Source organism: Helianthus annuus, chromosome 16, assembly GCF_002127325.2.
Source record: "Helianthus annuus cultivar XRQ/B chromosome 16, HanXRQr2.0-SUNRISE, whole genome shotgun sequence".
Classification (NCBI taxonomy): domain Eukaryota; kingdom Viridiplantae; phylum Streptophyta; class Magnoliopsida; order Asterales; family Asteraceae; genus Helianthus; species Helianthus annuus.
In genome coordinates, this window is record NC_035448.2 from 111,671,402 (window position 1) to 111,734,989 (window position 63,588).

Here is a 63,588-nt window from a genome sequence, read left to right on the forward strand (position 1 = left end):
ACTATCACACCTCCAAAATACCACCTAGGGAATGTCCCTGTTAGGCGTGTGACGTACCAACAACGAGCCACTAATTACATGGAACCCATTCACGTTTATAAATAAAATCCCCAATTATTATGAAAAATGTCATTAACAAGTTTAAATGAAAACCAACATGTTCAGCGGAAGCAATTTGTAAACCAAAGTTAAATTGTTTCAAACCCAATGTATAGTGTCAAGTATTCAATCACATGAATCTCTCTAGTCGACCCATGACCATTCCTGCTACTCCAGACAGCAAGTTCCCAAATCCAAGATACCTAACGACCTGCGAGCATGCAACAAGTGTATCAGACAACGCTGGTGAGTTCATAGTTTTACAAAAACGTTGGTTACCAAGTGTTTAGTTAATCCATTGAATTAAATCCGGAAGTAATGTTGATAATATCTCCATACTGAACAAGACGGCTCCTGATGTATGTTTTTCCCGTTCCCCGGTGCTCCTATCAAAACACTGGGCATGACCGGGTCATTAGTTCACAACCGTCCTCCCCGGTACGGTGTGAGGGTGCCAAACCTAAGCAGCGCTACCAACTAATACCCCGCTACCTCCTAGGTAACAAAATATTGGACTTAAAAGTGATAAGGTGAGAATATTATCCAACATCCCAGTTTTACCCAAAAGATTTATCCCTCCCCGGGATACCCAAAGACTGTCCCAACCACCGGTACGCATGCTCAAGAGATGAATTCACCTTGGTTTGCTCGGTATGTGTTAACGTGCGCTTCTACGTGTTAAATAAGTGTTAGGTCCATTACACGCAACCTAAGGTACAACATCTTTCATGTAAGTAATTATGCGAGTAGGGTTTTGCAATACCCTAGTGTCCAAACAACCCAATGTCTAATTTAGAAATTTTAGGCATGCAGTAACACACAACGTACAGTGATTATTCTTATTTTATGTTAGAGATAATAGGCCCACATCCAATCCCCCATTACGTAAAATAGTCAATCAACTAATATCGATTTATTATATATATATATATAAGTATATGGTTAATTTAATAGTCTAATATATATATCATCAATCATTGGCAGTAATTAATATCCACATGCACATTTCATGAATCCATTGAAATTATATTATATTATTAACAAACATAAGTTGTCAGCACATGATTACTAGCACAAATGAGGATACATAAGTCTACATATTCAGACTTTAAAGAAAAGAACAAAATGGTTTCTGACTTGCTATCCATACATGTTCAGACCATGAACCATATTAAATAAAATCCCTGTTATTCAAAGACACATATTCAGACTTTAATGCATCTCTTTTATATCACCTATATTTACATGTTCTGACCATAAAGAAGTCACATTCGGATAGCATGAATTTAAGCAAGTTCACATGTGCGGACTAAACACATCTACATAAGTTCGGATCCCCTAAGAATTAAAACAAGTTCGGATAGTATTAAATCATCACATTCAGACCTTATGTTTTCTTTTTCTCACAAAGTCGGAACTATATAAATTATTATGTTCTGACCATGGAAACAGCAGTATGTTTGGCCCATCTCTCTTTGATTTGAACACATAATAACATATATTATTCAACAGTGACATGTGCTTATAATCACACTAATTTAATATAATTATCACCATTGGAACCCTTATAAATTACAACATTAGTTATACTACATAAATCATCATTCTAATCGAAACACACAACAACTCACGTGAGTGGGCTTTGGGGTTTTCAAAAAGAGATTTTCATTAATACAACACAAAACCACATCTTCATTATCATCATTAAAAGGCAGCCAGCACACTTATTTTTGTGAAGATTGGAGGCAAATAAAATCATCACCACATAGACTAAAGGGCCGTACACGTAGACTCTTGTTTGGGCGATATTATTAATTGTGTTGCATACTCTAAAGTCAAAAGAGAAATAAGCAGCCACGTGAACATTTTAATGCATACACACAAACAGAAATATATTTAATGACAACACAAACAGAAATACATTCACCCAAGATTATCAAGGTTGGAACAATTATCCACAAACTCTAATCATCGCCTTTCATCAAGACTAACAAGTTTAACAACCTATTTCTTTGTTTCATAGAAGGCATATTAACACAATTCAGTAATTAAACATATAATTCATCACATTAATATGTATACATACCGAATATTACACAAGAAAGATGTGTTGCTGTTGACTAAAGAAGATGATGCAAGGATGGGATCCACTGCCGTCGCTCAATTAGAGAGGTTTAGGGTTTGGTCTGTTATGTCATGAATAATGAGAGTATAGGGAAAGTCATGTACACATGAACTCTAAGGCCAAAGTTCCTAACAAGTGGGCCGACCCCTTACATAATCAGTTAGATCACAACTGGGCCCAACTTCGATCAAAGCCCACTCGGAATAGAATGGGTTCGGTTCATTCACTTCGGGCCGAGGTGAAATATATCACAAGGGTCACTAATGTGGCCCAACTGCTGGCAGCCCAAAAGTGCTAACAATGTTCGCTCCTTAGGTTAGTTATTCGACACGTAGAAATGTTTTAACGGTTTCTTGTAGTTAAGCAGTTACACACAAGAAAACATATCCAATCACGTCATACATTTAGCAATTACATTCTAGTCGCAAGTGGTTACTAATTTTTATCATAGCAAAGAATATGAACGAGAATAACAAGAAACAGGATTGCATGACTAAGAGACACTGACCTTGAAAGTTCGGGTTGTCACATGTTTTTCCTTGTTGCTTTCATACCAGGAGTTTACAAACATACATACATACTTTCAATAATTACAAAGGTTATTCGTACACACAAACAAACACATGAACTCGCTCAAATTTTGTTGATGTTTTCAAACTACATGTATTTCAGGGAATTAGATGTGGATCTGGCAGGCGTTCGGAAGTTCCAAGTGTGGTTTAAAAATCAAAGATGTCATCCATGATCTTAGGGTTTGGTCAGTGTGTCTTATCCTGGACGAGACACGTCTTCCAAATCCTGGTGTTATCTAATGTCTTTTGTCGAGTCTTTGTGAACTCTTAAACAAGTTGCATGTTTAGTACTTGAATTTGACTTCTATGTTTTAAAACAATGTTGTTGTTATGTTTATAAAATTTATTTAATGGATGACCATCGTTAGTTTTATCATATAGTGGTTGTTATGATTGAATGCAATGATATTAAGAAAGTCACACATAATCACGCTTCCGCAAAAAGTCAGGGTGTGACATTAACAACCCCTGTCCACTACAGGTGCTGAGTCCAAACTATAGTACTATCGTTGCTAAGGTGTAGGCAACAATCACTGTGTTAACATAACATACAAGCATTCGTCGAATAACACGTAGCATGCAATAACGGCCAGCGTATAAATAGTGTTTGCGTTGTGTGTCGATTGTGATTTAGAATAAGTAACATATGTAACACCCAAAAGTGCGTAAAGCAAAAAGGGTTCGAGTATACTCACAGATAGCGTTTAACAAGTAAACATTATCTTGGATTGAAGGGAGCGCTGAGAGATTAGCCTGAACAGTTAACGATAGCATAAACGGTGAGTGGCGCGTTAGACGGTGAAAAGTGACTAAGTGTCGAGTGACAACCCGATCGGATGGCAATCCGATCAGTTGACCATTCGATCGGATGTCAATCCATTCGGATGGTCATCCGATCGGATGGCTATTCGATTGGATTGACATTCGTTTGATAAGGATGTGTTTGTGTATGATGGCTTTGAAGTTTTCGTTGTAGCATTTTGAAAACAGAGAAGTATCTCTACCCTTCACGTCGATCGATCGAACGGTCGTTCGATCGGATAGCAATCTGATTGGCAGGACACTAAGTGAGAACAAGTTCACAGTAGGATTGTCACTCGATCGGATAGCAATCCGATCGATTGGCAATCCGTTAGCTACTGATGATCTTTCAAAATTGCGAAAATGATTAAGTGTCGAAGTTCCAAGAGTCAAATGATCGGATGGTTGTTCGATCGGATGGCTATCCGATCGAGCGGCAATCCGTTCGACCTTCAGAACTTTGAAAGTTTGTAAAAAGTTTAAGTATGGAACCAAGTGCAAGCCGATCGGATAGTCGTTCAATCGGATGGCTATCCGATCGGGCGGCAATACGTCCCAACGAACCTGATCGTCTTAAACCTGATTATTTTTGAAAGTTTTGCAGTTTGCTCGAGACGGTATGACAACGTGCTAAACAACGGAACCTCGTCAAGTCCCAAGTCATTCGATCGAACAGGAATCACCCTAATCTGATCAGTCGACTATTCCTTGATGGTTGTTCATGTTTAACCCGAAATCGGTTGTCTCTTCGATAGAAACCAGATCTTGAACCAACACATCACTAAGAAAGAGTAGAAGGTCTGTACAAGCTCCGATTCTATCGGTTTTGAGTGCATTGAGTGTAAAAGAGTTGAAAGAAAGTTAGAAAACCATCTTTCAATCCTTTTAACCGTGAATATCTGTAGATCTATGCGAAAACATTGTTTAATCTTGTGGAAATCCTTCAGATCTGAGTTGTTCTTGGTGGAATGATGTCAAGACTTGAAGTTCATAAGAGCTCCATGATGACATCACCCTAGAACACCTCAAATCCATTGATTTCACAGTTAAAAGTTGAGATTCAAAAGAGAAAATGATGAAGAAGTGTGTGTAGATCAGAGAAGTACAAGATTTAGGTTGGAAACTTATAAGAATCGCGAGAAATCGAGAGAAAGAAGGTCTTGAGTGCGGCTGGTCGAGTGAGAGAGTTGTCACATCAAGTGATGTGACAGGAGGGGTATTTTTAGGTTGCTAAAAAGGGAAAGGGCAAAGGTGTCGAACAGCACTTCGATCGGATGGTCATCCGATCGGTTGGCCACTCGATCGGTTGGCCACTCGATCGAGGTGGTTTGGTGAGTTGAGTTTCGGCATTCCGTTTCGCGTGTTGTGCATTTGAACGAGTTTCGATTATGCGGTGCGATAGATTGATAAACACACAAATACTATATCTAACATACAATCACTATAAATAACTTGCGTTTAGCGTTTGCGATTAACTTGCGTTGCGATAGAGTTGCGATTGCGTTTCGATTAATCACCACAAACATAAAGTAAACATGCACAAGTAACACCTAAGTAACACACACACGTAAAACAATATTCAGAATCTATCCATCAAGGCGCGAATGCGATTGCGATGCGATAAGTGATAAAGCGATAAAACATGCGATAAACATCGATTAAATCTCGATTATTAACAAGTACTCCACATAATACAACTAAAGCGATTAAAATAAAAGATTCGATTACAAGTCAAAGAAGTCAAATCAATAATTAAGCAAGGAGTGACAGATCGCAATTAGCAATCTTTTCTTCCTTTGAATTCATTCTTGACTTTGACTTTGACTTTCGTAACACGGGGTGTTACAAAAAGGGTCATGTATACTCACAATTTTGCAAAAGCTTTCCGATTATCCATGAGTGACGAGTTGTTTGAAAATGGGGAATCGAAGGTAAGGTCATACGGCGTTTATGGAGTAGTTATATTCGGGATTTAGTATTCAAGTACAAAAGTTTGTATGCATAAAAGTATATCTAGTCTAAGTACTCGTTTTGACACTAAATTGTATGTGATTTCATAGGTCCTAGTTTGCCCATTAGAATCAACAACGAGGGACTTAGAATTATAGATAAGTTAGCCTAAGTTCATGACAAATAATCATAAACCGATTATCATCATAAATTCGACCATGTTCATATATATACATATATTTATATAGTTATAGTAATAATCCTAAGCTAAGTCTATCATGAGTTTCATAGATTGTCATATAAGTCAAGCATGGAGGATTAACCTCATTGTATGATTCGGATGGTCATGAATGAAAAGAAATAAAGTTAGGGACTATAGGTGTTATTTTACAAAACCACAGGGACCATTCGTGCATTTTACTTTATATAGATATAGGTTATATAGATATAGATATGTTTGATGATTAAAGTAGTAAAATTGATCACATGTTGGTAAATTTTGCATTGTACCTAAAAAGTACAATAATGAACAAGATGAATATTAGAAAATCAAAAAGGTGTGGAAACAAACTTCCAAAGTATGAGTATGAATCTCCATGGACACAAGACAAGTGAGTTCATATTACTTCATAGGGATTAAAGTGTATAAATAGTCCAACCAAAAGGATAATGTATGTTATTCTGGTATCAAATGTGGCGTCGTCATACATGTGGACTATTCATACATTTTTTGTAATGGTGGTGAAACCTTCCGATTGATGTCAAGGAACAACCATTATATAATAAGGTTTGAATGTTTACTCGAGCACATGGGTCTTACCTACAAGGAGAAGTAATTTAGACTTACAGTATTGAGATCAATGCATATCATTTGGATCTGAAATGAGTATAGATTTATGTTTTATGAGTTATGAGTTATATGAACCTTACTTTGGTTGCTTGGAAGGCTTTTATCCTCAACAAACACATTAGATAACTCGAAAGTCAATTAGCAATTATGAGTGTGAGTTAAAGAGTTAAAGAGTGAAAAAATGCACTTGATAAGACAAAATAGTTTGCAAAGGCATACGCCCAAGGGCGTTGGTGATAAGCGGACCATATGCTAGTGATTAGTTGTGTATTGCCATGGGCTAACCATACACCTAAAAGCCAATTTCTGTTTGGCATAGGCATAGGTTAGTCAGAGTATGCATACACCAAATTCTGAAACTTTTGATAAGATGATTTTTTTTAATTGAACTTTCATGCGATTATGAATGGTGTTGTAACACCCCATAATTTTTTGGCATATAAGTTTAATAATGGAAGTTTATTTGAGGTTGTAATCATGGATGGTTAGTTTGACCAAAGATGAAGGTTAAATCCGGTAAAAAAAACATCTAAATCTCAAGGGAGTAAAATTGCCAAAATTGCAAAGTTGAAAACAGTGAGCTAAAAATGTCATTTATGAAAATCAGTTTTGTAAAAATCGGATTCCAAGGACGAGTATTCGGCGACTACTCGGTACTTGGCACCTTACCTTGGAGAGTTACTACAAGTCGGCCTTTATAAGTCGGAGGTGCTCAATGTCACACCCCCAAAATACCATATGCGGAAACCCCCGCGAGGCGTGTGACGTACCAGGATCTAGTACCAATCACATTGAACTCACAGTAATATTTTAAATAAAAACTTTCATTTATTAAAATAAAGTGTTACAAAATGTTTATTATACTCAACATATTCAGCGTAAGCATAAAACGTTATGTTATTCATAATCCAAATGTATGAAAGCCATTAGACTTGTCCCGTGATTTCATGTATCTCGGCCCATGACCACTCCAGCATCCCAGACGGCAAGTTCCAATGATATACCTATAGGCCTGCAAGCATGCAGAAAAAGTGTATCAGCATAACGCTGGCGAGTTCACAGTTTTGTTTACCGAAAATCGTGTTACATGTTTAGTTTCCAAATGTTTAGTTCAGTTCAAAAGCAAATCCAAAAACAATGTTGATAACAACTCGATACCGCAAGATGGCTCCAGTTTGTTTGCCCTTCCCCAATGCTCTATCAGACATTGGTCGAGTGGTTAAGGTAATTAGTTCACGCCCGTCCTCCCTACGGTGTGAGAATGCCAAACCTAATAACGCTATCAACTAAATACCATGTTGCCTCCCTGGCAACTAATTCGGTAGTAGATGGGACTTAAGTGATAGAAGGTGAGTGTATTATCCTACATCCCAGTTTAACATTCTAGTTAAACCCATTTACCCAATATTCCTCCCCGGAATATTTACCAGATGTCCCTCCTCGGGACACATGCTTGAAAAAGAACAGTGAACTCACCTTAGATTGCTCGGTATATTACGTTACATTACCCGTTCCAAGTTGGGCAACCAAACCCTACCGTGGTTACCAAAGACAATCAGTTTATATGCATATGAATCACATATTCCACAATCACATTACACAAGTAACGTACATGAGACACACCTATCATACGAGTCATAACAGTTTATCATGCGTCATAACAACCAATTACCATTACAAAATCACATAGCAGGTATTTGGCTCTCGTACAAGTTCACACTACAAATCCTTATTTCAATAATCACTAAACCGTCCATTATTACCCATCATAAAAGTATGCGGCCCATTATTATGTGACCTATATACAATGTGTACATCCAAGTGTGCGATATACTGAAGGGTGTGCGACTACAGTATAAGTGTGCGTCTAGATTATCATATCATGTAACACCTCGAAAAATTTCGTCCAATAATGTCTTGACACGTGTCATAAGGTTCCGGTATGTGAAAACAAACTTTAGAGGGACTAAAAGTGACAAACAGTGAAAACTATGGAACGTAAGGGTCCAAAGTGTCAACAATGGATAAATAGACTCTATGATAACCCTACATAATGTTTATAACCTTAAACGGGTGGTTCATGGATCATACGACGCGGAAATTGCACAAAAGTGAGGAATTGCAAACTATAGGGGCCAAAAGTGTCAACATGTTTAATTTATACCTCTGAGTGAACTTTTGGCAGACCCGAAGCTTTGAGAAGCTAAAATATACTCACTAGAATATGTGGTTAAAATTTCGTGAAGTTTCGTCAACGTATGAGAAAGTTATGGCCAAAACCGTACTTGAGGGACTAAAAGCGTCAACGTTGAATTTCATGGCTTTTCGGTTGAGCGCAAAGTTATCCGAGGACATTACCATGTTGGTAAATGTCCTAAGGTTCTTAAAAACCAAGTTTGGGGGTTTACGAGTCGAGAAAAGCAGCCGATACATCGCGTGCAAGTTCAGGGACCAAAGCTGCCAAAATGGAAATTGTTTGGGCTGATCAGAGGTCAGGCGACCCGCCTGGACTGACCCAAGCGGGCCGCGTGGGACTGCCAGTAACATAAATTCGCGAAAATTGTAATTTTAGTCCGAATTTCAAGTTGTAAACAGCTCATGGCACCTCCTCAAGCTCCAATAAAATGTCATGCATGCCTAGTGCCACAGTAACCTCCTCCCAACACTTGAATTCAGCTTTAAATTGATCAAAAGTTCATTTCCTTGACATTTACAATTGTGAACAAGAACACCCAAGACTTGCAAAAGCTCTCAAAGCATCTCTGGAGCAAATCTGAACATCAAGGCCGATTCCTAGTGTTATCTAAGCATCAATAGGACCTTTGTAAGCTTCTAATTCAGTCTCAAATTCGTTCTTGCTTTGGTTATTAGTAAAAGTCAAACTGATTGTTCATATACTTTGACTTTCTGATTAAACGAGTTTCACTCAGTCATTCCTCAAATTGAAACCACATATATGTTGGTATTTATGTGGGAAACAAACCCTCAAAAGGGTATTCTCTGATTCCCATTACATGCATGCTAATTGTCGAGTCAAACTTGTTTCTAAAAAGTCAACAGAAATGGTTTTTGTGAAAAATAGCTTAAATGGTAATGTAGATGACATGCAATCTGTTTGATCATCATAGATAGCTTTATAATGAATATAAGAATGTGTTTTACCATGATCAACTCGACAATCTTTAGTATAGATACGAATCGGAACCGAAAGTCTTGTAAAACGACTATTTCATAGACTATCGATTCGCATTCGTACATGCATGTTTGAGATCTGTATTGGAGAGTATTTTTGACTATTTTATTTTGGTAAAACTTTCTGGAATTTTGTTGCTTGAGTCTATGCTTGGCCGATACATTTGCATGTTTCCGATTATGCTTAAAAGTTGACTATTTTGCCCTTTTTGATATAAAACGTGATTTTTGGAAAAGTGAAAGAGTAGAAATCTTTATTTCTAATATATAAACTTGCACCGAAAATTTCGGATCAGTTGGTGGTCCAGATTTTGAGTTATGGCCATTAGCGTAAAACTATGTTCTTAAGTTACATAAACGGCCCTTTTCGCGTATAACCCATTTCAGGCCACGTTTTGATACGAAACTTTTTACCCACTGATGTTATATAATATTTTGGGATTTTAGATGATTTTTATTTAATTTTTGGCTGATCGGATCTTAGAACGCTAAGTTATTTCGGCTTATGTCGGTTTTGACCGTTTAAGCCATAAAATGAGTTTTATGCATTCTTTTGACCCGAAACCTTTTCCTACTGATTTTATATGTTAAATAAATTATTTTAAGTATTCTGGAAATATAAAGATCCCAGATTTATTTTGAAAACCCGGAAACGCCTCTAAATCGCATATTTAGCGTTTTAAGCGCATAGTAAGCGTTACACTTGTTTTAAACCTATAAGACTTATACCTACTGATGTAAATAGCATATTTTCATATAATAACAGTAAGTATAAGTATATGAACTCAGGTTTCCAGTTTTGGCAGTTTTAGCCCTTGTGAAATTACTAAAATACCCCTACGGTGCATAGTTTGATTTTAAATGTTAAGTTTAGCATAGGGGTCATAACCTACTGTTATAATATGTTAAATGAAGTATATTTACTGTATAAACCAGACCCGAAACTCAGATTTCTAATTTGACTCTTTTATAATCTTTTAAATGACCAAAATGCCCTTCTAAGGCATAAATTGAGTTTAAAACTATTCGGGGCATAATAGAACATGACTTACTGATGTTATATCATATTTAAAGCATATTATCTCAGGAAACTTGCATTTGACTCTTTTGGCTACCCGTAACGCCCTTATTGCGTTCGGATCGGTTTACGTAACTAGTTTGCGTAAATTGACCGAAACGGGTCAAACGTTATCATTTTTGTTTCAAAATCCAGAATGTATTTAGTATACCCATATTATACAAGTATTTAAACTTGTCGGGTCTAAATCACATTCTATCCGGTCTTTCGCTTAATCGTGCGCTTGTACCGTATCATCCTTAAAATTAACCGGTCAAAGCTTAGGCTTAAATAAAAGACCCGTTAGAAATCTAATAGGTTATTATAAACCTTTGTTCCAGATTAGGAGGCCCGGTAAAAGCTACCACACTTACCGTTTGTGTTACATACTTGCTCAGGTAAATACATTTTGACTTATTTTCCCTATACGGGCTTGGGGTACGGTATTTAAAATACCGCTTGATCGGGCGCACAAGTCCTGCGCCTTATGGGTGTACAGTCTTGAATAGCTTGTGCGACTCGTTTAAACAGTCTTGTCTTACTTTAGGCTTTGGGGGGTTATTGACCGTGTCCCGGATATCCTTGGTATTATCTTACGAGATGGCCACGACCAGAGCACGGGGTGTAGGCGTACACTCGGCGTGTATAACTCTTTAATGTGGTGTGTCATTTAATCTTTAGCCCGGACAGTAGATCCCGGGCCACCAAAGATACGAGTGCATGTAATTCGTTCACAAGTTTATATTGCATAATTATCCCAAGTTAATAAAAATATTTATGCCTTGTGCATTTAAATCAATTTTCAATCATTTTCAAAATGAGTCAGTCGATTTCTATTTACCAGTGTAAACTGACGTATTTTTCCCAAAAGGTTAAGTGCAGGTACTATACGAAATAGGCTGGCTGTTTCCTAAGAGCGTCCACTATAGTCTCGCAAGCTCGGACGACAATTATCTGTTGAACAAATTTTATCTTATTTTATTTGATCCGCCTGTGGATCCGTTTCAACTACTGTGATATTTATTATTGCACCTTATTTAAAAGTTGAAATGTATCTATTCTGCTTCCGCTGTGCATTATTATATTGTGTTGATTGTCTATGACGATGCCAACTACGTCACTGTACCCCACACCGGGCCCACCGGTGACACGTGGAAATCGGGGTGTGACAGGTTGGTATCAGAGCCAACGCTGAGTGAATTAAACACTAGTCCTTTATGTTTAATCTCAGTTACACAATTGCACAATCGTCGATTTTCGAGTCTAGACAAAGAACTTAGGAAATGTTCGACATTTCGTTTATTTTTTATCTTTATTTTTATTATTAGCTTTGTCTTATATATTTTGTTGTGCAACTTGTTTAATTTTTGACAGGTTCATCATGCCGCCACGTATGCGAGGACGAGGAGGATTCGCCACATCGCATGACCATGAGGCAGGACCCTCACACAGGCGAGCCCTATCAGCTTCGCACAACACCGCAGCCAACGATCTTTGGAGATCATTCGCCGAGCCAGCCAGGCACTCGGTATCTGCGAGCACTTCGCCATCACTACCCCAATCATTTGGGCCCCACTCGGAAAATGGGCCCCATGGTTCCCATGGATCTTGTATACCTCTTCATCAGTCACCTCACCACTACCCAGCACCAGCTTATCAGGGCCTATACAACCCTGACGCTTTCTTGGATGAGCCAGTGGGTCATAACCCACTAGGACCGGAAGACCACTTCTCTGGTGGTAACGAGATGGAGGTTGACGAGGACACTGACCCTTCACTGCCACCGTCCGGCACGCCTAACCATCCCATTGAGATATCGGATGGGTCACCATTTAGGGGATCACCCTACAATGGTGTGGATAGCTATGAGGAGAGATTTCGGCAGCACGAGTGGTATTACACCCCCAGCCACCACAACTCTCCGATGCTCCAGTCTCGCCATGGTTCGCCGGTGCACTCGCAGCACCACTCTCAGCAGCAGCAGCTTCAGCAGCCGCCCTTGCAGCAGGACCTATCTGAGGCCCTCTGGCGCGACGTGATCACTCCGTCGCCACCGCCACCACCAGTTTTGCCTCCTCCGCCTCAGAGGCCAAGGAGGAATGCGCGTATGTCTACGCGAGGAGGGATTCGCATTGTACCCCTCCGCACATTGGTAGCAGCCGCTACTCACCTCTTCACGAGGAGTCCGAGACGGGGGAGTCTCCGCATCCCGTATCGGAGGTCACTTCAGTACCGATCCCGCCTCTGCCGCCGCAGAACTATGGAGAGCCGATTCCGGCTTATGCTAGCGCGGCCCAGTTTAACCCGTTCGAGCAGGTTTTCCCTCAGGGTTACGATTACACAGGAGACCCTTATTGGCAAGCTGCAAACTACGGCTCGCTTCCACCTAGTGGTCCATTTGGAGACACTTGGGCTGCTGGGCAGTCTACTTTTGGTTACCCACCGGGATATCAGCAGCCACAGCCATCGCAACCACAGCAGTACCAGCCACCACCGCCGGCACCTATGATGTCGCCGCCGCAGGTTCAGGAAATCCTGCATGGGATTAACAGCATGCGACGTGAGTTGCAACACGAGATGCGAGCTGATCGCCGACGCAACAGTGGCATGTTCAAGAAGGTGTTTGACTTACTCAAGGGTAAGAGTAAGAAGGATCATTGAATCCTTTGATTGTTATCTGATTTACTCATGTCCCTGCGTGGACATCTTTTCCTGTACTCTACCCCTGCGTGGGTATATTTCCCTTATTCTACCCCTGTGTGGGTATGTTGTTCTGTTAACCCCTGCGTGGGTTTGTTTTGCTTAGTTGTTGTTGTTATTTGTTTAACCCCTGCGCGGGCATGTTATTCATGTTATTTGAATTAAAGTCCCGTTTAGGGCAAAGATGTACTAGTACTTTATTCAAAATTTGAAATGATTAATTTGAATTTCTCATTTTACCTATGTGCATGAATATAATATTAAAATAAATGGAAAATATCAATTTTTATTTGATTTGCCAATTTAATAAGAATCTTAGTAAGGTAGAACCTAGCTTGAATGCCTTATTTACAGGCCTAGCCAATATGGTAAAACCTGGTTGAAAAGATTCAAATCTCTGTTAACATCTGAAAACATGTTAACATTCCTGGCCAAGCGTGATCTGTAGAATCACACAAGCCACTTTTTAATAAATTATCTACAGATTATATCTGTACACAAGTCTGTTTATGACTTGATACCTACGGGTTATGACTATGTCATATAGTGGCAGTTGTGGTTTATGACTCTCTGTCTAGTAAAGGATTATTTGTTTAATTATACAATGCTAATCCTATAAAAATCTAAATTTATGATTTAGTAAGTTGTCCGAAGTGACTAGGCCTATTGTGCCAATATATATATTTCATTCCATAATATAGTTGCTAATAAAAGCCTTGAATGAAATTAAATAAATTAACTATTATGATTCTTAATATCATGGTTAATAAATCGTCTAGAACGATAATACTGTTAGGTTTCTAAATAAGACCTTGTCCTTTTATGTAGCTTAAAGCTACAATGGCTAAATCGGAGGAAACCAACAGTCATTCTGGAGAACACCCAGATAATACCAGGATTCACGTCACTGGTGAAGAATTGCAAGCACTAATAGATAACGCTGTTGCCAAAGCTATGGATAGGCAATTCAGGGAATCTAGCGGTACTCGGAGTAGGACCCGAACAGTATCGCACGTAAAGCCCAAGACTCATTCTGAGGCTCATAGTAAGCCACCTTCTAAAAAGAGTGAGCCGAAGAAGGATGAGGATGATAATCACTCCTCCAACCACAGCAGCATCCCAAAGCAAGAAGTTAAGATGAAGCATGATACGCACAGCAGGTCCTGTACGTACAAGTATTTCGTATCTTGCAAGCCCAGAGATTTCACTGGGGAAAAGGGAGCCGTCGATTGTATGACGTGGATTGATGAGATGGATACTGTGGTTGATATCAGCGGGTGTGCTGATAGGGATGTTGTGAAGTACGCGTCCCAGTCGTTCAAGGGAGACGCGTTAGCATGGTGGAAGTCGCTTCTACAAGCTACTGGAAAGACCGCTCTGTACGGATTGTCATGGGATCAGTTTGTAGCACTGATCAAGGAGAATTTCTGCCCGCAGCATGAGGTCGAAAGAATAGAATCGGATTTCGTATCCCTGGTTATGAAAAACCTCGATTGTCAGGAATATCTCACTACGTTCAACACCTTGTCTCGTTTAGTGCCTTATCTAGTGACCCCGGAGCCGCGTAGCATTGCTCGATTTATTGGGGGTCTGGCACCGGAGATAAAGGCAAGCGTCAAGGCTTCAAGGCCTACTACCTTTAGATCAGTAGCCGATCTATCCCTCTCCCTCACTCAAGATGTGGTCAGATTGAGAGCTATTAAGAGCTCAGAAGAAAACAAAAGGAAACGTGAGGATGACACCTCACGAAGGTCTGAAAAACGACACAGAGGGAGCAACGACCACCAAAAAGGGTCGGGATCTAAGAAAGGAGATCGTCAGTCGGGTGAGAAACCCAAATGCAAGGTTTGTAGGAGGCATCACTTTGGGAGATGCAGGCAGGAGTCTAAGTCCCAGTCTTTCGAGAAACGTTGTGGGATCTGCAAGTCCACAGATCATAAAGCTGTGGATTGCAAGAAAATGAAGGATGCAACTTGTTTCGGTTGCAACGAGAAAGGGCATATCCGGCCAAATTGCCCAAAGAATGCGAGGAAGGCAGATGAAGGGAAGAAGACTAATGCGAGAGTCTTCAGAATGGACGCCAAGGAGGCAGTTCTTGACGACAACGTCATTACAGGTACGTTTCTTGTAAATGATGTTTTTGCTAGAGTCTTGTTTGATTCAGGAGCTGATAAGTCGTTTGTAGATGATAAGTTTTGTAAATTGTTGAACCTTCCTGTTAAAACCTTAAGCGTGAAATATGAGGTGGAACTAGCCGATGGAACCATAGAAACCGCCTCGACTGTTCTAGATGGATGTGTTATATCCATTAGGAATCATTCTTTCCCGTTATCCTTGCTTCCCTTTAAGCTAGCTGGATTTGATATAGTGATAGGCATGGATTGGTTGTCAAGTAACCAAGCCCAGATTCTGTGCAACAGAAAGCAGGTAATAGTTAAGACTCCGTCGGGCGAGTCACTTACTATTCAAGGAGATACCCATCATGGATTGCCGGAGCAAGTGTCCATGCTCAAGGCATCCAGATGCATGCAGAAAGGATGTGTCATTTATATGGCACAAGTTACCATTAATGAGCCGAAGCCGAAGATTGAAGATATTCCTGTTATCTCGGAATATCCTGAAGTATTTCCTGAAGAACTACCCGGTTTGCCACCGGATAGGCAAGTGGAGTTTCGGATAGACATCATTCCAGGCGCTGCGCCTGTAGCAAGAGCACCATACAGATTGGCACCAACGGAGATGAAGGAGTTGAGGACGCAGTTGGATGATTTGTTAGCTAAAGGTTTTATTAGACCTAGCTCGTCTCCATGGGGAGCGCCAATCTTGTTCGTTAAGAATAAGGATGGATCGATGCGTCTGTGCATCGATTATCGTGAGCTTAATAAAGTCACTATCAAGAACAGGTATCCGTTACCCAGGATCGACGATCTGTTCGATCAGTTGCAAGGAGCAAGCTATTTCTCCAAGATTGACCTGAGGTCAGGTTATCATCAGTTAAAGGTCAAAGACGAAGATGTGCACAAGACAGCGTTTAGGACTCGTTATGGACATTACGAGTTCCTAGTGATGCCTTTTGGGCTCACTAACGCACCAGCCGCGTTCATGGATCTCATGAATCGTGTCTGCAAGCCCTATCTAGATAAATTCGTTATCGTCTTTATTGACGACATCCTTATCTACTCGAAGAGCCAAGCTGACCATGAGAAACACCTTCGTTGTATTCTCAAACTTCTGCATCAGGAGAAACTTTATGCCAAATTTTCGAAGTGTGAATTTTGGCTTCGAGAAGTCTAGTTCCTTGGACATGTAGTAAGTGAGCGTGGTATCCAAGTAGATCCCGCTAAAGTAGAAGCAGTCATGAACTGGCAGGAGCCGAAGACTCCTACCGAAATTCGCAGTTTCCTCGGATTGGCAGGATATTATAGGCGATTTATCGAGAGCTTTTCAAGAATTGCTGCGCCCCTAACTTCGTTGACTCGTAAGAAGATTAAGTTCGATTGGGGCCCTAAGCAGCAGGAATCCTTCGACATCCTGAAGAAGAAGTTGAGCAACGTGCCGGTGTTGACACTGCCCGATGGCATAGAAGATTTCATAGTGTATTGCGATGCATCTCACACTGGTATGGGCTGTGTACTCATGCAAAGAGGCAAAGTCATTGCCTACGCTTCTCGACAGCTCAAAGTGCATGAGAAGAACTACACCACCCACGATTTGGAATTGGGTGCGGTTGTATTTGCTTTGAAGCTATGGAGACATTACTTGTACGGAACCAAGTGTATAATTTATTCAGATCACAAGAGTCTTCAGCATCTGTTCAATCAGAAGGAATTGAACATGCGTCAAAGGCGATGGACGGAAACCTTAAACGATTATGACTGCGAGATAAGATACCATCCAGGCAAGGCAAATGTGGTTGCCGACGCCTTAAGCAGAAAGGAAAGGGTGAAACCAATCAGAATCAATGCCAAGCGCATTGAGATAAGGAATAATTTGAATGAAAGGGTGTTAGCTGCACAGAAGGAAGCTGTGTTGGAAGCTAACTATCCTGCAGAGAAGTTAGGAGTAACTGAGGAGCAGTTATCCTACGACAAAGATGGAATGCTACGACTAATCGGACGAATATGGGTTCCAGTCTATGGAGGACTTCGGGATGTTATCCTCCAGGAAGCCCACAGCTCTAAATATTCCGTTCATCCTGGAGCTGATAAGATGTACCAGGATTTGAAAGCAAACTACTGGTGGATTGGTTTGAAAAAGTCAGTAGCTGAGCATGTAGCTAAATGCTTGACTTGTGCGCAAGTCAAGGCCGAGCATCAGAAGCCGTCAGGTTTGCTTCAACAACCTGAAATTCCCAAATGGAAATGGGAAATGGTGACAATAGATTTCGTCACCAAGTTGCCGAAGACGAAAAAGGGAAATGATACCATATGGGTCATTGTAGATAGACTGACTAAGTCAGCTCATTTTCTACCCATCAAGGAGACGTATAGCTCCGATATGTTAGCTCAATTATACGTTGATAAGATTGTAGCGTTGCATGGTATACCCGTATCTATTATCTCCGATAGAGATACTAGATATACGTCGCATTTTTGGAAAAGCTTCCAACAATCGTTGGGCACTCGTTTGAACTTTAGTACGGCTTATCATCCTCAGACCGATGGTCAGAGCGAGCGTACTATTCAAACCTTGGAAGACATGCTTCGTGCATGTGCGATCGATTTGGGTGGTAGTTGGGATAAGAACCTACCACTGATTGAATTCTCCTACAACAATAACTACCATTCCAGCATAAAGGCTGCGCCTTTCGAGGCCTTATACGGTAGAAAGTGTAGATCGCCCATTTGTTGGGCAGAAGTTGGGGACGTCCAGTTGTCTGGACCAGATATCGTCTTTGAGACGACAGACAAGATCGTTCAGATTCGCGATCGTTTGAAAGCTGCCAGGGATAGGCAGAAAAGTTATGCGGACCCTAAGCGCAAGGATTTTCACTTCGATGTAGGTGATAAAGTATTGCTTAAAGTATCGCCCTGGAAGGGTGTGATGCGATTTGGAAAGAAAGGCAAGCTAAGCCCGAGATATATAGGACCTTTCGAGATTATCGAACGTGTCGGGTCAGTCGCTTACAAGTTAAACTTGCCTGAAGAACTTAGCGCCATTCATAATGTGTTCCACATCTGTAATTTGAAGAAGTGTTTCGCTGACGATTCACTGGTTATACCGCATACAGATATACACATAGACGAGAGTCTGAAATTTGTGGAAAAACCTTTGTCGATTGAGGATCGACAGGTAAAGAAGCTTCGAAGGAAGCGCGTGCCTATTGTTAAGGTCAAATGGGATGCCCGTAGAGGTCCCGAATACACGTGGGAAGTGGAATCCACGATGCAAGAGAAATATCCTCATTTGTTTCAGTAAATCTCGAGGTTGAGATTTCTTTTAAGGGGGTGAGGATGTAACACCTCGAAAAATTTCGTCCAATAATGTCTTGACACGTGTCATAAGGTTCCGGTATGTGAAAACAAACTTTAGAGGGACTAAAAGTGACAAACAGTGAAAACTATGGAACGTAAGGGTCCAAAGTGTCAACAATGGATAAATAGACTCTATGATAACCCTACATAATGTTTATAACCTTAAACGGGTGGTTCATGGATCATACGACGCGGAAATTGCACAAAAGTGAGGAATTGCAAACTATAGGGGCTAAAAGTGTCAACATGTTTAATTTATACCTCTGAGTGAACTTTTGGCAGACCCGAAGCTTTGAGAAGCTAAAATATACTCACTAGAATATGTGGTTAAAATTTCGTGAAGTTTCGTCAACGTATGAGAAAGTTATGGCCAAAACCGTACTTGAGGGACTAAAAGCGTCAACGTTGAATTTCATGGCTTTTCGGTTGAGCGCAAAGTTATCCGAGGACATTACCATGTTGGTAAATGTCCTAAGGTTCTTAAAAACCAAGTTTGGGGGTTTACGAGTCGAGAAAAGCAGCCGATACATCGCGTGCAAGTTCAGGGACCAAAGCTGCCAAAATGGAAATTGTTTGGGCTGATCAGAGGTCAGGCGACCCGCCTGGACTGACCCAAGCGGGCCGCGTGGGACTGCCAGTAACATAAATTCGCGAAAATTGTATTTTTAGTCCGAATTTCAAGTTGTAAACAGCTCATGGCACCTCCTCAAGCTCCAATAAAATGTCATGCATGCCTAGTGCCACAGTAACCTCCTCCCAACACTTGAATTCAGCTTTAAATTGATCAAAAGTTCATTTCCTTGACATTTACAATTGTGAACAAGAACACCCAAGACTTGCAAAAGCTCTCAAAGCATCTTTGGAGCAAATCTGAACATCAAGGCCGATTCCTAGTGTTATCTAAGCATCAATAGGACCTTTGTAAGCTTCTAATTCAGTCTCAAATTCGTTCTTGCTTTGGTTATTAGTAAAAGTCAAACTGATTGTTCATATACTTTGACTTTCTGATTAAACGAGTTTCACTCAGTCATTCCTCAAATTGAAACCACATATATGTTGGTATTTATGTGGGAAACAAACCCTCAAAAGGGTATTCTCTGATTCCCACTACATGCATGCTAATTGTCGAGTCAAACTTGTTTCTAAAAAGTCAACAGAAATGGTTTTTGTGAAAAATAGCTTAAATGGTAATGTAGATGACATGCAATTTGTTTGATCATCATAGATAGCTTTATAATGAATATAAGAATGTGTTTTACCATGATCAACTCGACAATCTTTAGTATAGATACGAATCGGAACCGAAAGTCTTGTAAAACGACTATTTCATAGACTATCGATTCGCATTCGTACATGCATGTTTGAGATCTGTATTGGAGAGTATTTTTGACTATTTTATTTTGGTAAAACTTTCTGGAATTTTGTTGCTTGAGTCTATGCTTGGCCGATACATTTGCATGTTTCCGATTATGCTTAAAAGTTGACTATTTTGCCCTTTTTGATATAAAACGTGATTTTTGGAAAAGTGAAAGAGTAGAAATCTTTATTTCTAATATATAAACTTGCACCGAAAATTTCGGATCAGTTGGTGGTCCAGATTTTGAGTTATGGCCATTAGCGTAAAACTATGTTCTTAAGTTACATAAACGGCCCTTTTCGCGTATAACCCATTTCAGGCCACGTTTTGATACGAAACTTTTTACCCACTGATGTTATATAATATTTTGGGATTTTAGATGATTTTTATTTAATTTTTGGCTGATCGGATCTTAGAACGCTAAGTTATTTCGGCTTATGTCGGTTTTGACCGTTTAAGCCATAAAATGAGTTTTATGCATTCTTTTGACCCGAAACCTTTTCCTACTGATTTTATATGTTAAATAAATTATTTTAAGTATTCTGGAAATATAAAGATCCCAGATTTATTTTGAAAACCCGGAAACGCCTCTAAATCGCATATTTAGCGTTTTAAGCGCATAGTAAGCGTTACACTTGTTTTAAACCTATAAGACTTATACCTACTGATGTAAATAGCATATTTTCATATAATAACAGTAAGTATAAGTATATGAACTCAGGTTTCCAGTTTTGGCAGTTTTAGCCCTTGTGAAATTACTAAAATACCCCTACGGTGCATAGTTTGATTTTAAATGTTAAGTTTAGCATAGGGGTCATAACCTACTGTTATAATATGTTAAATGAAGTATATTTACTGTATAAACCAGACCCGAAACTCAGATTTCTAATTTGACTCTTTTATAATCTTTTAAATGACCAAAATGCCCTTCTAAGGCATAAATTGAGTTTAAAACTATTCGGGGCATAATAGAACATGACTTACTGATGTTATATCATATTTAAAGCATATTATCTCAGGAAACTTGCATTTGACTCTTTTGGCTACCCGTAACGCCCTTATTGCGTTCGGATCGGTTTACGTAACTAGTTTGCGTAAATTGACCGAAACGGGTCAAACGTTATCATTTTTGTTTCAAAATCCAGAATGTATTTAGTATACCCATATTATACAAGTATTTAAACTTGTCGGGTCTAAATCACATTCTATCCGGTCTTTCGCTTAATCGTGCGCTTGTACCGTATCATCCTTAAAACTAACCGGTCAAAGCTTAGGCTTAAATAAAAGACCCGTTAGAAATCTAATAGGTTATTATAAACCTTTGTTCCAGATTAGGAGGCCCGGTAAAAGCTACCACACTTACCGTTTGTGTTACATACTTGCTCAGGTAAATACATTTTGACTTATTTTCCCTATACGGGCTTGGGGTACGGTATTTAAAATACCGCTTGATCGGGCGCACAAGTCCTGCGCCTTATGGGTGTACAGTCTTGAATAGCTTGTGCGACTCGTTTAAACAGTCTTGTCTTACTTTAGGCTTTGGGGGGTTATTGACCGTGTCCCGGATATCCTTGGCATTATCTTACGAGATGGCCACGACCAGAGCACGGGGTGTAGGCGTACACTCGGCGTGTATAACTCTTTAATGTGGTGTGTCATTTAATCTTTAGCCCGGACAGTAGATCCCGGGCCACCAAAGATACGAGTGCATGTAATTCGTTCACAAGTTTATATTGCATAATTATCCCAAGTTAATAAAAATATTTATGCCTTGTGCATTTAAATCAATTTTCAATCATTTTCAAAATGAGTCAGTCGATTTGTATTTACCAGTGTAAACTGACGTATTTTTCCCAAAAGGTTAAGTGCAGGTACTATACGAAATAGGCTGGCTGTTTCCTAAGAGCGTCCACTATAGTCTCGCAAGCTCGGACGACAATTATCTGTTGAACAAATTTTATCTTATTTTATTTGATCCGCCTGTGGATCCGTTTCAACTACTGTGATATTTATTATTGCACCTTATTTAAAAGTTGAAATGTATCTATTCTGCTTCCGTTGTGCATTATTATATTGTGTTGATTGTCTATGACGATGCCAACTACGTCACTGTACCCCACACCGGGCCCACCGGTGACACGTGGAAATCGGGGTGTGACATATCATTATGCGGCCCATTATTTTACCCAGCCCAATACTGTAATGTGTGGCCCAATAACGAGGTGTGCGACTGGTCAACAATTAGAGCCCAAACAGTTGCAAGTGCCCATAAAGTGTACGATTTGGTTAACTTGTGCGACCCGTGAACAAAGCAGGCCCAATAGCTGGGATACGGCCCACTGGAGTGTGCGAGTGAGGTTCAGTTGTGCGATTAGGCCTCAAGTGTGCGATTGGGCCTAACAACTGGTGTGCGATCCATCAAGGTGTTCAGCCCAGATATATTGTGCGACTGGGCTGTGGGTGTGCGAGTGCACTTGTGTTGTGCGACTGACCTAGCCAATTGTTTCCCTTATTTTCCGTAAACATAATTTCCATTTATTCCAAAACAGTTACAAGATCAAACTGGTTATAAGTTCAAACTTTCTAGATCCCTAATCATCGACCAACAGTTACATCATGTCCATCTTCATCATCATTAGTAATATATTTCATTATCAGCATATCAATCAAGAGTATGGATCTAATTCACTTCTAGATTCGCATCAAACAACATAATTTTCATCGGCAACTAATCATCAATCACCATTTATTCATTACCAACAATTCTTATCATATAACAGTTTCATATAATCATTAACAGGTCGATCATATAAGCAATCCGTAAACATTATTCCAAATCTAAAACATAACCAAATCTAGATCTCGACATCATTACTACCCGTACTAGCCTGAACATGTATTGTGCCCTAGACCTTCGATCATGCTTATGTTTAGTTTCATGTCATTCATTACCTAACATCTTTGATTACACATACTATTCATGATCTAGCCCATCAAGTTATTTACGTGATCTCATATACAAGTCAACATAATTCACACTTAAACATATAATTCAAATAACAAAGAATGCAACTTAACATAATAGAGAACATACTAACCAAGGAACCGTAGAATGTAGGCTAGATCGGACGAGGAAGGCTCCGGTGGTGAGCAAGGCTGCCGTCGATACCAAGAGGAGAGGATAAGAGTGTTAGGGTTTTGTTATCTTATTCCTTTTTAAGATCATAAACCGTTCACCACTCTATGTATGCGGTTGGGCTCAACTGATGCGAACCAGGCTTTTCAAAAGGTGCGAGCTGGGCCCGCTTGGGCTGCACTTCGGGCTCAAGAAAGCTGGGCCGAAGACCACCCAACCAAGAAAGGTAGGGTGTACGATCCCTTAAGTTATGTGCGACTCGATGAGGTGTGCAACAGGATTTATGGAACCATCATTTAACATAAACTAACTTACGTTATGCCAATAAATAAAATTCTGATATGATTATAACATGTAGTGAAACATGAGACGTAATTATACGAGCTAGAGGTCAAGGAGTTGAGTAATGCAAATCTCGAAAGTCCGGGTTGTCACATCATCCCCAACTTGAAAGAAATTTCGTCCCGAAATTTGATAAGCAGTCCCGGCGAAAAGGGGTGATAGCTTAGGATGACTGTGGATTTTCCTCGGTGCCACAGTCAAACTCGACCTACTTGGAATATTCCTCCAACCACCCGGTGGGAACCTTGGAATACTCGGGGACTACTCGGATTACCCAGTAAAAAAAAACTACTCGGTCAATTTCGACCTGCTCGATGACTATTCAGAATTATGCTAATTTTGACAAGAATTATGCTAATATTGAAATGAATTATGCAAATTTTGACATGAATTACGCTTATTTGACGCATATATAATATCCAATAATTAATTTTCTTTATATTTAATATGTCCGAGTACTCTCCAAGTACTCTCAACTCCCCACTCGGCCAACTAGAGACCACCTATCGATTTCTACAACATTGATGAAAATCCGAATTGGGTTTTTTGTCTGAATATCCGAACCCGGCTTAACCAAATCTATACTATATTATAATGCATGAGGCAAGGGCATTTTAAGATACCCAAAAAATAAGAACTTTTCCCCCCTTTATTTATAGAAATGCCCCTAAAATGAGGGTAGTTTGGTCTTTTAAACACTATTTATTTTTTAGCCCCTAAACTTATTACACTTAAATCCCTAAGGTTTTAACAAAATTATAGATAATTAGTTAGAATTCATCCCTCCATAATAAATTTATAATTTTTTTTAATTATTCTTGACATATCTTATAAACTATAATGTTTAAAAAAATCCAAAGATAGCATGACGACCTACACATTTTTGTCGACGTTTCGGTAGTTGTCTTGTTCAATATCGACGCACGGATTAAAAGGTATTAGTAGATGATGCTTTAGTGTACAAGTGATTAAAGCGCAACGTACTTGGTCTTTATCACAGAATGTTTAATAGCTAAGCCGAACTGAATATTAAATAACGCCTTATTCTACATATGATTAGCGATACAGAAACTAGGATTTTTAGTATGGAGATAATATAATGGTAATTTACCCCAATTCTAAAAGGTACAAGTTTTAAGTTTTAACTCATTATGTACAATGTTTTAAAGCACAAATGCTTTCAGTTACTGATTTCAAACACCCCTAAAATCTGATGGGCGGGATTTCAAATTTCAAATAACCCTAGATATTTTCAGATCCTGAACAATCTACCAGTTTCTCCACAAAACCGCCTCTCTCTCTACTCCATGGATTCCGCCGCCAGTTATGATACTCTTGCGTCCTTCCTTCGTCTTCACCGTCAAAATCAGTTGTTTCTTTTAAGCCAGGGTCCAGGAAGTAGCAATTAGGGCTATCTTCAATAGAGACCGACAGGTAAAGTGTGCGAGATGCCACCATGCTCCACTTCCATTAAGGTAAATGTGTTCCTATTGTTACAACAACAGTTCATGGTTTCTGATTCTTTTGGTTATCTAATCCTCAAATGTCCATCGAATCCTCCCCATTAATTGAGATTTTTGGTGCTTTTAATCCATTTCTAATGACGTTTTTTTTTGTACTTTCAGTGTTTTGCTATTTGATTTAGGGAGAATTGAAGACTTTCGATTCCTAGGGTTTGATTGTAAGAAATTCTGGTCCGAATTATATAGTATTCGTGCAATATTCACTGTTATTGTTGATGAAATGGAGAAGTTTAGTCTCGGTTTTGCTTAATTTCTTTTAATTTCATTAAATATAATGCATTTGTTTACAATTTCAAGCACGTTTCAGATTTTTTTCTTTGTATTCCCTTCAATTGTGATCATTAATTGAAGACTCACACACATAGATACATAAGCTTCCTTGTTGGTACGATGGCGAAGGTGGGCCACTGCTGTTAGGGTTCTACACTTCTACCGAAGGTAAAGATATTCATTAGTCTCAGTCTCATTTTTCTTCATTAACATGTGACTGTATATTTTCCTTATAAATTTTGTTTTCCTTTCGGATCATCATCTGCCGTTGTACGATCTTTATCGCGAAAGTAAAGGTATGTTATTGAAGATAAACTGGTCGATTACGACTGTTTGTTCATGAATTCAGCTCATATTTGCGGTTGTGATGCAATTTATATGGTTTGATATTATGATTTTGAGTTTTTGGTGGTTTTGTTGATAACTGCGATTCAATGTCTGGACCACTTGATCGATTTGCAAGGCCTTGTAAGTGTTTAATTTTATTATTTGATCATGTTGTTAATATATTGTAATGTAACTTTAGGTTTTATCATAGTTAGGTTATAGTTTTTGTTATGCAACTTGAATTACTGCACAATTATGTATTTATAAGTGTTTTGTGTATTATATATTATTATGTTTTTGGAGATTATTGTTTGTTTATGGTGGAACTGGTATAACTTACTTAATTTAGGCTTTTCTAACTAGAAATTATGGTTGCCACAAGAAACAGTCCTATTTTGTAATGAATGATTCATATTTTGTAATTATTAATTAGGCTTGATGTGACTGAAGACTGGTTAGCAGCTCTTCTCCAGGTCTTCTTTTTTCTTGATTATAAGTAAATGGATAAAAATCGTTTCTATAATCTATTTGTGTTTTTCTTTGGTGTGACTGTTGTGGACATGTGTGACGTTGCTTTGGGCATTGTTGAAGCATATTGGGAATGTCCTCTGAAACCATGGGATATGGTTGCTGGTGTTTTGGTAGTGCAACTTATTCTAAAGGCAAACTTGAAATTAGTTAAAATATCTAATAATTTTTTTTCAGAACACAATGGAAAAAAGCAGCAACTTGGAAAATGAAAGGAAAAAAGAACTATTAATCTAAATATCCCCTTTTCAATCAAGAATATAGTTAAATGAAGCTGGTGGTGGGGTTTCCTGCGTGGATGGGGGAAAATATACCGTATTTAACAGAACAATCTTGGTTTTGAATGTTGTATCGCATTCTAAAGTATGTTAATTCGGTGATCAACTGTCACCCTTTTTGGGTGCTAATCTTGTTACTTATGAAATGCAGCTTCTATAGTCCTGCAACAGATGCTGGCAAGGGAATTGATTTCTCTCTATGGTACAAGCCAGGTGATTATAACATAGAATTATAACTGACATGTCTTCTTACTACGATATGTTTGTTTATTTAATTGTTACGGTTTATAGCACAACAATAGTATGGATTACCAAAGTTGTGCATTGGAATGGTTCTGATACGTAGAGCCTTCTGCTTCTTTTCTAATATCATGTTGCAATCTTAATAACTTCTGCTAAATAAATTATTCCATCTTTATTTCTTTATTTCTTTAACCGGATGTTGTTTTAGAATGGAATGCACCATCCTGAATTTCTCTGGTGAATCTTGCATTGTTTTCATAGATTGGCATTCCAAGAGTCTTTATTTGGTGATTTTGTTAAATAGTTGAGTAGGCGACCCTACCGGTCAAAATGAGACGAGTCGAAAGTGAAGCTTTTGTGGTTGCGGATTCTTGCAATGAGAATAATGGAAAAGGATATGGCGATTACTAACTCCAGTAGTGATTATGACTTTGGTAAGTTGCTCGGACACCTGGTACTACCTATGTACTATACGGCACAATCTTTTTTGCAGCTGTTGTATGAGTGTATGACTTGCATTTCTTCAACAGGTTTAGTTTCTCCCGTAATCGCTTTAGGAGTTGGTGCTCTGGCCTACATTAGGCACCGTTGTGCCAGTAATTGGTGTCGGTGGTTTTCCTGCTGTTGCGAAAGCTGCTGGGAGCATTGCAGGTTTTATTGCATAAGAAATTTATGGAGTGTAAGATGATGAAATGAGTTATTTGCAAAAGATTCAAGAGATTTAGAAATATTAATTGAAGGTCTATCACCATAGACATGGATTAGGGATGAGCATTTGGTATCAAATACCGATCCCGAAAATACCGTACCGAATTTTTTCGGTACTGGAAAGGGTATCCACTTTTTGGCATTTTCAGTATCGGTATTTTCGGGATCGGTAGCGATAAAATACCGAATTTTACCTTCAAATCTACCATACCGATACCGTACCGTACCGCCATATTTCGGTATTGGTATCGCTACCCAGTTTTAGCGAAATTCGGAATCGGGATTTTTGGGATCGGGACGGTATCGGGACGGGATCGGGATTTGCTCATCCATAAATTGTGGATTAGCCCATGTGCACAATCTTGATGGCTAATTATTATAACAAACTCAAGGTGCTGTAAGAAGCTCAATGGTTGATATTAAATTACATAGTAACTTTATATTAGTCCATAAAAACAACCACATTTCTTATAAAAGTGATGTCTTTAGGAACATTGAAGGTGAAAAAAGAAACGTCCTATTTGCAACGTGGGATATAAAATGACTATCTTGCATTTAATCAGACACCAATGGAAAGCCTATGACCATGTGGCGATGTTGATGATAAGGTATGACTGTGTTCGTAAAAATATACTCAACTAATTCATTTTTACTCTCTTTTAAGTAACTCGATTAAGGAATAAATACTGAAAAACAAGGGTTTCAGTTTTGGACCAAGAACTAACTATTTAAAAAAAAACCCAAACTGAGAACTGAGTTCTATAAACTCAAGTAATGACAAGTGAAGCATATGTAACTGGTTCTTTGTTTTGTTGTTGAGTTTTATAAACTCAAGTAATAACAAGTGAAGCATATGTAACTGGTTCTTTGTTTTGTTGTTGTTTTTGGCCCTGATCGGTTTTGCACTCCTAAATTAGGGGCAAGGTCAAGCACCAAAAAATCATGTCAAGACACATGAACCTCAACACAAGTGAATTTTCGCTGGTTGACACGAACATGACCTGTTCAACCAGAATATTATTTCATTTACTGAAAATTAATGTTATTAAGTTATATACAAAAAGATAGATGCATATTATTTATGCTTGAACTATAAAACTTAAAACTAATTTTGCTTTTATCCTATAAATTTTTGCTCAGTCTAAAGCTAATAGAATATATTCTGTAGCTAATAAAAATAAACGGGTCAGCCGGCCAAGTCAATTTGAACAAAGTCAAACTAAGCCAAAATCCATTTCTATCGTGTTAGAAATTCACACCCTTATAGGTCTTAGTCCTTTACGAGTTTTTTGTTTTTGGATTGAAACTGCTATGAATACAACCGTTAAGAGACACAGTACTAGCCGTTAAGAGACATAGTACTTGCTCTTGGTGGAGGAAAAGATTCATTAGAGGTTACGAATGGAACCTAATATAATAATAGAATATCAAGTCATTTTACTCATAATTTGTGATTTGAATGCAGGTTTTTATCTAAAGAGATTGTAAGGTGAATGGACTCTAAAGTGATTAATGGAGTTGCTCTTGTTGGAAGCGTGGATTATCCTCATAAGAAATAAGGATTCCAAAATAGGAATATATGAATCTTGAAAATATGTTGTATGACATTGATTTAAAAGTAATTGTAGGGACTTTTAAACTAGATTTTTGCCATGCATATCGGATTAAAAAACCAAATGTATGCAATTGCCGTACCATGTATAACCAAAAGAATATAAAGTGGCTTTTACAAAACAAGTACCTATGTTTTACGTGAGATATAACTAACTTACTTAAACAAGAACCGACTATATGATATAATAATAGGAAAGAAAACATGACAATGAGACATTGAATTAACTTATTATCCGAAAACCGATTAGTCCAAAACCGAACCAATTATTCATAGTTTTATATATTTATAGCTTTTATACATCAATTTCATGTATGTACACCGCAATTTCTATATTTCTAAGCAAAAATTTTAGCCAAATTTTGGTTTTGGCGATGAACTGAAATTAGAAGAACCGAATAAAAAAACTGCCTATCTAACTGAATAAACCGAACTGATTAACCTAAAACCGATTGCTTAATAAAATAGACTAGCAGATGACTTCGGTTTAGGATAATAACTCAACTAATCAAACCATGCACACCACAATGAAATGGACCAACGCATGACCTCGCTTAAAATGTTTATTTACCACAAAAAATGCTACAATAAATTTATACGAATAAGAAAACCACAAGAAACCAGTACCGCAATGCAAAGTATTGCCCCCGCCGCATCGCACGGGCACCTTGCTAGTAACTAATAATGGTTATCATTCTAACCAAATCCAATTACAATTTTAGTACAATAATAATATATAACATAACCCAATACAATAACCAACAACGGTTATTCACTTTATTTTGTGTAAACCGAACCAAATTTAAACTTCCTGAATTCGGTTGAGCCCAAAAGTTACAACTTACAACCAAATAAATATAGAAATGAGATCTGATAATCCAAGCTTTTTTTTTTGGATATAAATGATAATACAGCTTTGTATGAATGAGAAACGGATCTGCCCGGCCCATTAGAAAATAACCGGATCTCATCTGCTATCTACCCACCTCAGAAGCTGGTAGCGAGTATTTTGATACTGACGTCAACTTCCTTCTTCGAATTCCCCCAAATTAACCAACCACCCATACCTCATCGTCTCCGGCGCCGGTTCCATGTCGGTTAGTCACTTTCAAATTCATCTCTTTATTTCTTAATTCATTCTATCAATCAATTGCTTTTCTGCAGATTTGTTTTTCTATCGCCTTTCGTTATCGTATTTCAGTAATTATCATCCTAAATATTTATTATTCGATTTCTCCTTTTCTATGTTCACTTGTTTTCTCTTAGCGATTGAATAGATGGTCTTTTTTGTGACCTAAATTCATTTATTTGTTCTTCTTGTTGTACAGTTAACAAACATGCTAGATTTTATATAGTTTCCCTCATTGATGTTTCTGTAAATTCATCTTCAGATCATGTTAGTTTCACCAATAAGATCTATCAGTGCATGTAACTACTACTTCCACTTTGTGTCTAATTGTCTATGCCATTGATGGATCACTCATGCATGTTTGGTATGGGAGACTAACTATGGGTTTGAGGAAATGAGGGAATCCATACCTACCTAAGACCATCCGTAATGGGGCTTTATATCACGCTGTAATGGTGTATAACGCCCCATAGCGCCCGGCTACACCATTATGTCCGGCGCTGTGGGGTCTGAATTTTGAATCCTCGCGAACATTATCACGCCTTGCCCCTTACTCCCCCACTCACACACACATATATTTACATACATACATACATGTGTATCTATAATTGAAGGGGTTATATAACCCCCATACCCACTACACCCTCTTGTGATATAAAGCCCCCCTCTTGCAATTTTCGCCACTTGTCGCATAACGCCCCTGAAGGGCTTTATGACTACACATAGCCTAAAGGATAGGGTTTAGAAACCCATTCCGGTTTCCATTCGGTGGTTGGAAGGTCATGATGAGTTTTCTTCTCTACCGACTACAACTAAGGGGTCAAACTCATGTTTTAAAAACTCATACACAAATTTAAGTGACCGGGGACTTGGTTTAAAAGACCCAAGCCTCAGCGCTTCAAGCTACATAAGACGCGTTTTTTTGGAAAAAGAAGTGTCCATGAGGCGCATGCCTTACGTATTCCACTATTCCCCATATTTTTGTGCAGCATGTTGTTGTACAAGATGCTTTTTAGATTGTACATGTATTTAATTTCATTATTAAAACATATATGAAGCTTATTTAATGTTGGGTAAATGATGCTAGAAACATATAGGGAATATATATTAAAATATTATCCAAAGCAGTGCGCTTGGCGCTTTGCGGCCCGGTTTCATGCCTTGGCACTTTTATGCACTTCTCGCTTTTTTTAATACCAAGACCGGTGGTCAACGAACCCCCTTGACCCCCCTTTGGTTGCGACCATTAACCCATCAACAATTATGACAATTGTAACCTTAAATTAATCTCTATCGTATTGTGTGTGTAAGTTCAGTTAAGTTACTGTTTCATTTATTTTCTAATGTTTCATGGTTATAGCTAAATAATTTTGTTCGGGGTAGGCGCTATCACAGTTAATCTGGATTAAGGCATGATAAGCAGTATTATATTTGTTCCACATGCAACACTTTTGAAAAATTTATGCTACACCTAGCAATTAAAGACAGTTCTTTTATAGATCTTGCTCCGATATTTCTGAATTTCAAAATTTATCTTCACAGGTAAGAACAGTGAAGGTCAGCAATGTTTCCTTAGGTGCCTCTGAGCAAGACATCAAGGAATTCTTTTCTTTTTCTGGTGAAATCGAATATGTTGATATAAAAAGGTTAGTCCCCTTATCACTATCGATTCTAGGGTCACTTCCTTTATAGCTGAGAAATGTAATTATTTGCTTGTACACGGTAATTTTAAGGTTGTCTGCATATGTTTGATCAAATGGTTGCTACGTTTTCAGTGAGAATGAGCGGGCTCAAATTGCATTTGTCACTTTTAAGGATCCTCAAGGTGCAGAGACTGCCGTTCTACTCTCGGTATATAAACTTTTTTATTATCGTGCACATAAAGCTTACAATTTATAAGAGTCTAGTTTTCCATTTTCCAAACTATCTTAACTAATTTCACAAAAATGTCTTTTTGCTCATATATCTATTAATTTCATAAGGAATTGGAATTTTTCAGACACTCAAAACATCTGATCATCTGATCAATACAATTTCAAACACTAGAAGCACACCCAAACACTGTTTTCTAGTTAATCCGGTAAAAAATTGGATATCGGTCAAGGACCGATATTTGAGATATCGATTATCGCGGTGGGATATCGGTAATTTTAATATCATGCTGAGTTAATATATATAGCAATTTAACACTAACAGTTCATATCGGTACCGATATTCTGACTGATATTTTGCACCAGTATCTCACCACAGGACTGATAACTGAGTTATCACTGATATATCGGTGATATATCGCGATATTAGCTATATAGGTTTTCTACAACTCAACCTGTTACACTAATTATCTGATTTTAATTATTCAAAACCACATCATCACCTTCAAAACGCCTATCCAAACACCCCATATTCTAACAGGTTTCGGTTTGATAATTTCAGGGAGCAACTATAGTTGATCAGCCTGTTACCATCGCACTTGCACCTGATTACACTCCTCCGCCTTCTGTAACACCTTCAGTGCAACAACCCAGTGTATGATTTTACATTTTTATGGGCTGGTCCCAGGCCCATTTATGCATCTATAACAATCAATTTAAGGGTTATTATCTTATCTGACATAATATTGGCAACACATAATTTAGGCAACAAATCAGCAAAGTGGGGGTGTTGTTGAATCAACTGTACAAAAGGCAGAAGATGTTGTAAGCAGCATGTTGGCCAAAGGCTTCATTTTGGGAAAAGATGCGGTTAATAAAGCCAAAGCCTTTGATGAAAAGCTCCAATTTACTTCAACAGCAGCTGCAAAAGCCGCCACAATTGACCAAAAGATCGGTCTTACCGAAAAACTCAGCATAGGGACAACAATTGTGAATGAGAAAGTGAAAGATTTGGATCAAAAGTTTCAAGTGTCGGAAAAGACCAAAACAGCATTCGCAACGGCAGAGCAGACGGTAAGCGAAGCGGGGTCCGCGATTATGAAGAACCGGTATGTGCTGACTGGGACTGCTTGGGTGACGGGTGCTTTCAACAGGGTCACGAAAGCTGCTGGCGAAGTGGGACAGAAGACTATGGAGAAAGTGGCGGAGGGAGAACAGTCGGGAAAGACTGAGTCGACTCAGCAAGAACCTCCTGGTTCCGCCAAGGGAGCCAGTACTACCACCACTGGCTCAGTTTAAGTTTATTAATCTATATATGTGGTGGTGGTGTAGATTGTGCAAAACTTATGGATTTGGTGCATGGATTTATTTTATTAGTTTAGTAGTAGTTTGAAATACAATTCCTTGCTTGATACATGCTAAATAGTAAAATGTGTTATTTCATTTTATTTGAGTTGTTTTATTTTGCTACATAAAACCATACCTTATGTTGAAATATATCGATTTGTCGAATAATACACTCAACGGGTCAATACCGATGGAGCTTTTCAAGTTGGTCAAGTTAACTGATATGATGCTTAATAACAATTATTGACCAGTTCAATACCACCCATGATAGCGAACCTCAGCGGTTTGATGACATTGTTTCAGAAGCTTGAGATTCTGTTTCTTCTGTATGAGAATCAGCTGTCGGGTGGCATCCATCGGTAACTGCTCGAGCTTAAAAATGGTTGATTTACATCAGAATCATTTCAATGGCATTGATCTGGGCTCATTAGAACAGTTGATGCTTTACAACAACTATTTAGAAGGAAATCTCCCAATGCAGCCAACTAACATTGTCAATTTACCTAGAATAACAACAAACAGAAGGGTAGCATTGTTCCATTGTGTGGTTTGAGTTCGTTTCTCTCGTTTGATGTCACCAACTTGAAAGTGAAATATATGAATAACCTTTTTATTTATACAGATGATTGTAAATAGCATGTATGTCAATATCATATTACCATAATGCCCAGGTTTAAGAGAATCTACGGTGTTCAACAAAAAGCTTGAAATCGTGTGTATTTGTGAGGTTTCAAACTGAATAAAAAATATATGGATGAAGAGTAGAGTAGAGTTGAATTACATACAATAAATTGAAGAAAGAAGATAAATGGGTGCTTAACCACTAACTTAATATTACCGAATCAGTTGGGCACTTCTAGCTGGTTGAAAAGTTGTTTAATTATTTTTTAAAATAACTAGTGGTATTAAAACCGGCGCCTTTATTGGTGGGACCAAGTTCATCATCTTTTAAAATGGGCAAACAAGAAATTAACGAAAAAGAGAATAAAGGAAGGAGACGCAAAGATGGTGTACAACAACTCTCGATCCACGGTGCTAATCGAAAAAGATACAATCGGCGAATGACGGCGATGCGGTGACAAACAAGACGACGGCTGCAATGTTTTGTTACGGCGGGGTGGCGCTTGAATCTAGTGGTGACTGGCAGCCGACTCACAATGGTGAACCGCAACATAATTTTGGAAGAAAAGTACAGCGAACGAGATGACATTGCCGCGCGTCCTAGGGCGGTTTCGGGAGCATATTTTGGAATGGGCTCGTGACTAAGAAATATGGTAGAAGATTAAGTTTATGAATATGTATAGTATTAAAGAATTTTATACGGTTTGAACACTTTTGTATTTTAACTACACTAAAACGAAATGGTGTATGGTAAGAAACCTGGACCAGTGTCTTCGCTTTAGGAATTTTAACGATGAATTTATGTATGAAATTTTACAAGACATTCTTTTATACTGTAGGCTTTGTATGGCGTTCCAATCATACAATAGTTAGCAGTTCAAAATTGTTAAGGGTAACCGTTTTCGTTCGTTCGAAATTCCCTACCTTTCCTCGTGCGTTATCTTCAAGGAATCCTTATACACAACCAGTGTGAGTGAATCTTACAACTCTGCTTTTTATTTTATTTATACGTTTTGGGGTGTATCATGTGTCATGTATCTTTATTTCATTTTTACAAAATTCAATTACGTGCAAGTACCATCATGTGAACTTTATGTGTTATGTGTTTATTTGGTTGTTTATCCTTTTGGTGCATTTCATTCATTTTTGACATGACATCATTATAGGCTCGTCGGTTCCCCATTACCTATGAGCGGAACTTGACGTTGCCAACCATACGAGGTCAGCTCCATTTTTATGAGCTACTTAGACACGTATATCTGATGCAAACGTATATCAATTGATTGATATACGTTTTTTTTGCATCAGATATGATTGATATACATTTTTTCAATTGATTGAGCTACTTTGCATATGTATATCAATTGATATACTATTTATCAGATCAGGGAGCCGCTAAAATAAGAACCACCCCCAGTTGTAAGAACCGCGAGAACCACTCTCAGCCAATCAGAATGTGCCAACCTAAAGGGTATTTTGGTCTTTTACCTAAAATGTCATATCTTCCCTCTCCCTTCATTCAATATATCTCTCTCCTATTTAGATACCTCTCTCCTCTCTCATATCTCATTTTCATCTTTCTTCTTCAAAAAAACCTCTCTGCACATGAAAGAAACCCCAATTTCATCTTTCTTCTTCAAAAAAACCTCTCTGCACATGAAAGAAACCCCAATTTCAGCCGCATCATGTTCCCTCATGTTCTCCTTCATCTTCAAAAGTGTAACCTAAACCCTCTAAACTACTCTCAAATACTCACACACCTCTCATCATAGCCGACACCACCCCGCCCCCTGTCTGTTTCGTCACCGGTGAGACCACCGTCGGACCCGACTCACGGTGGTGGTTGATTCCAGCAACGACGCTCTCTAATCCCTCTCGCACGAACTCCGACAAGGCACCCTCCCCCTTCGCCGGCTCAGATTGCAGAGAATGATGGCTAGAGTGTGAAGATTTCACACCAGAAACAACAGACGAAGCTTCAAAAAGGTTCCAGCGACGAATCCGTCGGCGGTGGCGGAGCCGCAGCGGTCAACTGGTCAATTCCCAGTCAACGGCAGTCAACTGTCGGGTCAACAGGTCAAACGCTGGTCAAAGATCGTCAAAAGCAGTTCACACGCGACCCGGTAAAGTTAACGACGCGAAAATTAGTTTTAGAATGATATAGTTATTTTTAGATTTAGACTACGCGAATCGAGCTCGACCGATACCTCTAGTGTTTATCTATGTTTTAGTTTGTCGAAAATTTATTATATATTGATTGAATCAATTGAAATATTGTTGAATCTTGAAAAATATATCGACACTCATTTGTCGGGATCGACCAAAAACAAAGGAACCTCTGTCTGTTTTTTTAAAACCCGACAATTGAAACGTATTTTGCTATAAAAACGACGCCTATTGGAATTCAAGACATTTTTTTTTAAAATAAATGTAAGGTAAAACGTAAAACGTAAAAACATAAAACGTAAAAACGTAAAACGTAGAAACGTAAAACGTAGAAACGTAAAACGTAAAAAGTTTAACGTAAAACGTAAAAAGTAAAATGTTTACCCGTAAAACGTAAAAACGTAAAAAATGTTAACGTAAAAAAACCGGGGCGTAAAACGTAAAACGTAAAACGTAAAAACGTAAAACGTAAAACGTAGAAACGTAAAACGTAGAAACGTAAAACGTAAAAAGCTTAACGTAAAACGTAAAAAAGTAAAATGTTTAACGTAAAACGTAAAAACGTAAAAAATGTTAACGTAAAAAAACGTTAACGTAAAAAACCGGCGCGTAAAACGTAAAAAAACGGCGTTAAAAAAACGGCTCGTAAAAAACGACGTTAAAAAAACGGCGCGTAAAAAACGGCGCGTAAAAAACGACGCGTAAAAAACGGCGTTAAAAAATGGCGCGTAAAAAGCGGCGCGTAAAAAACGGCGCGTTAAAAAAACGGCGTGTTAAAAAAACGACGCTTGAAAAAACCCGACGTAAAAACGGCGCGTCAAAAAAAACGTAAAAAGTTTAACGTAAAACTTAAATTGTAAAAAGTATAAAAATATTTTATAAAAATCTGAATTTAAAAATGTTTTTAATAAAAAAAATATGTTTAAAAAATAAAAAGTAATATAATAATACAATAAAGTAATAAAAAACAATAAAGTGAAAAAGACAAAATAGAGTGATTTTACTTAAATACCCTTTTAGATTATAATATTAAAGACATAATAAAACAAAAAAATACTTAATATTATTTTTAAATACTTTTAATCTCATCCATCCATCTACTTGATCTAATGGCTAGAAAGTGGTTTTCGCGGTTCTTACAACTGGAGGTGGTTCTCATTTTAGCGGTCCCCTATCAGATAATATATATATATATAGGTAAAGAGTACTGTACAATATTGCTTATCGTACATTACGTACGCTTCAATTTCAGCCGTCAAATCATCTTCCCGCATTTTAAAATCGCATGTTGTTTTTTTAATAACAATTTCGCATGTGATAATTTTTTATTAATTCGCATCTTGTTTTTTGTACCAATTTCGCATGTGATAATTTTGATGAAATAGCATGTTGTTTTTTTTATAATAATTTCGCATGTGATAATTTTTAATGAATTCGCATGTTGATTTTTGTACCAATTTCGCATGTGATAATTTTGATGAAATAGCATGTTGGTTTTTTGTAACAATTTCGCATGTGGTAATTTTGATGAAATCGCATGTTAAAAAAACAACATGCGAAATTGTTAGAAAAAAACAACATGTGAATTCAATGCGGGAAGATGATCGGACGGCTGAGATTGTAGCGTACGTAATGTACGATAAGGGCATTTGTACGTTAACCTAACCCTATATATAGAGAGAGAGCGGTTAACATACAAAAACCCTTATCATACTTCACGTACGCGACAATACTGACCATCAGATCAACTTATCACGCACGGATAAGTAATCACGCAAGTATCAATTATCACGCATGGGCATCAAATTAACGTGCGTGATTTGTACATGTTTGCGTAATAATACACAAAAATTGCTCCCATGCGTGATTAGGTTTCCAATTATAACGTGCGTGATTTTCAAATGCACTTGCGTAATTTGGTCGCGTACGTTATGTAGGTTAAGCCGTAATGTCATTATACTTTCTCTCTCTCTCTCTCTCTCTCTCTATATATATATATATATATATATATATATATATGGGACCGCTAAAATGAAAACCACCTCCAGTTGTAAGAATCATGAGAACTTTTTAATCCGAGGCGAGTTGGACCAAATTTTTTTTTCATAAACTTAGATGCGTGTATTACGTTGGGGAACATTAAAAAAGTAGGGAACAGTGGGGAACCGACTCAAACGAACTCCGATTGGACTCATTCCAGCGGCGTTGGAACCGGCTCGTCGAACCCTAACTAGGATCTCTTAACCCTAAACCCTAAACCCTAAATCATAACCTCTAAACCCTAAATATATTAGGGTTTGGCTTTTAGGGTTTAGCTTTAGGGTTTAGGGTTTAGCATTAGGGTTTAGCTTTAGGTTTATCCTTTAAGGTTTAGCTTTTAGGGTTTATAGTTTAGATTTTACGCTTAGATTTTAGCCTTATTTTTTAGCTTTAGGGTTTAGGAGTTAGGATTTAGGGTTTAGGGTTAAGAGATCCTAGTTAGGGTTCGATGAGCCGGTTCCAACCCCGCTGGAATGAGTCCAATCGGAGTTCGTTTGAGTCGGTTCCCTGTTGTTTCCCACTTTTTTAGTGTTCTCCAATGAACCTTCCCCTGTATATATATATATATATATATATATATATATATATATATATATATAGGGGACCGCTAGAATGAGAACCACCTCGAGTTGTAAGAACCGCGAGAACTACACCCCACGGGTGGCCGTTCACCGCGATTTTTTTTTTACAACTAGATGTGTTTATTATAAACACAGCCGTAAAAAAAAATTTTAAACGCCGCGTCCGAGGGGGTAGTTTTTTACACCACAAGTTTGGTGTTTTTATTTTTTTTTTCTTTTTTCTTTTTTTTTTCACCAAACTTGTAGATGCTGTAGTTAGAAGTATGTAATCTATATATATATAAGTAGATGCTGTAGTTAGAAGTATGTAATCTATTCTTCTTATTTCTAATTTCGTTGTTTTGGTTTTTTTTTTTTTTTAATTTTGCTTCTCATTAGGCCTAATTTTGTGTTTAAGTCTTTTAAGTGTTAGGAAAAATGTTAAAAAGCACACAATTTGAAATAGGTAAATTCCGGGTCAAACTTTTTACAGCCCAAGAAACATAATACTTTTCCAAATAAAGGATTGCGACTGTAAGGGCATTTATGTCTTTTAGCACTAACAAAGTTAAAATTAAACGTTAAATTGTGTCATGTGATTCCCATGTAAGGGCATTTATGTCCTTTTACCCATGATCCTCCCACCTTATAAACCCCTCTTTCACCCTCTTTCCCAAATTAGGGCTCTAAACTTCAACCTGCTATCCAAGTCCCACCACCAAATCCATCCACCAAGCCAACCACCTGTCACCATAACCACCAGCCTCTACCATAACCGCTGCCATTGCAGTCCCTACACCACCACCACCGCTGCACCACCGAGGAGTCATTGCAAACAATGGTGTCAATGGGAGTCACAAAGTCTGCACACCAACCGGAGGAGTTTGCTCACATGGTAGTGGAATCCAGTAAGTTCTTTTTTACTTTTTTGATAAAATTATCACTTTATTTATTCTATTTCATCATCTTCTCAATTCCCAGGGGTGAATTTGACCTAACCAACTTCAAAGACGGTGTGATTTCTTCTGCTTTCATGGTTGGACTTCTTGTCACATCTCCCATATTTGCATCATTGGCCAAGAGGTAATATGTGGAATCTTAGTCGATTTTTGGTCCATCACAGCCTGTAAAATGTCAGTCAATCTAACACTGTAAATAAATTGGGTCTATTGTTAAAGAATCAAGGTTGGTTTAAAAGGGGATTGCGGCGACGATGTGGCAATGGTTGCAGAAGCTGACAATTGAAAGGGCGGTGAAGTGAATGTAGCAACTGTGGGACTCGAGGTGGACATCCCTGTGAATCCTAAAGAAGGTGAAAATTGAATGGGTTGTGAAGTGAATGTGGGTCCAGGATACTTCCAGGTGGACATCCCGTGAATACTGGACGGTCTAGGTTAGGTTTCACTGGTAGAGAAAAGATTGAAGCGGTTCTTGGTGATGCTGTAGAAAAACTAGCAGTAGGTGATGTCGACTTAAGTGGTTCCGGCGACCCAAGCTAGGGTTCAGATTAGGGGGGATGGTAATGGTGGTGGTGGTGGTAGTGTGTAGTGGTTGCGACGATAATGTGTGAGGGTGGGTAGTGGTGTGGTAGCAGATGGTGGTGGTGGGTGGTGGGTAAGTGGAGAAGAAGGAAGGAATAGGATGTTGGTTTTGTGGGAGAGAAAGAGGTATAGGAAGAGGATGTGTAGAGTAGGGTTCCTGCGGAAAGTGTGTTTTTCCTAGAAAGTCTAGGAAGCGATCTGGTCCATCCGATTGGTGTGTTTAAGGGTTGAGATTAAATCAATGACAATCTTATAATATTTAACTATATTTAATAGATTGTTTTAAATGAGTAGGTGCAATTTCGTCAATAACAGTGTTTTAAATCAATCAAAATTAACTGTCAGGATATCATATCTCCTTATTACACGCGAATTTCCCTCTCTCTCTCTCTTTCTCTCTCTAAACCCACAACGAAAACTCCCTAAAATCATACCAAATATACCTAAAATCATGGATGAAGATAAGAGATTTTCCAAGTTCTATATACGTAAGATCAAGCGGCCATTATGTTCCGTGTTTTACTAGGCGATTAGGGTTCATTCGTGTTCTACATTGAAGTATTTCATGTTTGCAGGGAAGAGATTCAAAAAACAGAGGACTTTAAACAACATGGATGGAAGCAGAGTTGAAGTCGCCGGAAGAAAAGTTGAAGTCGCCGGAAGCAGAGTTGAAGTCATCGGAACCGTAGGTGTGTGTTTTGAATAACAAATGTTAGTAGGATTACCGTGTATTGTCGATGACTGTGTTTTTATTGGTTGTATGTGGTAATGTGTTTTATGGTCAGTTTATGTAGGTTTTATATAGTAGTAATTTGGGTTTGTGGATGTTTTATAGAGTAGTAATTTGGATGTGCCGGTTGTGTTTTAAAAACTTTATTTGTTAGTGGGTTTTCCCACAAATGTGTTTTATGGTCAGGTTATGTAGGTTTTCATGTTTGCAGGGAAGAGATTCAAAACCTACATCAAGTAGCGTTTGCAAACATCCACAAACCCAAATTACTACTATATAAAACCTACATAAACTGACCATAAAACACATTACCACATACAACCAATAAAAACACAGTCATCGACAATACACGGTAATCCTACTAACATTTGTTATTCAAAACACACACCTACGGTTCCGATGACTTCAACTCTGCTTCCGGCGACTTCAACTTTTCTTCCGGCGACTTCAACTCTGCTTCCATCCATGTTGTTTAAAGTCCTCATAATGTTAAACGCTCTAACTAGACCAACGTTTATGGCACTCAAAGCATTCACGGCTTCTTCCTGTACGTAATTGATTGCTCTGTTTTCAGGAAGCAAGTACCTGTCATCTTCAGCAATAAATGAGTGATTATGCGACTCCTCGAAGTAATAAACCACGTAAAGATTATCCGGGGTTAGCTTAACCCGAATGCACGCTTCACATCCGGTCCTTATAGAAGGAACCCTGCGAGTAATCTTAGACTTCGAGTTAACATTAGAACTACCAGCTTCCTGAGTCGAGTCAATCGCCTTTAAGGGTTTAGTACCCTCTTTTGAGCATACGAACCATTTATTATGCATTACACCCTTTCGAGGCTCGTATTGAGTACCCTTCCTAGCTGTGAAACCTTCCGCCTTAGCATATCTTTGGTAAAAAAGAAAGGCATTTTCCAGTTAATCAAACATCATATGCATTTGAGGTTTAATCAAATCATCAACATCTGGAATAAATGTCCTCCTTCCAGAATTTGGGGACACCTGAACATTACCAACGGGCTGGTATGTCGGAATATTAGTCGTTTATAAAAACAGTGATAAGAACATGTTTCTAAATTTGATAAAAACACTATATGAAGAAATAACACTATCTGTTTCCTGTAAAGACACTATACAGCTTAATTAACAAATAATCTGTTGATTTAAAACACTTAATAATAATAAAACACTATGACGAATAAAATAAATATGTCTGCACAGAATATAACAGTATTGGTGTGGGGTAAAACACTATGAAAAGAAATTAAGATTCCTGTACATAATATAACACTATAGATTGTGGATACAAACACTATACATCTAAATATCAAAAAAAAATTAAATAACTCTGTTAGTGATAAAACACTACAACATACAATTCAATGTATAAAACACTATGAAAGGGAATTCAGATGTGTGAATAGAATACAATACTATTGTTCATACATATGACACTATACACCTAAATATGAAAAAAAAAATATCTTTGTTAATTATAAAACACTATAAAAACTTACTAGAACAAAGGTAAACAATTCAATGTATAAAACACTATGAAAGGAAAATAAGATGTGTGAACATAATATTGATCATGCATATAACACTACACATCTAAAACACTATAAAACAGAATATTGATCATGCATATAACACTACACTATAAAACACTACGGATCATGCATATAACACTACACATCTAAAAATAAAAAAAATAATAAAAAAACATGATCATGAAAAAACAGTAAAAGAACAATACCCTAAACAACTTAATGTATAAAACACTACATACACACAAAATCAAACCATACTAATGTCCTGTAAAAACGGCATACTAAAGAAAAACGTCGAACAAATAACACTAATTATCGAAACATGATAACTATTAAGAGATTAAATTAATATGATACACATGTACCTGCATCGCCGGACTCCATTGAAATTGATATAAAACACCAAAATCAAAGAAGGGCGCAGACGTTAAACAACTGTATTGTGTCTATCGATTTGATAAGACTTGATGTATTTATAATTGATGATGAATGATACGTAGATAACAATCGTATTGGATCTTGCAAAAAAAATACAAAATTCGATCCAATCCCTAAACAATCTCATCGGCAGTTATTTTTTTTCAGTTATATTGTAAATCAATTTAATGACAAAAATGTACAATTACTAATCTACCCTTTTGAATTAATTAAGAGGAGGGACACTTGTCATTCCCAGATTATTTCTTACACTTCTTACAAAAGATGGACTTTGTACAGGATCCTTTACCTATATATATATATATATATATATATATAGGTAGCGGATCCTGTAAAAAAGGCCTAAAGTGTGAGAAGGGTAAGAAAGAATCTCAGCCATTAGATCTTTTGATCTAATGGTTGAGATCAATAGGGACCAAATTGTAAAATATTTTCATTAATTTGGACTTATTTGAAATATCTGGGGGCAATATAGTCTTTTAAACGCACTAGAAATTAGGTAATGCATATGTAACTTCCCCCCGTCTTTTTTAAACGTCAATAACTTTTTATATGTAACTTTTTAAAAAAAAAATTACACCATAATAACGAGCGTTTTTTTATCTTTAATATGAGTACCATATTGCTATACTTATATAGAGAAAAAAATATGTTTCGATCAGATGTGTAGTCAATGAATGGTGTTATATACTTGCTGAATGGTGTTATATACTTGCTGAATGGTTTATATACTTGCTGAATGGTGTTATATATTTGCTGAATGGTGTTATATACTTGCTGAATGGTGTTATATAGTTGCTGAATGGTGTTATATACTTACTGAATGGTATTATATACTTGCTGAATGGTGTTATATACTTACTGAATGGTGTTATATATACTTGCTGAATGTTGAATGGTGTTATATACTTGCTGAATGGTGTTATATACTTACTGAATGGTGTTATATACTTGCTGAATGGTGTTATATACTTGCTGAATGGTGTTATATACTTCCTATAATTAAGGTGGCAGTTATGGGAAGTTTTTAATTAATTGAATTAATGATAAAATTACTTGTTTACCCTTTTCAGTTAATTTAGATCTAATGGCTGAGATTCTTTCTTACCTTTCTCACACTTTTGGTCTTTTTTACAATAACCTTACCCTATATGGCTATATATATATATATATATATATATATATATATATATATATATATATATATATAGTGGAAGGTTCAAATGAGAAGAAAATTTTTGTAAGAATAAAAAGAATAAGTTTTAAACCAATAGAAATGCTTCATTTTAGTTCATTTAATATGTATATTTAATATTATTAATAAGGGCATATAGGTAAATTTCTAATTGTAATTAATTAGCTAATTTATTAAACTTGTAACTCCCATTTTAAATATACTCTTTCAAGATAAAATAATTTAGGGTGAATGATAATTTTCGACATGTGTAGGATAAATTTTAGTATGTGAAGGATAAATTTTAGTATGTGTAGGATAAATTCTTAAATGTGTATGATAAATTTATATATGCGTAGGGTAAATTTTGGTAAGTGTAAGATATATGTAGGATAAATTTTGAAATGTGTAAGATAAATTTTTTTTTTTTGCTTTATTAATGAGAGATAACATAATTAATGGAAGGAGTTATAAACTATTTAATGTTTTACCATTATGCCCTTTCTTCTTTTTCTTCTCACATTAAATTTCTTCTCAAATGAACCTTCCTCTATATATATATATATATATATATATAATATATTTTGTTAAAGATACTTATAAGGGTAAATTACACTTTTGGTCCTTTATGTTTGTAGTGAGTTGTAATGGATAACATTTAACTTCGATAATTACAGTCACGGTCATTTATTTGGAAAACTCGTTACACTCTACGTCCTTTGGCCCTAACCAGGTTTTAATTTTCAGTTAAATATGGCATATGCATTGCCCATGAGGGTACTTTAGTCATTTTAGAAGTATCTTTAACACAAAAAAAATATATATAAACCCCTTTCTCTCCCACAAAAAACCAATATCCTATTTCTTCATTCTTCTCCACTTACCCACCACCACCACCACCTGCCACCATACCACTACCCACCCTCACTTTCTCTCTCTCCAACCAACTCCTACCACCATCACCAACAAATTTGCCACCATCGAATCCAACCACTTGTAAAAACCATTAAAATTCTCCAAACATAAAATGATACATATTATAAAAAACCCCCCAACTTACCCTCCTTTCCACCACTATTAGTTCCAAGATAAAATATTCCATTAACAATCTGTTGAACCTGAAACGGATTTTTTAAAATTTTAAATGTTGAACCTGAGATCATACTTACCGAAAATCCGTCAGATACTTACAGCGGTTTCCGTCAAGTATGTTGCCGGAAAACTTTCTATGTACAGATCTCCGTTATGGAGGCGTTTTCCGGTGGTTCCTACACTAGATGTTGTACCTAGGGTTTCGGGAGAGAAAACTGAGGCGAAGACAGTGGTCGTCGGAGCAACACGACGGCCGACGACCTGAGATATGCTCCGATGAAGACTACACCGCCGGTAAAGCTCCTCATATTTTTGTTATTTGTGTTTTATGAAGTTGTAGCCCGCATATGTGGGCCTCAACAAAAAACAACAACATAAGTATCAACACCATTCCCATTGCCATCATGGTCGTCGGAAGTCGACCTCCGATGTTGCAGCTGTCGTATGGGTGGCCACATAGGGTTTTGGGGAATGAGATTGGGAGGATGGCTGGTGATGATGGTGTTATTATTGATGCCATTGGGGGTTTTTTATTACTTAAAAGTACATAAATGCTCTCACATGAGGTGAACATGATATGACTTAACGTTTAAAACAAACCTGGTTAGAGTGAAAGAACGTAGAGTGTAACGAGTTTTCCAAACAAAGGACTCTGATTGTAATTATTGAAGTTAAAGGTCATCCATTGCAACCCGCTACAAACATAAAGAACCAAAAGTGTAATTTACCCTACTTATAAAATTACTAAAGTACCCTCATGTGCAATGCACATGCCATATTTAATTGAAAATTATAACTTGGTTAGGGCCAAAGGACATAGAGTGTAATGAGTTTTCCAAATAAAGGACTGTGAGTGTAATTATTGAAGTTAAAGGTCATCCACTACAACCTGCTACAAACATAAAGGATGAAAAATGTAATTTACCGTTTTTTTAATGCTAAGGGCATTTAGATCATTTCATACCCACTTAACATAAAAAAACTAACCCCATCCACACTAGGGACTATCTGATACAAAATTGTGAGACTTGTTACGTAGTATTTAACAAATATAACTAAAACTACCAGCAGTATGAGATAAACAATTACATAACCATCTTTTGTAGTATAGCTATTATATATACATATATATAAAATTTGTAAAGGCCTTAACATCAATTGACTTTAAAGTTTTTAAAATATGACCACAAGACTATTTTATTATACACACCATTTGTCCATCAAATTTAATCAACACTTTTAGTCCCTCAGATTTAAACTACACGCCTGAAACCTGCTATCTCCGGCTAGGGGTGTGCGTGGGTCGGTTTGGATCAGTTTTGGCCCAAAATCATAACCATACCCACGATGTCGGTTAATGAATAACCATAATCATAACCGATCGGTTATGGTGGTTATGGTTAAACGGTTTTGAAGGCTATAGCGGGTCGGTTATGGGTGGTTAACCGTTAATTTAGGCCGAGCTAAAAATAGCTCAATTTTTTTTAATATGAAATAAATTGTTATTACATATTTCTATATGTTAGCATATTACATAATATTAAAATACATATAATCTATAATATTAATACCGAATATTCAAACAAAGTGATATGATATATTCCATAAATTCATATAAACATTCAAACAAAATGATATGAAATAATCCATAACTAAAAAAAACCGTTGAACCAAAACAACAAATATAAAAAAAAATGGTGAAAAGTTCTAAATCCGACAAAGACTTCGCTACATGTCGATTCGGTTTGGTTATGGTGGGTATTGAAACATTAATAACCATAACCGACCCGCTAATTTCGGTTTTCATAAAAACCATTAACTGACCCATAGATTTTTTATTTGGTTTGGTTTTTTTTATTCGGTTTTATCGGTTCATTCGGTTATGGGTCGGTTAATTCGGACTTTTGCACACCCATATCTCCGGCCAGTCCTCCACCACCTAAAATCGGCCATCTGCAAGCAGATCAAACACAGCTGGACCGGAATGTCGGTAGGTCTGATGATGGGTCAGAACGAAATGACAGATCGTTATCCATGGAAACGATGACGCCATTGCCCTTCGTCTGAATTAGAATTACGATATTGCCCTTTTGAAGAGAGAAGAATAGAATGTTTTTTGTCGCTTGCTGGAAAGGAGTCATGTTAGCATTTTGTTTGGGTGGGCAGTCGGAGAACGGATGATAAAGATTAAAGTGAATGAACAGGGAGACTATTGGGTTTTAGAAACGGACGTGAACTCACGTTGTAATGGTGTACGTTTGTCACCAAATTTGCATTGCATTGGTTACAACACATGTCACACCAACTTTTTCATCAAATTATACTATGCTTGAAATTTGAAATTTGTAAACACTATAATATCAAACTTTAAATAATTTGTGTAAGTGATTTTGTTGGATTTGTATATTTACTTGATTTTAGAATAATTTATTACAATGGTTTCCTATGGTATTATATATATATATATATATATATATATATAGGATTAGGTTCAAACGTGAACAAAATTCCAAGAGTGAACTGCGTGAACTGATCTGGTCCCTTGATTTTTATGATCTTGAGATTAAAGTGAGTGGCATGATGGTAATTATTTGGTTATTTTTTTTTAGTTAATTAAATACAAAAAGAGTATGTGTGTAATTTCAATCTTAAATTGATTGCATAAATCTCTCACAAATCAAGTAATCAGTTATCCTCTTAAATTGATTGCATGAATCTCTCACAAATCAAATCAAGGATTAGGAAAGATGTAACTTAATTCAATTATTAAAATAATTATTTGTTCAAATGCGATGTACACATATGTATTATGATTTTGCCCTCTTTTTAATGCGATGTACACATGTGTATATCGTCTGTTTTTTGTGATATCTCAGAATTTTTTTTGTATTGAATGTTGATGTACACCTGTGAATTACTGTACACATATGTACAATGCTGAGTACACATGTGTACTGTTCTATTTATATCCAAGTACACATGTGTATACCGTTGAAATATGAAGGTTACGTGGATCTTAAAAAACAAAATTTGAATTCTGGTGATGAAATCTGAAATAAAAATAAAAATTGAAATCTGGTGATTTGTTGTTTGTTTTGCTAATTATCTTATTAATAAATAAACATAATGTGGATAATGAAGATAAATTATGAAAGATGTAACTTAATTCAATTATTAAAATAATGATTTAAATCTAATTTTTTTATATAATTACAATCCTACCCTTCACAACTAAAAAGGAAATCAAGAGTCCATATCTGTTCACGCAGTTCACTCTGGGGAGGTTGTTCACGCTAGAACCCTACCCTATATATATATATATATATATATATATAGGGGACCGCTAAAATGAAAACCACCTCCAGTTGTAAGAACCGCGAGAACCAGTGTCAACCAATCAGGTGATGCCAACATAAAGGGTATGTTGGTCATTTACCCCAAATGTCAAATCTTCCTTCTCTCCTCAATTAAAGCCCCTGACTCTTTATATACTCTCTCCTCTCTCATTTACCATCATTTTCATATACCTCAACAAATCCTCTGCACACTAATATACTTAAGAAACCCAAATCATAACTCAAACCAAACCAAATCGAAGGGTACTGTAAAAGAAACAATCTTCCAAAGGCCTTGGATCTTCACGATGACATGAATTCAAATGGTTTTCTTCAACGGTTGCCCCCCACCACTGTCAATGGCATCCCCCACCCCTTCGGATCTGTAAAATTGTAACGACGTGTTGATTTCAATAAGAACCCATCAACGTGGATCTGAAACCGGGATTGGGGCATAGCTAAACCCATCAATCTGATCCCAAAATTGAAATCCCCTTCACCACTACTCCGGCACCGCCGCCAACATTCGCTTACTTACCGGAACCCTAGGTGGTGGTGGTGGGTAGAGGTGGGTGACGGTGTGGTGAAACTATGACGGGCTTTGAATGGTGGTTCTGAAGGTGATTTGTGTGAAGGGGTGGTGGTTCTGCGGCGGGGTAGTAGTGAAACTATGACGGGGTTGGGGTTCTGCGCGCGGGGTAGTGGTGGTGTGGGGCATAGGTGGGTGAAGGTGTGGTGGTGGTGGCGTTGGGGTTGGTGGCGATCTGCTCAAAATGTATAAAAGCTTAAGCCCATTGTGTTCCATTCCTAAACTTTGTAAGTGTTTTTGTAAGTGTTTTTGGTAAATGACATCTGCTCTCGATAACTTCAGGAACTAATTTGTGGATAAAAATCTTTCAACAGATGTCTTCTATATTTTTTATTTAATGTTGCAATTTTTACTTTGGGCTATGACTAGAAAGAACAAATCCTGTTTTAAGGTTTTACTTGTTGGCTATGACTCATCAATGTTAGATGCAGCCAATATAACGCATGTATTGAATGTTTTGAAACAGTGAACTATGTGTGGCGGCGGTTGTTGGTGGTGGTGGTGGCGGTGGCGTTGGGGGGTTTTTGCTGATGCTTTTGAATGTTTTTGAAACAGTGAACTATGTGTGGGTTTTGATCTGTTCGATTGGGCGGCGATGATGCAAAAAAAAACGCATATTTCGATGACGGTGGCGCGGCAAGGATGGTGGAGGATAGGTTTTTGAACCTGCAACCCCACTTTGCAGCCTCTGATTATCGGAAAAATATGAGCCAAACCCCGGTTTTTTTAAGAATCCAAACATTGTTTTGATTTTTGTTGTTGGTTTGTTATATTTTTTCCAGTCGATGATGATAACAATATATCTGAGACACATACCGAGCTGTGATTTATGGGTGCGTTCGTTTTTGCGTAAAAAAGTTTTTGTGAAAAAAAAGTTAAACCGTAAACTTTTTAACGTAAAACGTAAACTTTTTTAACGTAAAACGTAAAAAGTTTAACGTAAAGCGTAAAAGGTTTAATATAAAACGTAAAATGTAAAATGTAAAACGTAAAACGTAAAAAGTTTTACGTAAAACGTAAAACGCAAAAAGTTTTACGTAAAACGTAAAAATTTTAATGTACAACGTAAAACGTAAAAAAGTTTCACATAAAACGTAAAAAGTTTAACGTAAAACGTAAAAAAGTTTCACGTAAAACGTAAAAAGTTTAACGTAAAACGTAAAAAGTTTAACATAAAACGTAAAAATTTTAACGTAAAACGTAAAAAGTTTTACGTAAAACGTAAAAAGTTTAACGTAAACGTAAAAAGTTTAACGTAAAACGTAAAACGTAAAACTTTTTCTACGTAAGTTGTAAAACTAAAAAACCGTGTGATAAAACGACGCCTAAACAAGGGGCGTGAATGCGGCGCATAGAATCGCCGCGGAAAAAAAGGGACGTAAAAAACGTCGCGTTAAAACGGGACGTAAAAAACGGCGCATTAAAAAACGACGCTTGAAAAAGCCGAGCGTAAAAATCGGCGTGCAAAAACGACCCCGTTAAAAAACGACGCGTGAAAAAGCCGGGCGTAAAAACGGCGTGAAAAAACCGACGCGCAAAAAAAATTGTCTTGTTAAAAAAATCTGAATTTAAAAATGCTTTTAATAAAAAAATTCTTTTTAAAAAATAAAAAATAATATAATAAAACAAAAAAGTAATAAAAAAATAATAAAGACTAAAAGACTTAAAAAATAATAAAAAGGAATATAATAAAACAAAAAAGTAATAAAAATAGTAAAGACTAAAAGACAAAAAAAGAATAATTTACTAAACTACCCTTTTGAATTAAAATATAAAAGACATAATAAGACAAAATGTATTTAATATTAATATCCTTTACTTTTAATTTCATCCATACATCTTGTTGATCTAGTGGTTAGGAACTGGTTCTCGCGGTTCTTACAACTGGAGGTGGTTTTCATTTTAGCGGTCCCATATATATATATATAGAGAGAGAGTAGGGTTCGCACGGAAAGTGTATTTTTCCTAGAAAGTCTAGGAAGCGATCTATATATATATGTACGTGATTGATGCGTGTGTAGTGTAATATAATTTAGATATATAATTAAGCCCTTTTTACACCATTAGCCAAGTTTTAAATTTATAAAACACGATATTCACTAACACTAAACACACATATGGGCAAGTGCACCCATCGTGGACGTAGTATAGTGTTGGTAAGATACCGAGGTCGTCCAAGGACACAAGAGCTTTTAATACCGGTTTATCCTCAACGTCTAATCAAATCAAAAGTTAGACAAAATGTTTTTAACTAAGAAAATAAAAACTAACTAAATGCTGAAAAATAAAAATAAAATAAAAACAGATAGACAAGATGAATCACTTGGATCCGACTCGTGTATTAGTATAACCTTTGATTATTTTCGCACTTTTGCACTTGTTTAAGAGACTATCTTAGTTATTGTAGTAGGCCCCTCTTTTGAAGGCGACGTTACCCTCAACCCAGTAGTTTGAGTCAGCAAGGATACAATCCTAAAGGGTTGGATTATTAAAAGATAATGAATTAAGTTATTAATGCAAATTATGGTAGGCCCCGCTTTTGGCGGTGACGTTACCCTCGGCTAAGTAGTCTGAGTCAGCAGGGATACAGTCCTAAATAGCCGGGTTATAGTATTAATAGTTGTTAACTTATGAGGGGGTCAAAGAGTTTGGATCCCCGCCATCCAATACCTATGGGCATTGAAGGAGATCCTACTAAATTTGACCCAGGTCCCTTGCAGGACCTCTAAACGCTGAACAAGGGCAAGACCCTTACCAAACCGTTCCCTTAACCCCCGACCAGGTAGCCAACATACCTCCATATAGACCGTGGAGATATGAATGGTGAAAATATTTTATTTTATATAGACAGTAAAATAATGCCAAGACACCACGGACAAACGATAAGGAAAGATCACCTTCAACATAAGCAACTAGTTATTAAAGTCATTAATACAAAACCAAATAAAAAGTGCAAAAGATTAAAAATAAAAAGTATTATACTAAACACTTGTCTTCACCAAGTGATGTAAGAGACTTAGGCAAACATGGCCTTGATTGTCAAGAACTCTTACTATCAATCTTGGATCCCGAGACACTCACACACTCTACGATGGACAATGGATGATGGTGGTGGATGATGGTGTTATGGTGGTGGTGGGTGGTGGATGAAGTGTGAGAGAGGTGGTGTGCCAAGGGATGGATTGGAATGAAACCAAGCACTCATATTTATAGGCTGAACAGAAGGCTGGGCACGGCCCCGTGTCCGCTGGACACGCCCCCGTGCCCGTCTGACACTCTCTCTCTTCATTAATTGTAATTCGCAATTACAATTAATGCGCCTGCTGTACTTTCGCCACTCCCCCGTGCTCACTGGACACGGCCCCGTGGTGGGCAATAGAAGCTTCTACAGGTTTGTCTTTTCTGCTGCTTCTTGGGCACGGCCCCGTGCTGGCTGAGCACGGGGCGTGTTCAGGCTTCTGTTTTCTCTTCTTTGCTTGGGAAGATGTCGTTGAGGGTTCGGGCAGTCTACTTTTATTCCTTTTCTTGTATTTATGTTAGAATTAACTGTCTTTTTGCTTCTTTTGTGAATTTGAGCTCATTTCATCCTGAAAATACAAAAGGAAGACAAAAACACTCTTTCTCCAACATTAGTACTTAAAAAGGGTTAGTTTTATGCCTTAATTGATGTCATTTATATGTTGCATTTTACACACATCAAATACCCCCACACTTGAACTTTTGCTTGTCCTTAAGCAAAACTCTTTAAATGTGGCTTACACTCCCAAATGGAATGGGTAGAAGAGAAGGTTTTTGGCTTGTCATAGAGTGTCGGGAATCCAAGATCTTTTTGGGTTTTATTTTTATTTATTTACAATCCTATTCGTTATGATTTATTTAGAACGCTTCATAGGATAAATTACTTATTTGGGCATAACATGCCTTTTTAAAATTCCATTTATATACAAGTTCACATACCTCACGGGAGAAATCACTCAACACTCGGCCGAAGGTGTATTTTTTTAGTGAATCACTCGAGAGCGGCATGGAACTTACGCCTTCCATAGGCTTGCCAAGCAATCAATCCTCCTACTTTTTAACTTTATACCTTTGTAAATATCAAGAGGACTTTTTGGGTGAAGGGTTAGGCTTGGGCTAAAGGTAGGTGGTTGGGTTAGTGGTTAGTAAAAGGGCGAAAAGCGTAAAAAGCGTCGGTTTTTGTAACACACTTTGTTTTTAGTGACTTTTTATTTTGAAGTATTTCTCCAAACAAGCTTTTGTTTGCATACCTTGTTTGTTTTTAACTTCATCATCATTTTTTTTCAGTCACATAAAAGAACGAGCTTGCGAAAAACCGAGCTTGTTACTAAAATAAAGGGTGAAAAATAAAAAGGGTTTTTGGTGGGTAAAAAGGGTTTAGGGTAATGAAATGAAAGGTTTAGGCTCAAAGGGGTTCACTAGGGGGATTTTGGGTAGGTGGTAAAAAAAAATGAAAAATAATGGTGTAGAAAGAAAAATGGTTAGTCCTAATGCCTCCATCATTTACTTACTTGGGTTTAAGTTGGTAAGGACCGGGAATGAATCGTCGTGGCAAGTTCTAGAGTTGTAAGAACCAAGCGGCTATTCACACAAGAAACGAAAAATGAGCATTTAGTCTAAAGATGTAAATTTGTATGCTCAATAAAGGCTCAAAACTCACTTTTGTGGGAATGGGTTTTTAATGTGATCAAGTATATATAATCAAATTTTAACTAGACTTGTTATGCCGTTTCATAATTTTCTTATGTTGGTTCTTGTTATCACGACGCTCTCGGTTGTAAATTTTATAAAAATATAACCTTATTAATCTTGTGATTCCTAACTTAAACTTTAGACAAGTAAAAAAAAATAAAAATTTTTGTAAAAAATTTGGGGTGTTTAGCGGTTCCAATAGAGTTTTGTGTAAGGCTTGTTGTTAGGACTTGCAAAGTTTCAAAGTGTTAGCTTCCCCCCCACATTTAAATTACACATTGTCCTCAATGTGTCCCAAAAATAAATTTTTAGGTTGATTGGATGTGTAATGTGGTGTTAAAAAGCAAAGATTTATGTTACTGGCAGTCTGGACACGGCCCCGTCGTAACCCGCTAGACACGCCCCGTGGTGAACTGCCAGTATGGAAAACTTACAGAAGATGAACACGGGGGCGTGTTGGTTAGACACGGCCCCGTGTCTGGCAAATAATTGCAGGTCAGTCCAAACAGCAGGTCTGGGATATGAACACGGGGGCGTGTAGGCTGGACACGTCCCCGTGTGGACAGTCTGTGAGCCTGAAAAACAGGTTTCGTCTCCCGATTTCTCCATTTTGGGCCTGTAAGTGCTAAGTTTTAGCACTCCAACCCTTGATTTGTACCTGTTTCATCACTCAATACCACACCAAGCAAACATAAAATATCCTACATTACCATAGTTAATTGTCTCCAAGCATAAAGTGAAAATAAAACGGAAATAAAAAAATAGTCAAAGAAAGTAAATTGTTCAACAAGTGGCACGCAGGCCATAAAGTGTTCGATAGAAAAGGGTACTTAAACCTGTGAGCTCACCACCAACCTGCCCCTTGTTCCTCCAAACCTCCTACTCCATGTCTTCATCGCTATCCCCACCTCCACCCCCATGCCCCGCCATATACTCCCGGATGCTACCGATATCATCTTGTATATCGTTGATGTTGCGCTCAATAGCTCCGACCCGGAGGTATGTGTTGTTGGCGAGATTGTAGGCGTTCCTGGTACACATGAGGTTTTCCTGCAAAAGATCATGTAAACTTTGAAAGTTAGGAAAACCGCCTCCTTGTGAAGAGGATTGACCCGGATCGCCATGGGGTTGGTACTGGTATTGGGGAGGTGGTGCATGAAGAACTAGAGCCTCCTGTGGGTTCCATGCATAACCTTGCGTTCTTTGAAAGCTCACCGTCCCGTCTTCCGCCTTATAAAGCAAGTTCATGGCTCGGCAAATGTGGTAGTCAACTCGTCCTGACCATGGACCTCTTTGAAAGGACCTTGGAATGTTCGTGAAGTGCTTGAAAAGACGGTACACCCATCCCCCAAAGAAGATAGGTGTTGGAGCTTGAGCAAGGCGATTGAGATGCATGTTTCGCAACAGGAGATATGGAACATCGAGAGGCTTCCGGTTGTGGATGCAGTGAAGGACAACCAAATCTTTCAACCCCACGACGCCACTACTGTCGTGACGCTGGTTCAGCGAGTAGGTGAGGAGCCTGTGAATGTAGCGGTATAGCGGGTCCCTCAGTTTGGTGCTCTTAGTGCTGCTAGGGTTGTAGATTCCTTCACCGATTTGAGCCCATGCGGCTTGACGTTCGGTCTCATCCAAGTCTCGTAATCCCCCAGTGTTCTCCTCATTTCCCGATTCCTCTTCACCGTATAGTCCTATTATAGATCCAAACTGTGCCATGGAGATTGAGTACGTTGTCCCGCCACACCGAAAAAGTCTCGTAATCCCCCAGTGTTCTCCTCATTTCCCGATTCCTCTTCACCGTATAGTCCTATTATAGATCCAAACTGTGCCATGGAGATTGAGTACGTTGTCCCGCCACACCGAAATGTGACCCCTTCATTGTCAAATGGGTCACACCTTGAATTGAAAGCGAAAGTACTGTAAAACTCCATTGTGCATTGATGCACCGACCGAAGCCGAGTGTTCAATGCAACTGCTAGTGGCCCTGTCACGATGTTGTTGAATCGGTCTAGTTGGTTCACCATGGTTAACAAGTCCGTACATGCTCGCCTAGGGTACTCCTCGGGTCTTGTTTGGAGTATTTCATATCGCGCCCTAGCATCGAGTTCACTTGCATTGAACCTTGTGAACTTTGACATCTGAAAGAATACACCAGAAGTTAGTACGAAACAAAGAGATTTTTTAAAGAAACTGCAAACAGTGGGCTGGACACGACCCCGTGTTCAGTGGACACGGCCCCGTGTCCAGGCGTCTGTAACCCAAAAACTTCATTTTTCGTCCCGGTTCCGAAAACCTGAAAACTTTTAGCCCAATAGTTGCGGTTTCCCCCGAAAATGAAACCCTAAGTGTCGTTTTTCCCAAAACAAACCATTTACCCTTCCAATTTCGTCTTTTTCAGTTCAAAAACAAGGGTTTGGGGTTTTAGTAGGGAATCGAACGAATCTATCAACAATACATGTTTATTTACTTTCTACTACACTAATCTAAACTACTACTAACAGATTGCATCAAAAATTTGAAGTTCGATCCGGATGAACACGAAGAACCCTAGATTTTCCCCAATTTTTGATGTTTTAACTACATGCAAGTAACTAATCTAACTACTAAAGATGATAGAATCATACCTTGATGTTGTTAAACGTGGTAGTGACGTCGGAAATCTGCGGAAAATCGCCTGGAACCAGAGCGTTTTCGGCAATACGGGGCGTGTGGAATGAGGTAACTGTTATGAAAAAAGGGTTTTATCCCGACAGTTGCCTCGACACGGCCCCGTGTCCAGCGGACACGGCCTCGTGCCGAGCAAGGTTTTTTTTTTTTTTTGTGCTCGTGTGCATGCCCCTTTTTCCGAAAATGGTTAGAAGACTTACCGGTTGTTTTTGACGTACACTTGCCTGTTCGTAACATGTCGGGTATGATGTTGAGTTTATTCGTTAACCGTTTGAAGCGAGATCTCCTCTTCCTCATCCTCAATGGATCCTCGGTAGAGTTTTAGCCGTTGGCCATTGACTTTAAATGGTATCCCATTTCGAGCTTTAATTTCTACTGCACCGTGAGGAAAAACATGGGTGACGGAAAAAGGTCCTGACCACCTAGATTTTAGTTTACCAGGAAATAATCGAAGTCGTGAATTAAACAATAGAACTTGATCTCCTACCCGAAATTCATTAGACTTATTATATTTATCATGTAAATTTTTCATTCTTTCCTTATAAATTTCGGAGTTAGAATATGCATAATTCCTTAGTTCGTCTAATTCATTCATTTGACAAAATCGATTTTTACCGGCAGTTTCTAAGTCTAAGTTTACATTTTTTATTGCCCAGTAGGCTCTGTGAGCTATTTCTACTGGCAAGTGACAACTTTTTCCATAGACGAGCTTATATGGGGTCGTGCCTATAGTGGTTTTATAAGCAGTTCGAAAGGCCCATAAAGCATCGTCTAATTTGTCGGCCCATTCCTTTTTATTTAGTCCTACGGTTTTTTCAAGTATTCGTTTTAAACCTCGATTAGTCACTTCGGCTTGCCCATTTGTTTGAGGGTGATACACTGTTGAGACCCGGTGATAGACCCCATACCTTGTTAATATTTTTTCGAGTTGATGATTGCAAAAATGGGTACCTCTATCACTTATCAAAGCTTTTGGTGTCCCGAAACGAGAAAATAATTTTTTCAGAAATTTTACCACTACTCTTCCATCATTTGTTGGAAGAGCTTCGGCCTCCGCCCATTTAGACAAATAATCGACTGCCACAAGTATATATTTGTTTCCTCTTGACGGTGGGAAAGGTCCCATGAAATCGAGTCCCCACACATCAAAGATTTCACAAATGAGAATGCCATTTTGAGGCATTTCGTTTTTGGAAGAAATATTACCTGATCTTTGGCAAGCATCACATGTCTTTACAAGGTTTTGTGCATCCTTGTAAATGGTTGGCCAATAAAACCCTGAATCAAATACCTTTCGTGCGGTACTCGCGGCACCATGATGTCCTCCGTATGGACCTTCATGACAGTGACGGAGAATTCTTCGTGCTTCATTACCATGGACACACCTTCGGATGAGCTGGTCGGCACACATTTTGAAAAGATAAGGGTCTTCCCAAAAGTAATGCTTTACATCAGCAAAGAATTTCTTTCTTTGATGATGGGCCATCCTTTGGTGACTATACCGCTAGCTAGATAATTAGCATAATCGGCATACCATGGCTCTTGTCTACTCTCCATCATTTCCAAGGACTCGGTGGGAAATTTTTCATTGATTTGCTCGTCCCTGGTCGCTTCCAAAGCTGGGTCTTCTAGGCGTGAGAGATGATCTGCAGCAGTGTTTTCTGCTCCTCTTTTGTCCTTGATTTCGATGTCGAATTCTTGGAGGAGTAGAATCCATCTGATCAAATGGGGTTTTGCATCTTGTTTCTTGAAGAGGTACCTGATGGCTGCATAGTCTGTATAGACTACAGTTTTAGAAAGAATAAGGTAAGAACGGAATTTATCAAAAGCAAACACTACTGCTAGTAATTCTTTTTCTGTAGTTGTATAATTTTCTTGTGCATCATTGAGCGTTTTACTAACATAATAGATTGGGTGGAAATGCTTTTCTTTTCTTTGTCCCAAGACTGCTCCAACGGCAAAGTCACTTGCATCACACATGATTTCGAAAGGAAATTTCCAATCGGGCGCTATCATGATAGGTGCATTGACTAGCATTTCTTTGAGGGTTAGAAATGCTTGATTGCATTCCTTGTCAAAGATGAAAGGTGCATCTTTTTCAAATAATTTTGTTAGAGGTCTTGAAATTTTTGAAAAGTCCTTGATAAATCTTCTATAAAATCCGGCATGCCCTAAGAAACTTCTGATTGCTCTTACGGAGGATGGTGGAGGTAATCGAGAAATAGTTTCTAATTTTGCTCGATCAACTTCCATTCCTTCGCTTGAGATTTTGTGACCGAGTACTATTCCCTTTGTTACCATGAAATGGCATTTTTCCCAGTTAAGGGCGAGGTTAGTTTCCTCACATCGGGATAGCATTCGTTCAAGATTATCGAGGCATTGGTCATATGAGTCTCCAAAGATGGAAAAGTCGTCCATGAAGACTTCCATTGTCTTTTTTATCATATCATGGAAAATGGCTACCATACAACGTTGGAATGTTGCAGGTGCATTACATAGACCGAATGGCATGCGTCGATATGCGAAAGTTCCGTAGGGGCATGTGAAAGTTGTTTTCTCTTGGTCTTCTGGTGCTATCGGTATTTGAAAGTAACCTGAAAAACCATCTAAGAAACAATAAAATTTATGACCGGATAGTCGTTCTAACATTTGATCAATGAAAGGCAAAGGAAAGTGGTCTTTCCTTGTCGCTTCATTCAATCGTCTATAGTCTATACAAACTCTCCATCCTGTGACGGTTCTTGTCGGTATTAATTCATTTTTCTCATTAGTTATTACCGTCATACCTCCTTTCTTTGGAACTACTTGGACGGGACTTACCCACGGACTATCGGAGATAGGGTAGATTAGTCCGGCGTCAAGCAGCTTGATGACTTCATTTTTAACCACTTCTTCTTGAACATTAGGATTCACTCTTCGTTGTGGTTGAATTACTGTTTTGTAGTCATCATTCATTAAAATTTTGTGCGTGCACATGGAAGGACTTATTCCTTTAATATCTACAAGCTTCCAAGCGATCGCGTTTTTGTGTTTTTTAAGTAGATTAACTAATTTCTCTTTTTCTATGTTACTTAATTTAGAAGAAATAATTACAGGTAAACCACCATCTTTGTCTAGAAAAGCATATTCCAAACCTTTAGGAAGTTCTTTGAGCTCAATTGGTGGGTCTTTAGAAGACACCTTATTTTGTGGCTCACCTAGATCAAGAACCTTAAAGGTTTGTTCTATGGCGATCTCTTCTTCGACAAAGTGGTCATCTTCTTTAGTTGTATCGGGTGGTTCAGCTTCATCTTCAATTAGGGGGTCATTATTGCCAAAAGGATATTTCATTGAACGCTCAAGATCTGTGCTCCTTTTGAATGCCCCTAACTGAAGAGGTAGATTGTTGAATTTCCGGTTTTTCAAAGCCTTATGAGTTTGTACAAAAGGTTTTCCCAAGACTAGAGGAGCGTCATCAAGGATGACAAAGTCGGTTGGGATTACCATTTGATTTGTTTGAACCAAAACATCCTCAACTACACCGATTGATTTTATCACTTTTCGATCGGATAAAAAAATGGGTATTTGAAGTGGAGTAAAGTCACTAATACTTAATTTTTCAAAAATGTAGTTAGGCATTATGTTAACACAAAGATCTTTATCAATGGTGATATTACTAACAAATGAATTTTGAAAGAAACATGGAACCGGTGTAATGTTAATTTCAAAAGGATCTTCTTTTATTAGCGAAGTTTGATCATTAGTTAACTTAACACTCACTATTTCTTTGATTTTAGCACTAGTGTTTAACTCTTTTAAAAACTTGGCATGAGAGGTTACTAAACAATGATTTTCGAAAGTAGGTGACAAGAGGTTAATTTCTTCAAAATTAGACTCTTTTTGTAATTTAACGTTATCGGACTCACCTTTTTCGTTGTTTAACTCATGTGTCGGTTTTTCACTTTCTTGTTCTTCCATTTTTACATTTTCAACTATCTCTACGTTATTATTACAATTTAATTCTTCTCTTGCGCGGGATTCCTCTTCCCTTGCGCGAGATTCTTTCATGTAACGTTCGATAGTTTTAATGTGTTCTAATATCCTATTGGTTACTTCGGTGAGAGAAAAAGAATTTGGATCCTCAAAGCTTGAATCCGGTTGTTCGATCCTTGGCTCCTCATAGTACTCATATGAAGTAGATGGTTCACACCATTGTTCTTCATTGTAAGCATATGATGGATAAGGGTCGAAACTTTGTTCTTCATAGTACTCATATGAGGTGGGTTGTTCACGCCATGGTTCCTCATAATAAGAGTATGAAGGTGGTGGCTCATATCTTGAATCTTCAAAGTATGAGTATGAAGGCTCATACCTTGGTTCATCAAAATATGAGTATGAGGGAGGATGTTCATACCTTTGGTCTTCATAGGGTGTGTATGAAGTTGATGGCTCGTACCTGGACTCCTCATAATGGTTGTATGAATAGGATGGTTGATATGAAGTATTATATTGAACCGAGCGTGTGTTACGACAATTAGTGCAATAATTACCCCTATAATCATCCTCATCATAGGTGTAGTTGTAACCTCTTGAGTATTGATCCATAAGAATCACTCAACAGACCACAACTGAGTCTCGGGACCAGAAAATAAAATAAAGACGGAAACAGAAGCTGGACACGGCCCCGTGTCTGGTGAACACGGCCCCGTGGTCAGGGTCTGTATCTGGGCGTTTTAATTAAAGTTACTGGTCACGTTGGACACGGGGGCATGTTGAGTGAGCACGGCCCCGTGTTCAGACTCTGTATCTGGGTATCTAACTAAAAATATGCAGCACGGGGGCGTGTTCAGCGAGCACGGCCCCGTGTTCAGGCTACTGTAAATGCAAACTAAGCTAAAATGCAGAAAAATTTGCGCGCGTTTTGAAAAGGTTTTGAAAAACTGATTAGGCCGTTGATTTTAATCTTTCTTAAAATCCTTGTGTCCCCGGCAACGGCGCCAAAAAACTTGATGCGTGTGTAGTGTAATATAATTTAGATATATAATTAAGCCCTTTTTACACCTTTAGCAGAGTTTTAAATTTAGAAAACACGATATTCACTAACACTAAACACACATATGGGCAAGTGCACCCATCGTGGACGTAGTATAGTGTTGGTAAGATACCGAGGTCGTCCAAGGACACAAGAGCTTTTAATACCGGTTTATCCTCAACGTCTAATCAAATCAAAAGTTAGAAAAAATGTTTTTAACTAAGAAAATAAAAACTAACTAAATGCTGAAAAATAAAAATAAAATAAAAACAGATAGACAAGATGAATCACTTGGATCCGACTCGTGTATTAGTATAACCTTTGATTATTTTCGCACTTTTGCACTTGTTTAAGAGACTATCTTAGTTATTGTAGTAGGCCCCTCTTTTGAAGGCGACGTTACCCTCAACCCAGTAGTTTGAGTCAGCAAGGATACAATCCTAAAGGGTTGGATTATTAAAAGATAATGAATTAAGTTATTAATGCAAATTATGGTAGGCCCCGCTTTTGGCGGTGACGTTACCCTCGGCTAAGTAGTCTGAGTCAGCAGGGATACAGTCCTAAATAGCCGGGTTATAGTATTAATAGTTGTTAACTTATGAGGGGGTCAAAGAGTTTGGATCCCCGCCATCCAATACATATGGGCATTGAAGGAGATCCTACTAAATTTGACCCAGGTCCCTTGCAGGACCTCTAAACGCTGAACAAGGGCAAGACCCTTACCAAACCGTTCCCTTAACCCCCGACCAGGTAGCCAACATACCTCCATATAGACCGTGGAGATATGAATGGTGAAAATATTTTATTTTATATAGACAGTAAAATAATGCCAAGACACCACGGACAAACGATAAGGAAAGATCACCTTCAACATAAGCAACTAGTTATTAAAGTCATTAATACAAAACCAAATAAAAAGTGCAAAAGATTAAAAATAAAAAGTATTATACTAAACACTTGTCTTCACCAAGTGATGTAAGAGACTTAGGAAAACATGGCCTTGATTGTCAAGAACTCTTACTATCAATCTTGGATCCCGAGACGACTCACACACTCTACGATGGACAATGGATGATGGTGGTGGATGATGGTGTTATGGTGGTGGTGGGTGGTGGATGAAGTGTGAGAGAGGTGGTGTGCCAAGGGATGGATTGGAATGAAACCAAGCACTCATATTTATAGGCTGAACAGAAGGCTGGGCACGGCCCCGTGTCCGCTGGACACGCCCCCGTGCCCGTCTGACACTCTCTCTCTTCATTAATTGTAATTCGCAATTACAATTAATGCGCCTGCTGTACTTTCGCCACGCCCCCGTGCTCACTGGACACGGCCCCGTGGTGGGCAATAGAAGCTTCTACATGTTTGTCTTTTCTGCTGCTTCTTGGGCACGGCCCCGTGCTGGCTGAGCACGGGGCGTGTTCAGGCTTCTGTTTTCTCTTCTTTGCTTGGGAAGATGCCGTTGAGGGTTCGGGCAGTCTACTTTTATTCCTTTTCTTGTATTTATGTTAGAATTAGCTGTCTTTTTGCTTCTTTTGTGAATTTGAGCTTATTTCATCCTGAAAATACAAAAGGAAGACAAAAACACTCTTTTTCCAACATTAGTACTTAAAAAGGGTTAGTTTTATGCCTTAATTGATGTCATTTATATGTTGCATTTTACACACATCAGGGATCAGGAGAAAACGCTCTAAAGTGTGAGAACAGTGAGAACGCATCCTGATGGAACACGTGGCGCGGGATATAATCAGGGTCTGATGGGTTTTTTTTGTCTTTTCAATATTCTTTTTTCGCGATTTCATGTGTCACATGCTGCTTCATTTTTTGCGTCTAAGATAATTTTGGCGTTAACTAGATTCATTAATTACTTGGCGTTT

The 63,588-nt window shown here is 38.0% G+C and overlaps 1 protein-coding gene and 2 long non-coding RNA genes across 3 annotated transcripts; all 3 read left to right on the plus strand.

The window, feature by feature from the left end:
- The first annotated feature begins 24,861 nt into the window (after window positions 1-24,861).
- LOC110918422 lies at window positions 24,862-25,428 on the plus strand. The gene is made up of 2 exons (XR_002581297.1): window positions 24,862-25,130; window positions 25,281-25,428. It is a non-coding gene; the product is annotated as an uncharacterized LOC110918422 (long non-coding RNA).
- Window positions 25,429-30,029: 4,601 nt separating this feature from the next.
- Window positions 30,030-33,592, plus strand: LOC110915161 (binding partner of ACD11 1). The gene is made up of 5 exons (XM_022159817.2): window positions 30,030-30,241; window positions 31,816-31,919; window positions 32,049-32,124; window positions 32,707-32,799; window positions 32,910-33,592. The coding sequence occupies exons 1-5, from the start codon at window positions 30,236-30,238 to the stop codon at window positions 33,441-33,443; spliced, it is 813 nt and encodes a 270-aa protein (XP_022015509.1). The 5' UTR covers window positions 30,030-30,235; the 3' UTR covers window positions 33,444-33,592.
- Window positions 33,593-39,571: 5,979 nt separating this feature from the next.
- On the plus strand, window positions 39,572-41,296 carry LOC110916708. The gene is made up of 3 exons (XR_002579933.2): window positions 39,572-39,786; window positions 39,860-39,961; window positions 40,995-41,296. It is a non-coding gene; the product is annotated as an uncharacterized LOC110916708 (long non-coding RNA).
- The last annotated feature ends 22,292 nt before the right edge of the window (window positions 41,297-63,588 follow it).

Coding starts and splice junctions, on each gene's coding strand:
- LOC110915161 (XM_022159817.2), top strand. Junction 31,920..32,048: donor GAATATGTTGATATAAAAAG/GTTAGTCCCCTT, acceptor CTACGTTTTCAG/TGAGAATGAGCGGGCTCAAA. Junction 32,800..32,909: donor CTTCAGTGCAACAACCCAGT/GTATGATTTTAC, acceptor CACATAATTTAG/GCAACAAATCAGCAAAGTGG.